This window comes from Acanthaster planci, linkage group LG01 (genome assembly GCF_054643075.1).
Source record: "Acanthaster planci isolate LZ-2023a linkage group LG01, COTS_SCS, whole genome shotgun sequence".
NCBI classification, from domain to species: domain Eukaryota; kingdom Metazoa; phylum Echinodermata; class Asteroidea; order Valvatida; family Acanthasteridae; genus Acanthaster; species Acanthaster planci.
Window position 1 is genome coordinate 6235643 of NC_141777.1, and position 60948 is coordinate 6296590.

Sequence of the window (60948 nt, forward strand, 5' to 3'; positions counted from 1 at the left end):
ATCATAAACCAAAACTGCTCAATGAAATCCTAAACATAAAAACCATGATTCAGCGTGAGAGAAAAAAACCAGATTTGCTTGATACTACCATTAAGCATACATTCTGTTTACAAACCAATTAGCACTGTTAGCCTAGTAGCAAATTTACTATTGGCTACCGTTTGGTTATCAGGTGGATTCAACGCCTTTCATTCTTGATTAATTTCAAAATGCAATAATAATCAACTGCTGGACTACATCCCAGTTGGTATCCTGCTCACAAATCACTCTCCCCATACAAGGCTGTTGAGAAGGACATGTAATCTAGGGCACCTGGGACGGCATCAGGTCCTGTGTATGGTGCCATTCTTGAAATGCAGTACTCTGCCCGGTCAGGAGGAAGCTGACGAATCAGGTCCTCTTTCAAGATTTAGTTCTATGGAAAAGACCCCAGTGAGAAAGAGATTATCGCTTGAACTTAAAGGGTTAGGAAGACAGCCACTAGTCAAATCTAATACAAATCTAGTAAAAACAAATGAGCCATGAAACATAAAAATGATTTAGTCCACGCCCAGAAATGGGTTAGGATAATTTGAACTGACGTCCCATATTACCTGACCTAGGGGTGCACCAACAGAAATAAATTCCCATAGACATCAATGATAAATCCTTTTATTTCGAAATTATCTAAAAATACAAGTCTCATAGGTGTCCAATCTGGACAGCACAATGATGTTCGACGTGTCTTCCTTCATTTTCCTTTCAATTTTTAGTTGACTGATGAATTAAGAAATTCTCATCCAAGGCAGACCACCCCTAAAATGAAGGAAATTTCACTGACCCGAAAAGCAGCCATTTTGTAAATGCATCCCACTTCAAAACGGCTAATAATGACACTTCCTGAACTGATTGCATCTAAATTGCTCAGAGGTTGAAGCCCTGCATCCGGGCCACAGGTTCAGTGCCATATTTCATCAATTCCCCAATACCGTGGTTCTCAGGACTCTCTGCTATAGAATATTTTGAGTGTATAACTTATATTTATGAGCTCGGCGGACATATTTCTGGCTTGTTTACGTGGGTGCACCCTTAGCACCCAAGACCAAATTGACTGCGCTTATGGGTGCAGCCGAAATTTAACAGCGGTCAGGAACATAGGCCTAGACAGCAGAATTCTACACAGGCCCACATCAAGAATGCATACGTACGTGTATAAACCGCGTACTATCCTGCAGATACATGGCCATGAAACATACCGAGAATTTCATGGATAGATTTGCTGCATTAGCAAAAGACTAGATTTGATTTTAACATAATTTCTGTACTCTCCATTGCCCATCAGCTGCACTTGCCAGCTATCAGCGTACGTGTTAAAACGAATGCAATCCAAATCCAGCTACGACCCGAGACAATTGGTTTTACAACACCATAAGGCAAATAAGCTAGGTACGGGAAGTTTTACTTCCAGATGAGATTAGAATTAAGTTCTACGATAAATTTTAAGACGACGACTTTTCACAAAACCTCCGTCAGGTACAGTGTCATCCAAGTGAAATTGGCGCTTCAGGTTAATAGAGGTATACAGGTGACAAACAATTCAGGATCGTTGGTGCATATCACAGAAATTAATTTGTCCATAGAGCCTACCTTGTTGCCTGCAAGCACTTTGAAGGAGCCCTCAGTGTCCACTGATTCGCCTGTGCCAATTTTATTGGGGTCAACTATCTTCATGATGAGACAAACCTCTTCATCTTGGGTGTCTTCAACGTCCATGACAAGGCCTAAGGAAACCAGGCACTGCTTGAACTCTGGCAGATCCAGCTTGCCTGAACCATTCTGTAACCGAAACGACTTCAAACGGCTTATAAACCTCTGTAAACTATATGAGAATGAGAGTTACCCAGGGGACGCCCGTGGCCACTGGGTGTCCCCCATTTGAAATCTCCGTTGAGTTTATGAAGCTTTACAACTGCAGCGGTGTCCCCTTGAAAAACGTGTGCATCTCGGGTGCGGTGCCCCTGGACAGTCCTGTACACCACTGACATTATACAATGAAGTATGAAAAACTACATGGGGAAGAAGATTATGGATGATTGATACTTAAAATGAAAACTGCTGTATGTATATTGTCATATATTTCCTGTCCAATTTTATCAATATCATCTGTAGGTGGAAAGTCTTGCGGTAGCACCAAGCGAAGGAATACATTTTTTATGAGTATGTGTAGTTCTGAAAAGAACCGGGAGTATACTCAACGTTTCGGACTGCGTGCTTAGCCCGTCGTCAGGAAAATGGCGACAGACTGAGCAGGTAGTCCAAAACGTTAAGGATACTCCCGGTTCACTTCAGAACCACACATATTCATAAGAGACATATTCCCTCGCATGGTGCTACCGCAAGCATTTCCACCTATTGAAGTCTTTCACCACGAATAGCCTGAATATCATCTGGTTAAATGCGAGGCTAAGTTAAATTCATTTTAATTTAAATGATCACTACACTGACATCAACACTCGAAAAAATGTTTTTTTAAAACTGTAAAAGTGGAGGCACATGGGCCTTCCAAAAGCGGGGTCATTATACCAGCATTGGTATATTCAACTTCCCAAGAGCCTTTGAGAATCTGATTGAGCACAGAGCACTTAAGAAATTGATTCAATTGGTGTCAATCCAGCTTATCATTCCTTCTATTGCTGGTTGTCTCTACATTTGAAGCAAGATATGGGACGGAGAGAACCCCCCTCCGCCTCTGTGTTGGTCATTGTTTTGATTGGAATCTCAGGAATTCTTTACAGACTTCTAGGGGGATGTGTTAGGTAACAATAGTCTAGAGTGTGTATAGGGATTGGACAGGTAAGGGGGTACCCCTCCGTCCTATATTTTGCTTGGTATATCATTCGCATGGACATCGCCTGTGGCAGGGGCGGATCCATGCATGTTTTTTGGCTGGGGGTGTCATTTTATCCTGAACAATAAACGGGAAATGAGACCCCTTCAGGGTATATCCTTTTTTGTTGGGTGGTGAAATTTCCAACTTTACAATAAGAGGAAGGGGGACGACGCTGTTAACCGATTCCCCTTTGGACCAGCAGCTCAATCTTGATTGTTATCAACGGTGCTGCTACGACCACGAAGAACCAATGGAAATGCGTCGATGATCCAATAAACAATCCAACAATACAATTGCCCAAATTTTTACTTTGTTCACTTTTGGTTCACTGATCATACCTTCCCTGAGTTTGTCAATAAAAGGTGAAACAACAGATAGATTTGCCTCTTCTTTAAGATGTTCTCACAAAGACACCTTTCATTGCCTCTCAGAAAATATTCCGAGGGCTGTCTACATTAACATAACTGGGCAATCAATCAGCAACTAAACCAGACAACACCAGACAACATCCTGGAAGAAAAACACCAAGAGCAGGCCTTTGGTTTTATTAAGAGGATCTATAATTGATTTCAGTAGAAACTACTTAGTTGGGAACTCAAACCTGGGAATATCTTTTTAGGACAAATGCCCCCCCCCATATCAAAGTTGAAGGACGTCCAGAATTCCGATAGCTGCTCCTCCGTGATGCCCTTGGAATCCCGGACCAAACTCTGGTTATCCAGTTCGTTGATGTATCGCCTGACTGCTGTTATCACCTGTATGTAGCTAATACGAAGCGACTGGTTGCAAAACAGAGTAATTTAAAGGTAGTAAACCACTTGAACAACCAGTTGGCCACTGGATGATCTACCAATTTTCATAATTTTCACTGCATATGTAAAAATGATGTTTTCAGTAAATGTGTTCATTGGGGGTTCCCTGCTGTATCATGACCTAAAGACAAGAACAATTTCATGTGAAGTTTGAATTCAATGGGACAATCGGCTCTACTCTTCTGGTTACTTGTTGCTTAAACCCTCACGTGTGTTAGACTGGGCAATGAATACGGTCGACAGGGTGAAGTTAACTATTAGCATGTACATTTAGCATATATAGGCATTTCATGAGGACAGTGTATCCAACAGTAATACATCAGTATTGTAATAGTTGGTAAATTATACAAGACATTGATCCAATGGAAATCTCCCGTTGTACGATAAAAAAGTGACATAAACAAAAGGGAGAAAACATAACCAACGGGTGACCGATTAAACAACAGTCACATAAGCCTAGGCTTAAAGCATTACCGACATGGTGTGCATGGTGTGTTTATTTTTAAAGACTGCAGCTTCTTGTAGAGACTGGTTGGTCATCTCCTGCTCGTCCATGTGAGACTTAAAAATCCACAGCCTGGGTTGTAAAAAAATAAAGCTTTAAAACCTGTAAAATCACATAGCACACACAACCTTATTTTATCAAACCCCACTTGCTGTAACCAGGCACCGTCTGATGGGTGCTACATTAAAGTATCTGCTTACTATACTTAGCGGAAAAAACACGGTTACTATTACTATTGCAGATGAAACCCGAATGATATTACCAATTTGCGCCAAGGCTCAGTTGCCTTTCTCTTGTGAATAAATACTGAAAATTACATATTCAGACGAAAAGTTTGTGTATGCAATTTTCAGTAAAAAGGTTCTTTTGATGAAGAGAACTATACTTTTTAGAATAGGGCAGCAGTTCAACTCTGTTCAAATCTCGTAGTGCTGACCCTGTCGGGTATTTGACTCCACACGTTTGGCTTGTGACAACTGGCGTTAACACCCATGCGTGTGGCATGTTTTCCCTGAGAGTATATCGGTAGCTCATTTCTAAGTAACCGAACAGCTGGACAAAATAATCATTGATTATAAAAACAACCAGGGAATTGACTGAAGTGGGGTATGAAGTCTTCAACCAACTGACTTTTTCGATAATGTGAGCAATTCCTCGTGTTTGTCGATGGTGTCTTTGTTCAGAGGTGCTCGTCGTTAGCAAACTGAAACCATCATTGTTATTTTTCCGTCACGCGTTCGGATAGCAAAGAAAAGATCAGCGTTCAGGTGACATCATCCTGGTGAGTGCCATGTTTGTTGCCATGTAGTATTTCTTCCTAGTTGCACCAAACTTACATAGTCGGTAGAGTGCAACTTGACCGAACAAGTCCTTTTAATGCAGTCTCAGAGAAGACACATTAAAGGGGACCGGATATTTCAACCCCACTCTGCAGTTTAGAAGTAACTTGTTTGCTCGCCTTAATAAATCTCTTATTTTGTCAATTTGCCAGGAACAACTTTATGAATTTTAGTAAAACGGTACAGTGTGTTTGTTTTTGGGAAATCATGGGAATAAATGGTCCCAGCTGCTTTATCTCGTCAATCCATGCAAGGAATTCCGTACATAACGTCGAACAGAGTACAATTCAACAACTCCTCTTTCAAAAATGTTTTTAGTGTGTAAAATCTGGGTTCACAAATTAAACAGAAATTCTTATGTATTGAACTATGTCTGCCCTACATGACTTCATAGGAAAATGCGCCCTCAGTTGTCTGGGAAAGCATGGATGAGTTTCTGTTTCACTTTCCAATGCATTTAACCAATAGCAAAGTAACACAGTTCATAAATTAATAAATAAATTGAAGAAGAATAAGAAGTTGAAGGAAAGGTATGTCATAGAAACAATCAATACAGCTACACTTTAAACCAATGTACATTTGCATGATGCTTAACGGCATTTTGTTGTGTGCAGCCGCGTATCCAGCTTTTTGGGTGTGTGTGTGGGGGGGATTCAAAAGCGAATGCTGCTCATTCAACATGATGTTCGGGGAGAAAAAATATCAAAAACCTTACTTACCGTCTCATTTTTAAATTTCGTGCTATATGTAATTATTTGATAAATAAGTGTACCAATCACTTCCTTTCCTACCCGTTCTGAATAACAAAAATCTGTCAAGGCGATTTCCCCCCGGGGGGGAGCAAATTGCCGCCTCGATCCCCCCGGGGGAGTGCCTCCATGAGTGCAAGAGTGCAACTATTAGCAAGACCTTTCATGATCACATACTGATGACTTACATCCATTTCTATCCTCCTCACACTTGCTAAGATTTCCTCCAAGGTACTTGTCTTTAACTTCAAGTTCTTCAGCTGCGCCTTCAGCCCTACGATCCATTGCCCTATCTCGTTAGCTCTGCCGGCAAATTCGACGCGCAGACGCACATTAGCTGTTTGTGAGAACGCCCAGGAAAACGAACTCACTTTGTACAAATCTGTAGGTTGTTTTAGCTATGTTAGCTTCAATTTCAACCGAGAAAAAATCATCACCAAGAATAATTTTTCTAAATTACACTTTCCATACTTTTTTTAGGTTTTGGGTTGTATACGAGTCTGATTACATTGCCAAACAATTAGAAGTATTGCCAAAAATACACAAATCACCGCATATTAGTTTCGGTAATTAACTTTTGAGGGATTCGTTCTGAAAAGTGAGGTCGTTGTTTCCCCCCAAATAAATTAATTTGCGCTTGCCCTATTTCATGATAAGAAAGCATAAATGTTGCTAGCTAATACGACCAAATTAGGGGAAACTGACATAAAGTTCATTACGGGAGGGTCATTTCTGCACAACTGACAGGACCAGTTTGAGCAAGAAGTAATGCACGTGTACATCAGTTATACCGTAGCCCATCTCTGGGGGTAGTGGAAATAATATAAGCAACGCGTTACAAGCAACGGGCTAGATTGATTCAACCAATTCCCATTGACAAGCGTTGTACTTCCTAGTTGCGGCTTGATGGTTTAGATCTACTTTCACATGGCACAAACACCGCTGCGTTCGTATGGGTGGGTGTGTGTGTGTGGGGGGGGATTCAAACGCGGGTGTGGCTTTGGGCTTACTCAGCATGATGTTTGGGGAGATAAAATATCAAAAGCCTTACTCATGGTCCCGGCAACCTTGATTTTAATTATATTTGTAAGAGAGACATTTGCCCTTCTTCATTTGTCAGTCGTTTCATGTATGGACTGTCTATACTACAGAAGGGAAAAAATTTAAACAAATATTTGTGGGGGCAAGTTGTCCCCCTCCTGGATGCGCCACTGCACAAACCTAAATATGGAGTAGATGGCTTGTGGCTGTAATTTCCATTGACTCTCATGCTATTCCCTAGCCATAGCTGGTTAGTTTGGACACAGACTGTGCCTCACGATGCTTTCATAAGGAAGCAATATAAAAATGGACGGCTCACGGCTGCAACTTATTTCCACTGACAGACATGATACTCTTTAGTCCCAGCTACAATCCTGGACAAAACAGTTGGAACACCTTGTGGGAAGCGCGTTGCAAATTAAGATCCCCCTCTCCCCCATTCAATGTTGCGTTCATTTATTGGACCAAGATTCGGCCCAACTTACCCTACGAGAAGCAACATTGACAGGGGGCGAGGGGGAGGCATGTTCCAACGAGATTTGTCCAGGATTGTCTCTAAAACGTCCGCCTTATCCTAATCAGGTTCGTAAGTGTGACGTCACTTCAGTTTTAACTATGCCCACTGTACACGTGCACTGCACAAAGGGTTACATGCATTGATCTGCAGTATATAGACTGGATAGGACATTGCGTCCAAAACGCGTGCCGCGTATGCGTATTTTCGTTGCGTCTACTTTCGAAATGGAGTTTTTTCAAAAACCAGTTGAGGTTTGTGTGCTCCATCCAATCGTCAGATTTTGAAGAAAAACTGAATTCCGCACCTGGAATGGATAAATTTGGAAAGAATAATGATTGAGGTGTAGGCAGCAGTGAATTACCGGAAAGCAAGTCAAGTCAGGGTGTGAGCTCAACTTTTTAAGCTGATTAATATATGAAGGAATTTTATTTCCATTTTTTTTCACTGGAAATTCAAGATTGTGGCCAGAAGATCACTTTTCGTTTCAATGCGATGGGGGTTAGCAGCGAAAAGTTTTTTATTTGCCTTTCCCCAAAGATACTCCTAAAATATATAGTAGTAAGACTATGCACTCAACTCTGAAGGTAGCCGCCCGCCTCTTTCCAAATGGGCCCGCAATTTTGGGGCTTTTTGTACAAGAAGTATGCGGACCTGGAAACTACCAGTCCAAAATTCGGGATTTATAGAAATATTTTTATGATCCCTCCTGATTATGGCATGTCTTACTGTAGAAAACCCGAGGGATCACAAATTACTAATGAGCTCGCGCGCAGAATTGCAAGCATTTGGTGAAATGCGTCCTGTTACGACTGTGCTTCTCCCACATTAATTTGAAATAGCGCCCTCAGGTTTTGTGTTACGTATTACCTAGGTGTCCGGTCTTGTGTGAGTGACATTCAGGAGCTAAATAGTAAAACTGCATGTTTTGTGAGATTATGATGACTTTGACATTTTCCTGTATGTCAGTCGGGTTTACCGAATTCACTTTTGGGGGGAGGGGTCTGGTTTTATGCCCTCATCCCCCCGAGGCGTTACTGAACTACCCATACAAACCTGTTTGAAATAACAGGTACATTTTGGAAGTATTGAGTTTGAAAAGGGAGCTACTTGACTATGTCATTTTTGTAAGTCCGAATTCCAAATTTAACCTTATGGCCAATGATGCACGGATTCATTAAAATGACAACAATAAGATTCAGTCAGCCTGATCGAAATTAAGTCTAACGTGGGTTACCGTGTGTGTGTGTGTGGGGGGGGGCAGGATGGCCTATGCGCCTTTTCAGGCGACACTGGGGTAAAACCCAAAGCCAATACTGATTTGACATCCATGCGTTCTGGATGTCGTTTTCTGTTGTTGAAATTCCAGCAACTAGGCATTGTTCCTTTCTGTCGTTTTCATTTCATTATTTTCCTGCTTGTATTTTTCGGGCAGACCTGTCTGACTAGATTGGTGATGGATCAAACATTCACATTCAAGAAAAGGAGCGGCAGATGCAAAGCATTTGCGGCAACTTTTGGAGTAACCCAAGAAGATATGAGACGTATCTTTTGTGAGAATTTTTCTCTGAAAATATCAAATTACTCTGCAGTTGAAAGCCAACGAAATTTGTTGTTATAACAAATGAAAATGTATTTCCATCAATAAAATAGGAAGGCGAGTGCCGCCCGACTGTGCCACCCTTGGATCTCTTACTATCGAATCTCCGATAATAAACATTATACGCCTGACAGCTTTTATACTGAGATGACTGAGAAGAAATGGACCCAAGACGGTTGGGATCGGTTTCACTGTCGAAAATTTCGGAAATGACTGAAAATAAATCAGCATCAATCCTGCAGCTCACTGTATTCAAACCTAGAAAATTGCCTGGTGGGTTCTGCGCCTAGGGACATGAAAAAAAAAAAATGTGGTGAGGGAAAAATCCAAAAGTTATGCGGTGTTGACCAAGCATTCAGGCGCACGGACTCCTGAAATTCGCTACGAATCGCAGTTACCGGCTTCCATATAGGACTCTTCTGGGATCTCGGGGTTCCCGGCCCACCGCACTTCCTCCCTGCCCATCCATTTAACCCCCAAAAGGGTTCGAGCGACCATGCAAGGGAGGAAACGAGACAAGCCCCTAAGCCCTGGCCGCCGAGTCGGCCATACGTCTCGAACCTGTACTAAGGCGCTCACCTGGACTTCGCGGACAGTGCCAGCCGCAGAGCTTACCCGCTAGGCTAAGGTACTGCTGGTATCTGACAGGGGTGAATTGGAGTCTCTTATAGCAACTGACTGACAGCAAGCGTCGGGAAAATAAAAAGTCAACTCTGGGATTCGAACCCACCGTCTAACGATCTGATAACCGCGAGCTTAACCACTCGGCCATCTCAGAGATACTGCTTTTTGCTTTTCATACTAATTAAGGAGATAACAAAGTCATTCAACTTACTGCACGGAATGTTGCTGTGTAAATACTGAGTGATTGAAACGTTATCCGCCCTGAGCCGCACTGCACCCTCACCGGCGAAAGAAAGACAGGTGGCAATAAGTTTTCCAACCGGGTTCTAACACGCGTTCGGCGTGCACGTATAATTAAAAATCGTTGCGCGTACTCAGCTTGCTCCGCGTCAGCGCGCATAAACTTGCGAAGCTATGCGGTGCGTGAGTACTAAAGGACTGTCACTTTCATTTCAAAACACGCCCTCTTTTATTCGTGCTCGGAGCGGATGGGGGTTACATGCATTGATCGCCAATTGCATGGAGCCATGGAACCCGAAGTTAACGCACAACTTCTGCGATCGTCCAATGGGAGCCTGCGTGCAAGTCGTGGCGTGTCCGCCTTTGTGACGAAGTCATGCACGTACCAACGGGACAGGGGTCCAGTCCACTAATTCAAGCCCCATTGAAAACAGTGTAAAATCAGCACCGTTGAGGGCCCAGTAGCATGCACGCCAACATCCCTGAGTGTCCCAACGAGATTTGTCCAGTATTGTCTCTAAAAAGTCAGCCTTATCCTAATCCGGTTCCTAAGTGTGACGTCACTTGAGTTTTAACCATGCCCACTGTACACGTGCACTGCACATAGGGTTTAATACATGCATTGATCTCCAGTATACAGACTGGATAGGACATTGCGTCCAAAACGCGTCCCGCGTATGCGTATTTTCAGGAGGGTAAATGACGAGCGTTGCGAGTTTCGTTGCGTCTACTTTCAAAATGGAGTTTTTCAAAAACCGGTTGAGAAAAACTGAATTCCGCACCCGGAATGGATAAATTTGGAAAGAATAATGATTGAGGTGTAGGCAGCAGTGAATTACCGGAAAGCAAGTCAAGTCAGGGTGTGAGCTCAACTTTTTAAGCTGATTAATATATGAAGGAATTTTATTTCCATTTTTTTTCACTGGAAATTCAAGATTGTGGCCAGAAGATCACTTTTCGTTTCAATGCGATGGGGGTTAGCAGCGAAAAGTTTTTTATTTGCCTTTCCCCAAAGATACTCCTAAAATATATAGTAGTAAGACTATGCACTCAACTCTGAAGGTAGCCGCCCGCCTCTATCCAAATGGGCCCGCAATTTTGGGGCTTTTTGTACAAGAAGTATGCGGACCTGGAAACTACCAGTCCAAAATTCGGGATTTATAGAAATATTTTTATGATCCCTCCTGATTATGGCATGTCTTACTGTAGAAAACCCGAGGGATCACAAATTACTAATGAGCTCGCGCGCAGAATTGCAAGCATTTGGTGAAATGCGTCCTGTTACGACTGTGCTTCTCCCACATTAATTTGAAATAGCGCCCTCAGGTTTTGTGTTACGTATTACCTAGGTGTCCGGTCTTGTGTGAGTGACATTCAGGAGCTAAATAGTAAAACTGCATGTTTTGTGAGATTATGATGACTTTGACATTTTCCTGTATGTCAGTCGGGTTTACCGAATTCACTTTTGGGGGGAGGGGTCTGGTTTTATGCCCTCATCCCCCCGAGGCGTTACTGAACTACCCATACAAACCTGTTTGAAATAACAGGTACATTTTGGAAGTATTGAGTTTGAAAAGGGAGCTACTTGACTATGTCATTTTTGTAAGTCCGAATTCCAAATTTAACCTTATGGCCAATGATGCACGGATTCATTAAAATGACAACAATAAGATTCAGTCAGCCTGATCGAAATTAAGTCTAACGTGGGTTACCGTGTGTGTGTGTGTGTGGGGGGGGGCAGGATGGCCTATGCGCCTTTTCAGGCGACACTGGGGTAAAACCCAAAGCCAATACTGATTTGACATCCATGCGTTCTGGATGTCGTTTTCTGTTGTTGAAATTCCAGCAACTAGGCATTGTTCCTTTCTGTCGTTTTCATTTCATTATTTTCCTGCTTGTATTTTTCGGGCAGACCTGTCTGACTAGATTGGTGATGGATCAAACATTCACATTCAAGAAAAGGAGCGGCAGATGCAAAGCATTTGCGGCAACTTTTGGAGTAACCCAAGAAGATATGAGACGTATCTTTTGTGAGAATTTTTCTCTGAAAATATCAAATTACTCTGCAGTTGAAAGCCAACGAAATTTGTTGTTATAACAAATGAAAATGTATTTCCATCAATAAAATAGGAAGGCGAGTGCCGCCCGACTGTGCCACCCTTGGATCTCTTACTATCGAATCTCCGATAATAAACATTATACGCCTGACAGCTTTTATACTGAGATGACTGAGAAGAAATGGACCCAAGACGGTTGGGATCGGTTTCACTGTCGAAAATTTCGGAAATGACTGAAAATAAATCAGCATCAATCCTGCAGCTCACTGTATTCAAACCTAGAAAATTGCCTGGTGGGTTCTGCGCCTAGGGACATGAAAAAAAAAAAATGTGGTGAGGGAAAAATCCAAAAGTTATGCGGTGTTGACCAAGCATTCAGGCGCACGGACTCCTGAAATTCGCTACGAATCGCAGTTACCGGCTTCCATATAGGACTCTTCTGGGATCTCGGGGTTCCCGGCCCACCGCACTTCCTCCCTGCCCATCCATTTAACCCCCAAAAGGGTTCGAGCGACCATGCAAGGGAGGAAACGAGACAAGCCCCTAAGCCCTGGCCGCCGAGTCGGCCATACGTCTCGAACCTGTACTAAGGCGCTCACCTGGACTTCGCGGACAGTGCCAGCCGCAGAGCTTACCCGCTAGGCTAAGGTACTGCTGGTATCTGACAGGGGTGAATTGGAGTCTCTTATAGCAACTGACTGACAGCAAGCGTCGGGAAAATAAAAAGTCAACTCTGGGATTCGAACCCACCGTCTAACGATCTGATAACCGCGAGCTTAACCACTCGGCCATCTCAGAGATACTGCTTTTTGCTTTTCATACTAATTAAGGAGATAACAAAGTCATTCAACTTACTGCACGGAATGTTGCTGTGTAAATACTGAGTGATTGAAACGTTATCCGCCCTGAGCCGCACTGCACCCTCACCGGCGAAAGAAAGACAGGTGGCAATAAGTTTTCCAACCGGGTTCTAACACGCGTTCGGCGTGCACGTATAATTAAAAATCGTTGCGCGTACTCAGCTTGCTCCGCGTCAGCGCGCATAAACTTGCGAAGCTATGCGGTGCGTGAGTACTAAAGGACTGTCACTTTCATTTCAAAACACGCCCTCTTTTATTCGTGCTCGGAGCGGATGGGGGTTACATGCATTGATCGCCAATTGCATGGAGCCATGGAACCCGAAGTTAACGCACAACTTCTGCGATCGTCCAATGGGAGCCTGCGTGCAAGTCGTGGCGTGTCCGCCTTTGTGACGAAGTCATGCACGTACCAACGGGACAGGGGTCCAGTCCACTAATTCAAGCCCCATTGAAAACAGTGTAAAATCAGCACCGTTGAGGGCCCAGTAGCATGCACGCCAACATCCCTGAGTGTCCCAACGAGATTTGTCCAGTATTGTCTCTAAAAAGTCAGCCTTATCCTAATCCGGTTCCTAAGTGTGACGTCACTTGAGTTTTAACCATGCCCACTGTACACGTGCACTGCACATAGGGTTTAATACATGCATTGATCTCCAGTATACAGACTGGATAGGACATTGCGTCCAAAACGCGTCCCGCGTATGCGTATTTTCAGGAGGGTAAATGACGAGCGTTGCGAGTTTCGTTGCGTCTACTTTCAAAATGGAGTTTTTCAAAAACCGGTTGAGAAAAACTGAATTCCGCACCCGGAATGGATAAATTTGGAAAGAATAATGATTGAGGTGTAGGCAGCAGTGAATTACCGGAAAGCAAGTCAAGTCAGGGTGTGAGCTCAACTTTTTAAGCTGATTAATATATGAAGGAATTTTATTTCCATTTTTTTTCACTGGAAATTCAAGATTGTGGCCAGAAGATCACTTTTCGTTTCAATGCGATGGGGGTTAGCAGCGAAAAGTTTTTTATTTGCCTTTCCCCAAAGATACTCCTAAAATATATAGTAGTAAGACTATGCACTCAACTCTGAAGGTAGCCGCCCGCCTCTATCCAAATGGGCCCGCAATTTTGGGGCTTTTTGTACAAGAAGTATGCGGACCTGGAAACTACCAGTCCAAAATTCGGGATTTATAGAAATATTTTTATGATCCCTCCTGATTATGGCATGTCTTACTGTAGAAAACCCGAGGGATCACAAATTACTAATGAGCTCGCGCGCAGAATTGCAAGCATTTGGTGAAATGCGTCCTGTTACGACTGTGCTTCTCCCACATTAATTTGAAATAGCGCCCTCAGGTTTTGTGTTACGTATTACCTAGGTGTCCGGTCTTGTGTGAGTGACATTCAGGAGCTAAATAGTAAAACTGCATGTTTTGTGAGATTATGATGACTTTGACATTTTCCTGTATGTCAGTCGGGTTTACCGAATTCACTTTTGGGGGGAGGGGTCTGGTTTTATGCCCTCATCCCCCCGAGGCGTTACTGAACTACCCATACAAACCTGTTTGAAATAACAGGTACATTTTGGAAGTATTGAGTTTGAAAAGGGAGCTACTTGACTATGTCATTTTTGTAAGTCCGAATTCCAAATTTAACCTTATGGCCAATGATGCACGGATTCATTAAAATGACAACAATAAGATTCAGTCAGCCTGATCGAAATTAAGTCTAACGTGGGTTACCGTGTGTGTGTGTGTGGGGGGGGGGCAGGATGGCCTATGCGCCTTTTCAGGCGACACTGGGGTAAAACCCAAAGCCAATACTGATTTGACATCCATGCGTTCTGGATGTCGTTTTCTGTTGTTGAAATTCCAGCAACTAGGCATTGTTCCTTTCTGTCGTTTTCATTTCATTATTTTCCTGCTTGTATTTTTCGGGCAGACCTGTCTGACTAGATTGGTGATGGATCAAACATTCACATTCAAGAAAAGGAGCGGCAGATGCAAAGCATTTGCGGCAACTTTTGGAGTAACCCAAGAAGATATGAGACGTATCTTTTGTGAGAAATTTTTCTCTGAAAATATCAAATTACTCTGCAGTTGAAAGCCAACGAAATTTGTTGTTATAACAAATGAAAATGTATTTCCATCAATAAAATAGGAAGGCGAGTGCCGCCCGACTGTGCCACCCTTGGATCTCTTACTATCGAATCTCCGATAATAAACATTATACGCCTGACAGCTTTTATACTGAGATGACTGAGAAGAAATGGACCCAAGACGGTTGGGATCGGTTTCACTGTCGAAAATTTCGGAAATGACTGAAAATAAATCAGCATCAATCCTGCAGCTCACTGTATTCAAACCTAGAAAATTGCCTGGTGGGTTCTGCGCCTAGGGACATGAAAAAAAAAAAAATGTGGTGAGGGAAAAATCCAAAAGTTATGCGGTGTTGACCAAGCATTCAGGCGCACGGACTCCTGAAATTCGCTACGAATCGCAGTTACCGGCTTCCATATAGGACTCTTCTGGGATCTCGGGGTTCCCGGCCCACCGCACTTCCTCCCTGCCCATCCATTTAACCCCCAAAAGGGTTCGAGCGACCATGCAAGGGAGGAAACGAGACAAGCCCCTAAGCCCTGGCCGCCGAGTCGGCCATACGTCTCGAACCTGTACTAAGGCGCTCACCTGGACTTCGCGGACAGTGCCAGCCGCAGAGCTTACCCGCTAGGCTAAGGTACTGCTGGTATCTGACAGGGGTGAATTGGAGTCTCTTATAGCAACTGACTGACAGCAAGCGTCGGGAAAATAAAAAGTCAACTCTGGGATTCGAACCCACCGTCTAACGATCTGATAACCGCGAGCTTAACCACTCGGCCATCTCAGAGATACTGCTTTTTGCTTTTCATACTAATTAAGGAGATAACAAAGTCATTCAACTTACTGCACGGAATGTTGCTGTGTAAATACTGAGTGATTGAAACGTTATCCGCCCTGAGCCGCACTGCACCCTCACCGGCGAAAGAAAGACAGGTGGCAATAAGTTTTCCAACCGGGTTCTAACACGCGTTCGGCGTGCACGTATAATTAAAAATCGTTGCGCGTACTCAGCTTGCTCCGCGTCAGCGCGCATAAACTTGCGAAGCTATGCGGTGCGTGAGTACTAAAGGACTGTCACTTTCATTTCAAAACACGCCCTCTTTTATTCGTGCTCGGAGCGGATGGGGGTTACATGCATTGATCGCCAATTGCATGGAGCCATGGAACCCGAAGTTAACGCACAACTTCTGCGATCGTCCAATGGGAGCCTGCGTGCAAGTCGTGGCGTGTCCGCCTTTGTGACGAAGTCATGCACGTACCAACGGGACAGGGGTCCAGTCCACTAATTCAAGCCCCATTGAAAACAGTGTAAAATCAGCACCGTTGAGGGCCCAGTAGCATGCACGCCAACATCCCTGAGTGTCCCAACGAGATTTGTCCAGTATTGTCTCTAAAAAGTCAGCCTTATCCTAATCCGGTTCCTAAGTGTGACGTCACTTGAGTTTTAACCATGCCCACTGTACACGTGCACTGCACATAGGGTTTAATACATGCATTGATCTCCAGTATACAGACTGGATAGGACATTGCGTCCAAAACGCGTCCCGCGTATGCGTATTTTCAGGAGGGTAAATGACGAGCGTTGCGAGTTTCGTTGCGTCTACTTTCAAAATGGAGTTTTTCAAAAACCGGTTGAGAAAAACTGAATTCCGCACCCGGAATGGATAAATTTGGAAAGAATAATGATTGAGGTGTAGGCAGCAGTGAATTACCGGAAAGCAAGTCAAGTCAGGGTGTGAGCTCAACTTTTTAAGCTGATTAATATATGAAGGAATTTTATTTCCATTTTTTTTCACTGGAAATTCAAGATTGTGGCCAGAAGATCACTTTTCGTTTCAATGCGATGGGGGTTAGCAGCGAAAAGTTTTTTATTTGCCTTTCCCCAAAGATACTCCTAAAATATATAGTAGTAAGACTATGCACTCAACTCTGAAGGTAGCCGCCCGCCTCTATCCAAATGGGCCCGCAATTTTGGGGCTTTTTGTACAAGAAGTATGCGGACCTGGAAACTACCAGTCCAAAATTCGGGATTTATAGAAATATTTTTATGATCCCTCCTGATTATGGCATGTCTTACTGTAGAAAACCCGAGGGATCACAAATTACTAATGAGCTCGCGCGCAGAATTGCAAGCATTTGGTGAAATGCGTCCTGTTACGACTGTGCTTCTCCCACATTAATTTGAAATAGCGCCCTCAGGTTTTGTGTTACGTATTACCTAGGTGTCCGGTCTTGTGTGAGTGACATTCAGGAGCTAAATAGTAAAACTGCATGTTTTGTGAGATTATGATGACTTTGACATTTTCCTGTATGTCAGTCGGGTTTACCGAATTCACTTTTGGGGGGAGGGGTCTGGTTTTATGCCCTCATCCCCCCGAGGCGTTACTGAACTACCCATACAAACCTGTTTGAAATAACAGGTACATTTTGGAAGTATTGAGTTTGAAAAGGGAGCTACTTGACTATGTCATTTTTGTAAGTCCGAATTCCAAATTTAACCTTATGGCCAATGATGCACGGATTCATTAAAATGACAACAATAAGATTCAGTCAGCCTGATCGAAATTAAGTCTAACGTGGGTTACCGTGTGTGTGTGTGTGGGGGGGGGGGGCAGGATGGCCTATGCGCCTTTTCAGGCGACACTGGGGTAAAACCCAAAGCCAATACTGATTTGACATCCATGCGTTCTGGATGTCGTTTTCTGTTGTTGAAATTCCAGCAACTAGGCATTGTTCCTTTCTGTCGTTTTCATTTCATTATTTTCCTGCTTGTATTTTTCGGGCAGACCTGTCTGACTAGATTGGTGATGGATCAAACATTCACATTCAAGAAAAGGAGCGGCAGATGCAAAGCATTTGCGGCAACTTTTGGAGTAACCCAAGAAGATATGAGACGTATCTTTTGTGAGAATTTTTCTCTGAAAATATCAAATTACTCTGCAGTTGAAAGCCAACGAAATTTGTTGTTATAACAAATGAAAATGTATTTCCATCAATAAAATAGGAAGGCGAGTGCCGCCCGACTGTGCCACCCTTGGATCTCTTACTATCGAATCTCCGATAATAAACATTATACGCCTGACAGCTTTTATACTGAGATGACTGAGAAGAAATGGACCCAAGACGGTTGGGATCGGTTTCACTGTCGAAAATTTCGGAAATGACTGAAAATAAATCAGCATCAATCCTGCAGCTCACTGTATTCAAACCTAGAAAATTGCCTGGTGGGTTCTGCGCCTAGGGACATGAAAAAAAAAATGTGGTGAGGGAAAAATCCAAAAGTTATGCGGTGTTGACCAAGCATTCAGGCGCACGGACTCCTGAAATTCGCTACGAATCGCAGTTACCGGCTTCCATATAGGACTCTTCTGGGATCTCGGGGTTCCCGGCCCACCGCACTTCCTCCCTGCCCATCCATTTAACCCCCAAAAGGGTTCGAGCGACCATGCAAGGGAGGAAACGAGACAAGCCCCTAAGCCCTGGCCGCCGAGTCGGCCATACGTCTCGAACCTGTACTAAGGCGCTCACCTGGACTTCGCGGACAGTGCCAGCCGCAGAGCTTACCCGCTAGGCTAAGGTACTGCTGGTATCTGACAGGGGTGAATTGGAGTCTCTTATAGCAACTGACTGACAGCAAGCGTCGGGAAAATAAAAAGTCAACTCTGGGATTCGAACCCACCGTCTAACGATCTGATAACCGCGAGCTTAACCACTCGGCCATCTCAGAGATACTGCTTTTTGCTTTTCATACTAATTAAGGAGATAACAAAGTCATTCAACTTACTGCACGGAATGTTGCTGTGTAAATACTGAGTGATTGAAACGTTATCCGCCCTGAGCCGCACTGCACCCTCACCGGCGAAAGAAAGACAGGTGGCAATAAGTTTTCCAACCGGGTTCTAACACGCGTTCGGCGTGCACGTATAATTAAAAATCGTTGCGCGTACTCAGCTTGCTCCGCGTCAGCGCGCATAAACTTGCGAAGCTATGCGGTGCGTGAGTACTAAAGGACTGTCACTTTCATTTCAAAACACGCCCTCTTTTATTCGTGCTCGGAGCGGATGGGGGTTACATGCATTGATCGCCAATTGCATGGAGCCATGGAACCCGAAGTTAACGCACAACTTCTGCGATCGTCCAATGGGAGCCTGCGTGCAAGTCGTGGCGTGTCCGCCTTTGTGACGAAGTCATGCACGTACCAACGGGACAGGGGTCCAGTCCACTAATTCAAGCCCCATTGAAAACAGTGTAAAATCAGCACCGTTGAGGGCCCAGTAGCATGCACGCCAACATCCCTGAGTGTCCCAACGAGATTTGTCCAGTATTGTCTCTAAAAAGTCAGCCTTATCCTAATCCGGTTCCTAAGTGTGACGTCACTTGAGTTTTAACCATGCCCACTGTACACGTGCACTGCACATAGGGTTTAATACATGCATTGATCTCCAGTATACAGACTGGATAGGACATTGCGTCCAAAACGCGTCCCGCGTATGCGTATTTTCAGGAGGGTAAATGACGAGCGTTGCGAGTTTCGTTGCGTCTACTTTCAAAATGGAGTTTTTCAAAAACCGGTTGAGAAAAACTGAATTCCGCACCCGGAATGGATAAATTTGGAAAGAATAATGATTGAGGTGTAGGCAGCAGTGAATTACCGGAAAGCAAGTCAAGTCAGGGTGTGAGCTCAACTTTTTAAGCTGATTAATATATGAAGGAATTTTATTTCCATTTTTTTTCACTGGAAATTCAAGATTGTGGCCAGAAGATCACTTTTCGTTTCAATGCGATGGGGGTTAGCAGCGAAAAGTTTTTTATTTGCCTTTCCCCAAAGATACTCCTAAAATATATAGTAGTAAGACTATGCACTCAACTCTGAAGGTAGCCGCCCGCCTCTATCCAAATGGGCCCGCAATTTTGGGGCTTTTTGTACAAGAAGTATGCGGACCTGGAAACTACCAGTCCAAAATTCGGGATTTATAGAAATATTTTTATGATCCCTCCTGATTATGGCATGTCTTACTGTAGAAAACCCGAGGGATCACAAATTACTAATGAGCTCGCGCGCAGAATTGCAAGCATTTGGTGAAATGCGTCCTGTTACGACTGTGCTTCTCCCACATTAATTTGAAATAGCGCCCTCAGGTTTTGTGTTACGTATTACCTAGGTGTCCGGTCTTGTGTGAGTGACATTCAGGAGCTAAATAGTAAAACTGCATGTTTTGTGAGATTATGATGACTTTGACATTTTCCTGTATGTCAGTCGGGTTTACCGAATTCACTTTTGGGGGGAGGGGTCTGGTTTTATGCCCTCATCCCCCCGAGGCGTTACTGAACTACCCATACAAACCTGTTTGAAATAACAGGTACATTTTGGAAGTATTGAGTTTGAAAAGGGAGCTACTTGACTATGTCATTTTTGTAAGTCCGAATTCCAAATTTAACCTTATGGCCAATGATGCACGGATTCATTAAAATGACAACAATAAGATTCAGTCAGCCTGATCGAAATTAAGTCTAACGTGGGTTACCGTGTGTGTGTGTGTGGGGGGGGGGCAGGATGGCCTATGCGCCTTTTCAGGCGACACTGGGGTAAAACCCAAAGCCAATACTGATTTGACATCCATGCGTTCTGGATGTCGTTTTCTGTTGTTGAAATTCCAGCAACTAGGCATTGTTCCTTTCTGTCGTTTTCATTTCATTATTTTCCTGCTTGTATTTTTCGGGCAGACCTGTCTGACTAGATTGGTGATGGATCAAACATTCACATTCAAGAAAAGGAGCGGCAGATGCAAAGCATTTGCGGCAACTTTTGGAGTAACCCAAGAAGATATGAGACGTATCTTTTGTGAGAATTTTTCTCTGAAAATATCAAATTACTCTGCAGTTGAAAGCCAACGAAATTTGTTGTTATAACAAATGAAAATGTATTTCCATCAATAAAATAGGAAGGCGAGTGCCGCCCGACTGTGCCACCCTTGGATCTCTTACTATCGAATCTCCGATAATAAACATTATACGCCTGACAGCTTTTATACTGAGATGACTGAGAAGAAATGGACCCAAGACGGTTGGGATCGGTTTCACTGTCGAAAATTTCGGAAATGACTGAAAATAAATCAGCATCAATCCTGCAGCTCACTGTATTCAAACCTAGAAAATTGCCTGGTGGGTTCTGCGCCTAGGGACATGAAAAAAAAAAAAATGTGGTGAGGGAAAAATCCAAAAGTTATGCGGTGTTGACCAAGCATTCAGGCGCACGGACTCCTGAAATTCGCTACGAATCGCAGTTACCGGCTTCCATATAGGACTCTTCTGGGATCTCGGGGTTCCCGGCCCACCGCACTTCCTCCCTGCCCATCCATTTAACCCCCAAAAGGGTTCGAGCGACCATGCAAGGGAGGAAACGAGACAAGCCCCTAAGCCCTGGCCGCCGAGTCGGCCATACGTCTCGAACCTGTACTAAGGCGCTCACCTGGACTTCGCGGACAGTGCCAGCCGCAGAGCTTACCCGCTAGGCTAAGGTACTGCTGGTATCTGACAGGGGTGAATTGGAGTCTCTTATAGCAACTGACTGACAGCAAGCGTCGGGAAAATAAAAAGTCAACTCTGGGATTCGAACCCACCGTCTAACGATCTGATAACCGCGAGCTTAACCACTCGGCCATCTCAGAGATACTGCTTTTTGCTTTTCATACTAATTAAGGAGATAACAAAGTCATTCAACTTACTGCACGGAATGTTGCTGTGTAAATACTGAGTGATTGAAACGTTATCCGCCCTGAGCCGCACTGCACCCTCACCGGCGAAAGAAAGACAGGTGGCAATAAGTTTTCCAACCGGGTTCTAACACGCGTTCGGCGTGCACGTATAATTAAAAATCGTTGCGCGTACTCAGCTTGCTCCGCGTCAGCGCGCATAAACTTGCGAAGCTATGCGGTGCGTGAGTACTAAAGGACTGTCACTTTCATTTCAAAACACGCCCTCTTTTATTCGTGCTCGGAGCGGATGGGGGTTACATGCATTGATCGCCAATTGCATGGAGCCATGGAACCCGAAGTTAACGCACAACTTCTGCGATCGTCCAATGGGAGCCTGCGTGCAAGTCGTGGCGTGTCCGCCTTTGTGACGAAGTCATGCACGTACCAACGGGACAGGGGTCCAGTCCACTAATTCAAGCCCCATTGAAAACAGTGTAAAATCAGCACCGTTGAGGGCCCAGTAGCATGCACGCCAACATCCCTGAGTGTCCCAACGAGATTTGTCCAGTATTGTCTCTAAAAAGTCAGCCTTATCCTAATCCGGTTCCTAAGTGTGACGTCACTTGAGTTTTAACCATGCCCACTGTACACGTGCACTGCACATAGGGTTTAATACATGCATTGATCTCCAGTATACAGACTGGATAGGACATTGCGTCCAAAACGCGTCCCGCGTATGCGTATTTTCAGGAGGGTAAATGACGAGCGTTGCGAGTTTCGTTGCGTCTACTTTCAAAATGGAGTTTTTCAAAAACCGGTTGAGAAAAACTGAATTCCGCACCCGGAATGGATAAATTTGGAAAGAATAATGATTGAGGTGTAGGCAGCAGTGAATTACCGGAAAGCAAGTCAAGTCAGGGTGTGAGCTCAACTTTTTAAGCTGATTAATATATGAAGGAATTTTATTTCCATTTTTTTTCACTGGAAATTCAAGATTGTGGCCAGAAGATCACTTTTCGTTTCAATGCGATGGGGGTTAGCAGCGAAAAGTTTTTTATTTGCCTTTCCCCAAAGATACTCCTAAAATATATAGTAGTAAGACTATGCACTCAACTCTGAAGGTAGCCGCCCGCCTCTATCCAAATGGGCCCGCAATTTTGGGGCTTTTTGTACAAGAAGTATGCGGACCTGGAAACTACCAGTCCAAAATTCGGGATTTATAGAAATATTTTTATGATCCCTCCTGATTATGGCATGTCTTACTGTAGAAAACCCGAGGGATCACAAATTACTAATGAGCTCGCGCGCAGAATTGCAAGCATTTGGTGAAATGCGTCCTGTTACGACTGTGCTTCTCCCACATTAATTTGAAATAGCGCCCTCAGGTTTTGTGTTACGTATTACCTAGGTGTCCGGTCTTGTGTGAGTGACATTCAGGAGCTAAATAGTAAAACTGCATGTTTTGTGAGATTATGATGACTTTGACATTTTCCTGTATGTCAGTCGGGTTTACCGAATTCACTTTTGGGGGGAGGGGTCTGGTTTTATGCCCTCATCCCCCCGAGGCGTTACTGAACTACCCATACAAACCTGTTTGAAATAACAGGTACATTTTGGAAGTATTGAGTTTGAAAAGGGAGCTACTTGACTATGTCATTTTTGTAAGTCCGAATTCCAAATTTAACCTTATGGCCAATGATGCACGGATTCATTAAAATGACAACAATAAGATTCAGTCAGCCTGATCGAAATTAAGTCTAACGTGGGTTACCGTGTGTGTGTGTGTGGGGGGGGGCAGGATGGCCTATGCGCCTTTTCAGGCGACACTGGGGTAAAACCCAAAGCCAATACTGATTTGACATCCATGCGTTCTGGATGTCGTTTTCTGTTGTTGAAATTCCAGCAACTAGGCATTGTTCCTTTCTGTCGTTTTCATTTCATTATTTTCCTGCTTGTATTTTTCGGGCAGACCTGTCTGACTAGATTGGTGATGGATCAAACATTCACATTCAAGAAAAGGAGCGGCAGATGCAAAGCATTTGCGGCAACTTTTGGAGTAACCCAAGAAGATATGAGACGTATCTTTTGTGAGAATTTTTCTCTGAAAATATCAAATTACTCTGCAGTTGAAAGCCAACGAAATTTGTTGTTATAACAAATGAAAATGTATTTCCATCAATAAAATAGGAAGGCGAGTGCCGCCCGACTGTGCCACCCTTGGATCTCTTACTATCGAATCTCCGATAATAAACATTATACGCCTGACAGCTTTTATACTGAGATGACTGAGAAGAAATGGACCCAAGACGGTTGGGATCGGTTTCACTGTCGAAAATTTCGGAAATGACTGAAAATAAATCAGCATCAATCCTGCAGCTCACTGTATTCAAACCTAGAAAATTGCCTGGTGGGTTCTGCGCCTAGGGACATGAAAAAAAAAAAATGTGGTGAGGGAAAAATCCAAAAGTTATGCGGTGTTGACCAAGCATTCAGGCGCACGGACTCCTGAAATTCGCTACGAATCGCAGTTACCGGCTTCCATATAGGACTCTTCTGGGATCTCGGGGTTCCCGGCCCACCGCACTTCCTCCCTGCCCATCCATTTAACCCCCAAAAGGGTTCGAGCGACCATGCAAGGGAGGAAACGAGACAAGCCCCTAAGCCCTGGCCGCCGAGTCGGCCATACGTCTCGAACCTGTACTAAGGCGCTCACCTGGACTTCGCGGACAGTGCCAGCCGCAGAGCTTACCCGCTAGGCTAAGGTACTGCTGGTATCTGACAGGGGTGAATTGGAGTCTCTTATAGCAACTGACTGACAGCAAGCGTCGGGAAAATAAAAAGTCAACTCTGGGATTCGAACCCACCGTCTAACGATCTGATAACCGCGAGCTTAACCACTCGGCCATCTCAGAGATACTGCTTTTTGCTTTTCATACTAATTAAGGAGATAACAAAGTCATTCAACTTACTGCACGGAATGTTGCTGTGTAAATACTGAGTGATTGAAACGTTATCCGCCCTGAGCCGCACTGCACCCTCACCGGCGAAAGAAAGACAGGTGGCAATAAGTTTTCCAACCGGGTTCTAACACGCGTTCGGCGTGCACGTATAATTAAAAATCGTTGCGCGTACTCAGCTTGCTCCGCGTCAGCGCGCATAAACTTGCGAAGCTATGCGGTGCGTGAGTACTAAAGGACTGTCACTTTCATTTCAAAACACGCCCTCTTTTATTCGTGCTCGGAGCGGATGGGGGTTACATGCATTGATCGCCAATTGCATGGAGCCATGGAACCCGAAGTTAACGCACAACTTCTGCGATCGTCCAATGGGAGCCTGCGTGCAAGTCGTGGCGTGTCCGCCTTTGTGACGAAGTCATGCACGTACCAACGGGACAGGGGTCCAGTCCACTAATTCAAGCCCCATTGAAAACAGTGTAAAATCAGCACCGTTGAGGGCCCAGTAGCATGCACGCCAACATCCCTGAGTGTCCCAACGAGATTTGTCCAGTATTGTCTCTAAAAAGTCAGCCTTATCCTAATCCGGTTCCTAAGTGTGACGTCACTTGAGTTTTAACCATGCCCACTGTACACGTGCACTGCACATAGGGTTTAATACATGCATTGATCTCCAGTATACAGACTGGATAGGACATTGCGTCCAAAACGCGTCCCGCGTATGCGTATTTTCAGGAGGGTAAATGACGAGCGTTGCGAGTTTCGTTGCGTCTACTTTCAAAATGGAGTTTTTCAAAAACCGGTTGAGAAAAACTGAATTCCGCACCCGGAATGGATAAATTTGGAAAGAATAATGATTGAGGTGTAGGCAGCAGTGAATTACCGGAAAGCAAGTCAAGTCAGGGTGTGAGCTCAACTTTTTAAGCTGATTAATATATGAAGGAATTTTATTTCCATTTTTTTTCACTGGAAATTCAAGATTGTGGCCAGAAGATCACTTTTCGTTTCAATGCGATGGGGGTTAGCAGCGAAAAGTTTTTTATTTGCCTTTCCCCAAAGATACTCCTAAAATATATAGTAGTAAGACTATGCACTCAACTCTGAAGGTAGCCGCCCGCCTCTATCCAAATGGGCCCGCAATTTTGGGGCTTTTTGTACAAGAAGTATGCGGACCTGGAAACTACCAGTCCAAAATTCGGGATTTATAGAAATATTTTTATGATCCCTCCTGATTATGGCATGTCTTACTGTAGAAAACCCGAGGGATCACAAATTACTAATGAGCTCGCGCGCAGAATTGCAAGCATTTGGTGAAATGCGTCCTGTTACGACTGTGCTTCTCCCACATTAATTTGAAATAGCGCCCTCAGGTTTTGTGTTACGTATTACCTAGGTGTCCGGTCTTGTGTGAGTGACATTCAGGAGCTAAATAGTAAAACTGCATGTTTTGTGAGATTATGATGACTTTGACATTTTCCTGTATGTCAGTCGGGTTTACCGAATTCACTTTTGGGGGGAGGGGTCTGGTTTTATGCCCTCATCCCCCCGAGGCGTTACTGAACTACCCATACAAACCTGTTTGAAATAACAGGTACATTTTGGAAGTATTGAGTTTGAAAAGGGAGCTACTTGACTATGTCATTTTTGTAAGTCCGAATTCCAAATTTAACCTTATGGCCAATGATGCACGGATTCATTAAAATGACAACAATAAGATTCAGTCAGCCTGATCGAAATTAAGTCTAACGTGGGTTACCGTGTGTGTGTGTGTGTGGGGGGGGGGGCAGGATGGCCTATGCGCCTTTTCAGGCGACACTGGGGTAAAACCCAAAGCCAATACTGATTTGACATCCATGCGTTCTGGATGTCGTTTTCTGTTGTTGAAATTCCAGCAACTAGGCATTGTTCCTTTCTGTCGTTTTCATTTCATTATTTTCCTGCTTGTATTTTTCGGGCAGACCTGTCTGACTAGATTGGTGATGGATCAAACATTCACATTCAAGAAAAGGAGCGGCAGATGCAAAGCATTTGCGGCAACTTTTGGAGTAACCCAAGAAGATATGAGACGTATCTTTTGTGAGAATTTTTCTCTGAAAATATCAAATTACTCTGCAGTTGAAAGCCAACGAAATTTGTTGTTATAACAAATGAAAATGTATTTCCATCAATAAAATAGGAAGGCGAGTGCCGCCCGACTGTGCCACCCTTGGATCTCTTACTATCGAATCTCCGATAATAAACATTATACGCCTGACAGCTTTTATACTGAGATGACTGAGAAGAAATGGACCCAAGACGGTTGGGATCGGTTTCACTGTCGAAAATTTCGGAAATGACTGAAAATAAATCAGCATCAATCCTGCAGCTCACTGTATTCAAACCTAGAAAATTGCCTGGTGGGTTCTGCGCCTAGGGACATGAAAAAAAAAAAATGTGGTGAGGGAAAAATCCAAAAGTTATGCGGTGTTGACCAAGCATTCAGGCGCACGGACTCCTGAAATTCGCTACGAATCGCAGTTACCGGCTTCCATATAGGACTCTTCTGGGATCTCGGGGTTCCCGGCCCACCGCACTTCCTCCCTGCCCATCCATTTAACCCCCAAAAGGGTTCGAGCGACCATGCAAGGGAGGAAACGAGACAAGCCCCTAAGCCCTGGCCGCCGAGTCGGCCATACGTCTCGAACCTGTACTAAGGCGCTCACCTGGACTTCGCGGACAGTGCCAGCCGCAGAGCTTACCCGCTAGGCTAAGGTACTGCTGGTATCTGACAGGGGTGAATTGGAGTCTCTTATAGCAACTGACTGACAGCAAGCGTCGGGAAAATAAAAAGTCAACTCTGGGATTCGAACCCACCGTCTAACGATCTGATAACCGCGAGCTTAACCACTCGGCCATCTCAGAGATACTGCTTTTTGCTTTTCATACTAATTAAGGAGATAACAAAGTCATTCAACTTACTGCACGGAATGTTGCTGTGTAAATACTGAGTGATTGAAACGTTATCCGCCCTGAGCCGCACTGCACCCTCACCGGCGAAAGAAAGACAGGTGGCAATAAGTTTTCCAACCGGGTTCTAACACGCGTTCGGCGTGCACGTATAATTAAAAATCGTTGCGCGTACTCAGCTTGCTCCGCGTCAGCGCGCATAAACTTGCGAAGCTATGCGGTGCGTGAGTACTAAAGGACTGTCACTTTCATTTCAAAACACGCCCTCTTTTATTCGTGCTCGGAGCGGATGGGGGTTACATGCATTGATCGCCAATTGCATGGAGCCATGGAACCCGAAGTTAACGCACAACTTCTGCGATCGTCCAATGGGAGCCTGCGTGCAAGTCGTGGCGTGTCCGCCTTTGTGACGAAGTCATGCACGTACCAACGGGACAGGGGTCCAGTCCACTAATTCAAGCCCCATTGAAAACAGTGTAAAATCAGCACCGTTGAGGGCCCAGTAGCATGCACGCCAACATCCCTGAGTGTCCCAACGAGATTTGTCCAGTATTGTCTCTAAAAAGTCAGCCTTATCCTAATCCGGTTCCTAAGTGTGACGTCACTTGAGTTTTAACCATGCCCACTGTACACGTGCACTGCACATAGGGTTTAATACATGCATTGATCTCCAGTATACAGACTGGATAGGACATTGCGTCCAAAACGCGTCCCGCGTATGCGTATTTTCAGGAGGGTAAATGACGAGCGTTGCGAGTTTCGTTGCGTCTACTTTCAAAATGGAGTTTTTCAAAAACCGGTTGAGAAAAACTGAATTCCGCACCCGGAATGGATAAATTTGGAAAGAATAATGATTGAGGTGTAGGCAGCAGTGAATTACCGGAAAGCAAGTCAAGTCAGGGTGTGAGCTCAACTTTTTAAGCTGATTAATATATGAAGGAATTTTATTTCCATTTTTTTTCACTGGAAATTCAAGATTGTGGCCAGAAGATCACTTTTCGTTTCAATGCGATGGGGGTTAGCAGCGAAAAGTTTTTTATTTGCCTTTCCCCAAAGATACTCCTAAAATATATAGTAGTAAGACTATGCACTCAACTCTGAAGGTAGCCGCCCGCCTCTATCCAAATGGGCCCGCAATTTTGGGGCTTTTTGTACAAGAAGTATGCGGACCTGGAAACTACCAGTCCAAAATTCGGGATTTATAGAAATATTTTTATGATCCCTCCTGATTATGGCATGTCTTACTGTAGAAAACCCGAGGGATCACAAATTACTAATGAGCTCGCGCGCAGAATTGCAAGCATTTGGTGAAATGCGTCCTGTTACGACTGTGCTTCTCCCACATTAATTTGAAATAGCGCCCTCAGGTTTTGTGTTACGTATTACCTAGGTGTCCGGTCTTGTGTGAGTGACATTCAGGAGCTAAATAGTAAAACTGCATGTTTTGTGAGATTATGATGACTTTGACATTTTCCTGTATGTCAGTCGGGTTTACCGAATTCACTTTTGGGGGGAGGGGTCTGGTTTTATGCCCTCATCCCCCCGAGGCGTTACTGAACTACCCATACAAACCTGTTTGAAATAACAGGTACATTTTGGAAGTATTGAGTTTGAAAAGGGAGCTACTTGACTATGTCATTTTTGTAAGTCCGAATTCCAAATTTAACCTTATGGCCAATGATGCACGGATTCATTAAAATGACAACAATAAGATTCAGTCATCCTGATCGAAATTAAGTCTAACGTGGGTTACCGTGTGTGTGTGTGTGGGGGGGGGGGCAGGATGGCCTATGCGCCTTTTCAGGCGACACTGGGGTAAAACCCAAAGCCAATACTGATTTGACATCCATGCGTTCTGGATGTCGTTTTCTGTTGTTGAAATTCCAGCAACTAGGCATTGTTCCTTTCTGTCGTTTTCATTTCATTATTTTCCTGCTTGTATTTTTCGGGCAGACCTGTCTGACTAGATTGGTGATGGATCAAACATTCACATTCAAGAAAAGGAGCGGCAGATGCAAAGCATTTGCGGCAACTTTTGGAGTAACCCAAGAAGATATGAGACGTATCTTTTGTGAGAATTTTTCTCTGAAAATATCAAATTACTCTGCAGTTGAAAGCCAACGAAATTTGTTGTTATAACAAATGAAAATGTATTTCCATCAATAAAATAGGAAGGCGAGTGCCGCCCGACTGTGCCACCCTTGGATCTCTTACTATCGAATCTCCGATAATAAACATTATACGCCTGACAGCTTTTATACTGAGATGACTGAGAAGAAATGGACCCAAGACGGTTGGGATCGGTTTCACTGTCGAAAATTTCGGAAATGACTGAAAATAAATCAGCATCAATCCTGCAGCTCACTGTATTCAAACCTAGAAAATTGCCTGGTGGGTTCTGCGCCTAGGGACATGAAAAAAAAAAAATGTGGTGAGGGAAAAATCCAAAAGTTATGCGGTGTTGACCAAGCATTCAGGCGCACGGACTCCTGAAATTCGCTACGAATCGCAGTTACCGGCTTCCATATATGACTCTTCTGGGATCTCGGGGTTCCCGGCCCACCGCACTTCCTCCCTGCCCATCCATTTAACCCCCAAAAGGGTTCGAGCGACCATGCAAGGGAGGAAACGAGACAAGCCCCTAAGCCCTGGCCGCCGAGTCGGCCATACGTCTCGAACCTGTACTAAGGCGCTCACCTGGACTTCGCGGACAGTGCCAGCCGCAGAGCTTACCCGCTAGGCTAAGGTACTGCTGGTATCTGACAGGGGTGAATTGGAGTCTCTTATAGCAACTGACTGACAGCAAGCGTCGGGAAAATAAAAAGTCAACTCTGGGATTCGAACCCACCGTCTAACGATCTGATAACCGCGAGCTTAACCACTCGGCCATCTCAGAGATACTGCTTTTTGCTTTTCATACTAATTAAGGAGATAACAAAGTCATTCAACTTACTGCACGGAATGTTGCTGTGTAAATACTGAGTGATTGAAACGTTATCCGCCCTGAGCCGCACTGCACCCTCACCGGCGAAAGAAAGACAGGTGGCAATAAGTTTTCCAACCGGGTTCTAACACGCGTTCGGCGTGCACGTATAATTAAAAATCGTTGCGCGTACTCAGCTTGCTCCGCGTCAGCGCGCATAAACTTGCGAAGCTATGCGGTGCGTGAGTACTAAAGGACTGTCACTTTCATTTCAAAACACGCCCTCTTTTATTCGTGCTCGGAGCGGATGGGGGTTACATGCATTGATCGCCAATTGCATGGAGCCATGGAACCCGAAGTTAACGCACAACTTCTGCGATCGTCCAATGGGAGCCTGCGTGCAAGTCGTGGCGTGTCCGCCTTTGTGACGAAGTCATGCACGTACCAACGGGACAGGGGTCCAGTCCACTAATTCAAGCCCCATTGAAAACAGTGTAAAATCAGCACCGTTGAGGGCCCAGTAGCATGCACGCCAACATCCCTGAGTGTCCCAACGAGATTTGTCCAGTATTGTCTCTAAAAAGTCAGCCTTATCCTAATCCGGTTCCTAAGTGTGACGTCACTTGAGTTTTAACCATGCCCACTGTACACGTGCACTGCACATAGGGTTTAATACATGCATTGATCTCCAGTATACAGACTGGATAGGACATTGCGTCCAAAACGCGTCCCGCGTATGCGTATTTTCAGGAGGGTAAATGACGAGCGTTGCGAGTTTCGTTGCGTCTACTTTCAAAATGGAGTTTTTCAAAAACCGGTTGAGAAAAACTGAATTCCGCACCCGGAATGGATAAATTTGGAAAGAATAATGATTGAGGTGTAGGCAGCAGTGAATTACCGGAAAGCAAGTCAAGTCAGGGTGTGAGCTCAACTTTTTAAGCTGATTAATATATGAAGGAATTTTATTTCCATTTTTTTTTCACTGGAAATTCAAGATTGTGGCCAGAAGATCACTTTTCGTTTCAATGCGATGGGGGTTAGCAGCGAAAAGTTTTTTATTTGCCTTTCCCCAAAGATACTCCTAAAATATATAGTAGTAAGACTATGCACTCAACTCTGAAGGTAGCCGCCCGCCTCTATCCAAATGGGCCCGCAATTTTGGGGCTTTTTGTACAAGAAGTATGCGGACCTGGAAACTACCAGTCCAAAATTCGGGATTTATAGAAATATTTTTATGATCCCTCCTGATTATGGCATGTCTTACTGTAGAAAACCCGAGGGATCACAAATTACTAATGAGCTCGCGCGCAGAATTGCAAGCATTTGGTGAAATGCGTCCTGTTACGACTGTGCTTCTCCCACATTAATTTGAAATAGCGCCCTCAGGTTTTGTGTTACGTATTACCTAGGTGTCCGGTCTTGTGTGAGTGACATTCAGGAGCTAAATAGTAAAACTGCATGTTTTGTGAGATTATGATGACTTTGACATTTTCCTGTATGTCAGTCGGGTTTACCGAATTCACTTTTGGGGGGAGGGGTCTGGTTTTATGCCCTCATCCCCCCGAGGCGTTACTGAACTACCCATACAAACCTGTTTGAAATAACAGGTACATTTTGGAAGTATTGAGTTTGAAAAGGGAGCTACTTGACTATGTCATTTTTGTAAGTCCGAATTCCAAATTTAACCTTATGGCCAATGATGCACGGATTCATTAAAATGACAACAATAAGATTCAGTCAGCCTGATCGAAATTAAGTCTAACGTGGGTTACCGTGTGTGTGTGTGGGGGGGGGGCAGGATGGCCTATGCGCCTTTTCAGGCGACACTGGGGTAAAACCCAAAGCCAATACTGATTTGACATCCATGCGTTCTGGATGTCGTTTTCTGTTGTTGAAATTCCAGCAACTAGGCATTGTTCCTTTCTGTCGTTTTCATTTCATTATTTTCCTGCTTGTATTTTTCGGGCAGACCTGTCTGACTAGATTGGTGATGGATCAAACATTCACATTCAAGAAAAGGAGCGGCAGATGCAAAGCATTTGCGGCAACTTTTGGAGTAACCCAAGAAGATATGAGACGTATCTTTTGTGAGAATTTTTCTCTGAAAATATCAAATTACTCTGCAGTTGAAAGCCAACGAAATTTGTTGTTATAACAAATGAAAATGTATTTCCATCAATAAAATAGGAAGGCGAGTGCCGCCCGACTGTGCCACCCTTGGATCTCTTACTATCGAATCTCCGATAATAAACATTATACGCCTGACAGCTTTTATACTGAGATGACTGAGAAGAAATGGACCCAAGACGGTTGGGATCGGTTTCACTGTCGAAAATTTCGGAAATGACTGAAAATAAATCAGCATCAATCCTGCAGCTCACTGTATTCAAACCTAGAAAATTGCCTGGTGGGTTCTGCGCCTAGGGACATGAAAAAAAAAAAATGTGGTGAGGGAAAAATCCAAAAGTTATGCGGTGTTGACCAAGCATTCAGGCGCACGGACTCCTGAAATTCGCTACGAATCGCAGTTACCGGCTTCCATATAGGACTCTTCTGGGATCTCGGGGTTCCCGGCCCACCGCACTTCCTCCCTGCCCATCCATTTAACCCCCAAAAGGGTTCGAGCGACCATGCAAGGGAGGAAACGAGACAAGCCCCTAAGCCCTGGCCGCCGAGTCGGCCATACGTCTCGAACCTGTACTAAGGCGCTCACCTGGACTTCGCGGACAGTGCCAGCCGCAGAGCTTACCCGCTAGGCTAAGGTACTGCTGGTATCTGACAGGGGTGAATTGGAGTCTCTTATAGCAACTGACTGACAGCAAGCGTCGGGAAAATAAAAAGTCAACTCTGGGATTCGAACCCACCGTCTAACGATCTGATAACCGCGAGCTTAACCACTCGGCCATCTCAGAGATACTGCTTTTTGCTTTTCATACTAATTAAGGAGATAACAAAGTCATTCAACTTACTGCACGGAATGTTGCTGTGTAAATACTGAGTGATTGAAACGTTATCCGCCCTGAGCCGCACTGCACCCTCACCGGCGAAAGAAAGACAGGTGGCAATAAGTTTTCCAACCGGGTTCTAACACGCGTTCGGCGTGCACGTATAATTAAAAATCGTTGCGCGTACTCAGCTTGCTCCGCGTCAGCGCGCATAAACTTGCGAAGCTATGCGGTGCGTGAGTACTAAAGGACTGTCACTTTCATTTCAAAACACGCCCTCTTTTATTCGTGCTCGGAGCGGATGGGGGTTACATGCATTGATCGCCAATTGCATGGAGCCATGGAACCCGAAGTTAACGCACAACTTCTGCGATCGTCCAATGGGAGCCTGCGTGCAAGTCGTGGCGTGTCCGCCTTTGTGACGAAGTCATGCACGTACCAACGGGACAGGGGTCCAGTCCACTAATTCAAGCCCCATTGAAAACAGTGTAAAATCAGCACCGTTGAGGGCCCAGTAGCATGCACGCCAACATCCCTGAGTGTCCCAACGAGATTTGTCCAGTATTGTCTCTAAAAAGTCAGCCTTATCCTAATCCGGTTCCTAAGTGTGACGTCACTTGAGTTTTAACCATGCCCACTGTACACGTGCACTGCACATAGGGTTTAATACATGCATTGATCTCCAGTATACAGACTGGATAGGACATTGCGTCCAAAACGCGTCCCGCGTATGCGTATTTTCAGGAGGGTAAATGACGAGCGTTGCGAGTTTCGTTGCGTCTACTTTCAAAATGGAGTTTTTCAAAAACCGGTTGAGAAAAACTGAATTCCGCACCCGGAATGGATAAATTTGGAAAGAATAATGATTGAGGTGTAGGCAGCAGTGAATTACCGGAAAGCAAGTCAAGTCAGGGTGTGAGCTCAACTTTTTAAGCTGATTAATATATGAAGGAATTTTATTTCCATTTTTTTTCACTGGAAATTCAAGATTGTGGCCAGAAGATCACTTTTCGTTTCAATGCGATGGGGGTTAGCAGCGAAAAGTTTTTTATTTGCCTTTCCCCAAAGATACTCCTAAAATATATAGTAGTAAGACTATGCACTCAACTCTGAAGGTAGCCGCCCGCCTCTATCCAAATGGGCCCGCAATTTTGGGGCTTTTTGTACAAGAAGTATGCGGACCTGGAAACTACCAGTCCAAAATTCGGGATTTATAGAAATATTTTTATGATCCCTCCTGATTATGGCATGTCTTACTGTAGAAAACCCGAGGGATCACAAATTACTAATGAGCTCGCGCGCAGAATTGCAAGCATTTGGTGAAATGCGTCCTGTTACGACTGTGCTTCTCCCACATTAATTTGAAATAGCGCCCTCAGGTTTTGTGTTACGTATTACCTAGGTGTCCGGTCTTGTGTGAGTGACATTCAGGAGCTAAATAGTAAAACTGCATGTTTTGTGAGATTATGATGACTTTGACATTTTCCTGTATGTCAGTCGGGTTTACCGAATTCACTTTTGGGGGGAGGGGTCTGGTTTTATGCCCTCATCCCCCCGAGGCGTTACTGAACTACCCATACAAACCTGTTTGAAATAACAGGTACATTTTGGAAGTATTGAGTTTGAAAAGGGAGCTACTTGACTATGTCATTTTTGTAAGTCCGAATTCCAAATTTAACCTTATGGCCAATGATGCACGGATTCATTAAAATGACAACAATAAGATTCAGTCAGCCTGATCGAAATTAAGTCTAACGTGGGTTACCGTGTGTGTGTGTGTGTGGGGGGGGGGCAGGATGGCCTATGCGCCTTTTCAGGCGACACTGGGGTAAAACCCAAAGCCAATACTGATTTGACATCCATGCGTTCTGGATGTCGTTTTCTGTTGTTGAAATTCCAGCAACTAGGCATTGTTCCTTTCTGTCGTTTTCATTTCATTATTTTCCTGCTTGTATTTTTCGGGCAGACCTGTCTGACTAGATTGGTGATGGATCAAACATTCACATTCAAGAAAAGGAGCGGCAGATGCAAAGCATTTGCGGCAACTTTTGGAGTAACCCAAGAAGATATGAGACGTATCTTTTGTGAGAATTTTTCTCTGAAAATATCAAATTACTCTGCAGTTGAAAGCCAACGAAATTTGTTGTTATAACAAATGAAAATGTATTTCCATCAATAAAATAGGAAGGCGAGTGCCGCCCGACTGTGCCACCCTTGGATCTCTTACTATCGAATCTCCGATAATAAACATTATACGCCTGACAGCTTTTATACTGAGATGACTGAGAAGAAATGGACCCAAGACGGTTGGGATCGGTTTCACTGTCGAAAATTTCGGAAATGACTGAAAATAAATCAGCATCAATCCTGCAGCTCACTGTATTCAAACCTAGAAAATTGCCTGGTGGGTTCTGCGCCTAGGGACATGAAAAAAAAAAATGTGGTGAGGGAAAAATCCAAAAGTTATGCGGTGTTGACCAAGCATTCAGGCGCACGGACTCCTGAAATTCGCTACGAATCGCAGTTACCGGCTTCCATATAGGACTCTTCTGGGATCTCGGGGTTCCCGGCCCACCGCACTTCCTCCCTGCCCATCCATTTAACCCCCAAAAGGGTTCGAGCGACCATGCAAGGGAGGAAACGAGACAAGCCCCTAAGCCCTGGCCGCCGAGTCGGCCATACGTCTCGAACCTGTACTAAGGCGCTCACCTGGACTTCGCGGACAGTGCCAGCCGCAGAGCTTACCCGCTAGGCTAAGGTACTGCTGGTATCTGACAGGGGTGAATTGGAGTCTCTTATAGCAACTGACTGACAGCAAGCGTCGGGAAAATAAAAAGTCAACTCTGGGATTCGAACCCACCGTCTAACGATCTGATAACCGCGAGCTTAACCACTCGGCCATCTCAGAGATACTGCTTTTTGCTTTTCATACTAATTAAGGAGATAACAAAGTCATTCAACTTACTGCACGGAATGTTGCTGTGTAAATACTGAGTGATTGAAACGTTATCCGCCCTGAGCCGCACTGCACCCTCACCGGCGAAAGAAAGACAGGTGGCAATAAGTTTTCCAACCGGGTTCTAACACGCGTTCGGCGTGCACGTATAATTAAAAATCGTTGCGCGTACTCAGCTTGCTCCGCGTCAGCGCGCATAAACTTGCGAAGCTATGCGGTGCGTGAGTACTAAAGGACTGTCACTTTCATTTCAAAACACGCCCTCTTTTATTCGTGCTCGGAGCGGATGGGGGTTACATGCATTGATCGCCAATTGCATGGAGCCATGGAACCCGAAGTTAACGCACAACTTCTGCGATCGTCCAATGGGAGCCTGCGTGCAAGTCGTGGCGTGTCCGCCTTTGTGACGAAGTCATGCACGTACCAACGGGACAGGGGTCCAGTCCACTAATTCAAGCCCCATTGAAAACAGTGTAAAATCAGCACCGTTGAGGGCCCAGTAGCATGCACGCCAACATCCCTGAGTGTCCCAACGAGATTTGTCCAGTATTGTCTCTAAAAAGTCAGCCTTATCCTAATCCGGTTCCTAAGTGTGACGTCACTTGAGTTTTAACCATGCCCACTGTACACGTGCACTGCACATAGGGTTTAATACATGCATTGATCTCCAGTATACAGACTGGATAGGACATTGCGTCCAAAACGCGTCCCGCGTATGCGTATTTTCAGGAGGGTAAATGACGAGCGTTGCGAGTTTCGTTGCGTCTACTTTCAAAATGGAGTTTTTCAAAAACCGGTTGAGAAAAACTGAATTCCGCACCCGGAATGGATAAATTTGGAAAGAATAATGATTGAGGTGTAGGCAGCAGTGAATTACCGGAAAGCAAGTCAAGTCAGGGTGTGAGCTCAACTTTTTAAGCTGATTAATATATGAAGGAATTTTATTTCCATTTTTTTTCACTGGAAATTCAAGATTGTGGCCAGAAGATCACTTTTCGTTTCAATGCGATGGGGGTTAGCAGCGAAAAGTTTTTTATTTGCCTTTCCCCAAAGATACTCCTAAAATATATAGTAGTAAGACTATGCACTCAACTCTGAAGGTAGCCGCCCGCCTCTATCCAAATGGGCCCGCAATTTTGGGGCTTTTTGTACAAGAAGTATGCGGACCTGGAAACTACCAGTCCAAAATTCGGGATTTATAGAAATATTTTTATGATCCCTCCTGATTATGGCATGTCTTACTGTAGAAAACCCGAGGGATCACAAATTACTAATGAGCTCGCGCGCAGAATTGCAAGCATTTGGTGAAATGCGTCCTGTTACGACTGTGCTTCTCCCACATTAATTTGAAATAGCGCCCTCAGGTTTTGTGTTACGTATTACCTAGGTGTCCGGTCTTGTGTGAGTGACATTCAGGAGCTAAATAGTAAAACTGCATGTTTTGTGAGATTATGATGACTTTGACATTTTCCTGTATGTCAGTCGGGTTTACCGAATTCACTTTTGGGGGGAGGGGTCTGGTTTTATGCCCTCATCCCCCCGAGGCGTTACTGAACTACCCATACAAACCTGTTTGAAATAACAGGTACATTTTGGAAGTATTGAGTTTGAAAAGGGAGCTACTTGACTATGTCATTTTTGTAAGTCCGAATTCCAAATTTAACCTTATGGCCAATGATGCACGGATTCATTAAAATGACAACAATAAGATTCAGTCAGCCTGATCGAAATTAAGTCTAACGTGGGTTACCGTGTGTGTGTGTGTGGGGGGGGGGCAGGATGGCCTATGCGCCTTTTCAGGCGACACTGGGGTAAAACCCAAAGCCAATACTGATTTGACATCCATGCGTTCTGGATGTCGTTTTCTGTTGTTGAAATTCCAGCAACTAGGCATTGTTCCTTTCTGTCGTTTTCATTTCATTATTTTCCTGCTTGTATTTTTCGGGCAGACCTGTCTGACTAGATTGGTGATGGATCAAACATTCACATTCAAGAAAAGGAGCGGCAGATGCAAAGCATTTGCGGCAACTTTTGGAGTAACCCAAGAAGATATGAGACGTATCTTTTGTGAGAATTTTTCTCTGAAAATATCAAATTACTCTGCAGTTGAAAGCCAACGAAATTTGTTGTTATAACAAATGAAAATGTATTTCCATCAATAAAATAGGAAGGCGAGTGCCGCCCGACTGTGCCACCCTTGGATCTCTTACTATCGAATCTCCGATAATAAACATTATACGCCTGACAGCTTTTATACTGAGATGACTGAGAAGAAATGGACCCAAGACGGTTGGGATCGGTTTCACTGTCGAAAATTTCGGAAATGACTGAAAATAAATCAGCATCAATCCTGCAGCTCACTGTATTCAAACCTAGAAAATTGCCTGGTGGGTTCTGCGCCTAGGGACATGAAAAAAAAAAAATGTGGTGAGGGAAAAATCCAAAAGTTATGCGGTGTTGACCAAGCATTCAGGCGCACGGACTCCTGAAATTCGCTACGAATCGCAGTTACCGGCTTCCATATAGGACTCTTCTGGGATCTCGGGGTTCCCGGCCCACCGCACTTCCTCCCTGCCCATCCATTTAACCCCCAAAAGGGTTCGAGCGACCATGCAAGGGAGGAAACGAGACAAGCCCCTAAGCCCTGGCCGCCGAGTCGGCCATACGTCTCGAACCTGTACTAAGGCGCTCACCTGGACTTCGCGGACAGTGCCAGCCGCAGAGCTTACCCGCTAGGCTAAGGTACTGCTGGTATCTGACAGGGGTGAATTGGAGTCTCTTATAGCAACTGACTGACAGCAAGCGTCGGGAAAATAAAAAGTCAACTCTGGGATTCGAACCCACCGTCTAACGATCTGATAACCGCGAGCTTAACCACTCGGCCATCTCAGAGATACTGCTTTTTGCTTTTCATACTAATTAAGGAGATAACAAAGTCATTCAACTTACTGCACGGAATGTTGCTGTGTAAATACTGAGTGATTGAAACGTTATCCGCCCTGAGCCGCACTGCACCCTCACCGGCGAAAGAAAGACAGGTGGCAATAAGTTTTCCAACCGGGTTCTAACACGCGTTCGGCGTGCACGTATAATTAAAAATCGTTGCGCGTACTCAGCTTGCTCCGCGTCAGCGCGCATAAACTTGCGAAGCTATGCGGTGCGTGAGTACTAAAGGACTGTCACTTTCATTTCAAAACACGCCCTCTTTTATTCGTGCTCGGAGCGGATGGGGGTTACATGCATTGATCGCCAATTGCATGGAGCCATGGAACCCGAAGTTAACGCACAACTTCTGCGATCGTCCAATGGGAGCCTGCGTGCAAGTCGTGGCGTGTCCGCCTTTGTGACGAAGTCATGCACGTACCAACGGGACAGGGGTCCAGTCCACTAATTCAAGCCCCATTGAAAACAGTGTAAAATCAGCACCGTTGAGGGCCCAGTAGCATGCACGCCAACATCCCTGAGTGTCCCAACGAGATTTGTCCAGTATTGTCTCTAAAAAGTCAGCCTTATCCTAATCCGGTTCCTAAGTGTGACGTCACTTGAGTTTTAACCATGCCCACTGTACACGTGCACTGCACATAGGGTTTAATACATGCATTGATCTCCAGTATACAGACTGGATAGGACATTGCGTCCAAAACGCGTCCCGCGTATGCGTATTTTCAGGAGGGTAAATGACGAGCGTTGCGAGTTTCGTTGCGTCTACTTTCAAAATGGAGTTTTTCAAAAACCGGTTGAGAAAAACTGAATTCCGCACCCGGAATGGATAAATTTGGAAAGAATAATGATTGAGGTGTAGGCAGCAGTGAATTACCGGAAAGCAAGTCAAGTCAGGGTGTGAGCTCAACTTTTTAAGCTGATTAATATATGAAGGAATTTTATTTCCATTTTTTTTCACTGGAAATTCAAGATTGTGGCCAGAAGATCACTTTTCGTTTCAATGCGATGGGGGTTAGCAGCGAAAAGTTTTTTATTTGCCTTTCCCCAAAGATACTCCTAAAATATATAGTAGTAAGACTATGCACTCAACTCTGAAGGTAGCCGCCCGCCTCTATCCAAATGGGCCCGCAATTTTGGGGCTTTTTGTACAAGAAGTATGCGGACCTGGAAACTACCAGTCCAAAATTCGGGATTTATAGAAATATTTTTATGATCCCTCCTGATTATGGCATGTCTTACTGTAGAAAACCCGAGGGATCACAAATTACTAATGAGCTCGCGCGCAGAATTGCAAGCATTTGGTGAAATGCGTCCTGTTACGACTGTGCTTCTCCCACATTAATTTGAAATAGCGCCCTCAGGTTTTGTGTTACGTATTACCTAGGTGTCCGGTCTTGTGTGAGTGACATTCAGGAGCTAAATAGTAAAACTGCATGTTTTGTGAGATTATGATGACTTTGACATTTTCCTGTATGTCAGTCGGGTTTACCGAATTCACTTTTGGGGGGAGGGGTCTGGTTTTATGCCCTCATCCCCCCGAGGCGTTACTGAACTACCCATACAAACCTGTTTGAAATAACAGGTACATTTTGGAAGTATTGAGTTTGAAAAGGGAGCTACTTGACTATGTCATTTTTGTAAGTCCGAATTCCAAATTTAACCTTATGGCCAATGATGCACGGATTCATTAAAATGACAACAATAAGATTCAGTCAGCCTGATCGAAATTAAGTCTAACGTGGGTTACCGTGTGTGTGTGTGTGGGGGGGGGGCAGGATGGCCTATGCGCCTTTTCAGGCGACACTGGGGTAAAACCCAAAGCCAATACTGATTTGACATCCATGCGTTCTGGATGTCGTTTTCTGTTGTTGAAATTCCAGCAACTAGGCATTGTTCCTTTCTGTCGTTTTCATTTCATTATTTTCCTGCTTGTATTTTTCGGGCAGACCTGTCTGACTAGATTGGTGATGGATCAAACATTCACATTCAAGAAAAGGAGCGGCAGATGCAAAGCATTTGCGGCAACTTTTGGAGTAACCCAAGAAGATATGAGACGTATCTTTTGTGAGAATTTTTCTCTGAAAATATCAAATTACTCTGCAGTTGAAAGCCAACGAAATTTGTTGTTATAACAAATGAAAATGTATTTCCATCAATAAAATAGGAAGGCGAGTGCCGCCCGACTGTGCCACCCTTGGATCTCTTACTATCGAATCTCCGATAATAAACATTATACGCCTGACAGCTTTTATACTGAGATGACTGAGAAGAAATGGACCCAAGACGGTTGGGATCGGTTTCACTGTCGAAAATTTCGGAAATGACTGAAAATAAATCAGCATCAATCCTGCAGCTCACTGTATTCAAACCTAGAAAATTGCCTGGTGGGTTCTGCGCCTAGGGACATGAAAAAAAAAAAATGTGGTGAGGGAAAAATCCAAAAGTTATGCGGTGTTGACCAAGCATTCAGGCGCACGGACTCCTGAAATTCGCTACGAATCGCAGTTACCGGCTTCCATATAGGACTCTTCTGGGATCTCGGGGTTCCCGGCCCACCGCACTTCCTCCCTGCCCATCCATTTAACCCCCAAAAGGGTTCGAGCGACCATGCAAGGGAGGAAACGAGACAAGCCCCTAAGCCCTGGCCGCCGAGTCGGCCATACGTCTCGAACCTGTACTAAGGCGCTCACCTGGACTTCGCGGACAGTGCCAGCCGCAGAGCTTACCCGCTAGGCTAAGGTACTGCTGGTATCTGACAGGGGTGAATTGGAGTCTCTTATAGCAACTGACTGACAGCAAGCGTCGGGAAAATAAAAAGTCAACTCTGGGATTCGAACCCACCGTCTAACGATCTGATAACCGCGAGCTTAACCACTCGGCCATCTCAGAGATACTGCTTTTTGCTTTTCATACTAATTAAGGAGATAACAAAGTCATTCAACTTACTGCACGGAATGTTGCTGTGTAAATACTGAGTGATTGAAACGTTATCCGCCCTGAGCCGCACTGCACCCTCACCGGCGAAAGAAAGACAGGTGGCAATAAGTTTTCCAACCGGGTTCTAACACGCGTTCGGCGTGCACGTATAATTAAAAATCGTTGCGCGTACTCAGCTTGCTCCGCGTCAGCGCGCATAAACTTGCGAAGCTATGCGGTGCGTGAGTACTAAAGGACTGTCACTTTCATTTCAAAACACGCCCTCTTTTATTCGTGCTCGGAGCGGATGGGGGTTACATGCATTGATCGCCAATTGCATGGAGCCATGGAACCCGAAGTTAACGCACAACTTCTGCGATCGTCCAATGGGAGCCTGCGTGCAAGTCGTGGCGTGTCCGCCTTTGTGACGAAGTCATGCACGTACCAACGGGACAGGGGTCCAGTCCACTAATTCAAGCCCCATTGAAAACAGTGTAAAATCAGCACCGTTGAGGGCCCAGTAGCATGCACGCCAACATCCCTGAGTGTCCCAACGAGATTTGTCCAGTATTGTCTCTAAAAAGTCAGCCTTATCCTAATCCGGTTCCTAAGTGTGACGTCACTTGAGTTTTAACCATGCCCACTGTACACGTGCACTGCACATAGGGTTTAATACATGCATTGATCTCCAGTATACAGACTGGATAGGACATTGCGTCCAAAACGCGTCCCGCGTATGCGTATTTTCAGGAGGGTAAATGACGAGCGTTGCGAGTTTCGTTGCGTCTACTTTCAAAATGGAGTTTTTCAAAAACCGGTTGAGAAAAACTGAATTCCGCACCCGGAATGGATAAATTTGGAAAGAATAATGATTGAGGTGTAGGCAGCAGTGAATTACCGGAAAGCAAGTCAAGTCAGGGTGTGAGCTCAACTTTTTAAGCTGATTAATATATGAAGGAATTTTATTTCCATTTTTTTTCACTGGAAATTCAAGATTGTGGCCAGAAGATCACTTTTCGTTTCAATGCGATGGGGGTTAGCAGCGAAAAGTTTTTTATTTGCCTTTCCCCAAAGATACTCCTAAAATATATAGTAGTAAGACTATGCACTCAACTCTGAAGGTAGCCGCCCGCCTCTATCCAAATGGGCCCGCAATTTTGGGGCTTTTTGTACAAGAAGTATGCGGACCTGGAAACTACCAGTCCAAAATTCGGGATTTATAGAAATATTTTTATGATCCCTCCTGATTATGGCATGTCTTACTGTAGAAAACCCGAGGGATCACAAATTACTAATGAGCTCGCGCGCAGAATTGCAAGCATTTGGTGAAATGCGTCCTGTTACGACTGTGCTTCTCCCACATTAATTTGAAATAGCGCCCTCAGGTTTTGTGTTACGTATTACCTAGGTGTCCGGTCTTGTGTGAGTGACATTCAGGAGCTAAATAGTAAAACTGCATGTTTTGTGAGATTATGATGACTTTGACATTTTCCTGTATGTCAGTCGGGTTTACCGAATTCACTTTTGGGGGGAGGGGTCTGGTTTTATGCCCTCATCCCCCCGAGGCGTTACTGAACTACCCATACAAACCTGTTTGAAATAACAGGTACATTTTGGAAGTATTGAGTTTGAAAAGGGAGCTACTTGACTATGTCATTTTTGTAAGTCCGAATTCCAAATTTAACCTTATGGCCAATGATGCACGGATTCATTAAAATGACAACAATAAGATTCAGTCAGCCTGATCGAAATTAAGTCTAACGTGGGTTACCGTGTGTGTGTGTGTGGGGGGGGGGGCAGGATGGCCTATGCGCCTTTTCAGGCGACACTGGGGTAAAACCCAAAGCCAATACTGATTTGACATCCATGCGTTCTGGATGTCGTTTTCTGTTGTTGAAATTCCAGCAACTAGGCATTGTTCCTTTCTGTCGTTTTCATTTCATTATTTTCCTGCTTGTATTTTTCGGGCAGACCTGTCTGACTAGATTGGTGATGGATCAAACATTCACATTCAAGAAAAGGAGCGGCAGATGCAAAGCATTTGCGGCAACTTTTGGAGTAACCCAAGAAGATATGAGACGTATCTTTTGTGAGAATTTTTCTCTGAAAATATCAAATTACTCTGCAGTTGAAAGCCAACGAAATTTGTTGTTATAACAAATGAAAATGTATTTCCATCAATAAAATAGGAAGGCGAGTGCCGCCCGACTGTGCCACCCTTGGATCTCTTACTATCGAATCTCCGATAATAAACATTATACGCCTGACAGCTTTTATACTGAGATGACTGAGAAGAAATGGACCCAAGACGGTTGGGATCGGTTTCACTGTCGAAAATTTCGGAAATGACTGAAAATAAATCAGCATCAATCCTGCAGCTCACTGTATTCAAACCTAGAAAATTGCCTGGTGGGTTCTGCGCCTAGGGACATGAAAAAAAAAAAATGTGGTGAGGGAAAAATCCAAAAGTTATGCGGTGTTGACCAAGCATTCAGGCGCACGGACTCCTGAAATTCGCTACGAATCGCAGTTACCGGCTTCCATATAGGACTCTTCTGGGATCTCGGGGTTCCCGGCCCACCGCACTTCCTCCCTGCCCATCCATTTAACCCCCAAAAGGGTTCGAGCGACCATGCAAGGGAGGAAACGAGACAAGCCCCTAAGCCCTGGCCGCCGAGTCGGCCATACGTCTCGAACCTGTACTAAGGCGCTCACCTGGACTTCGCGGACAGTGCCAGCCGCAGAGCTTACCCGCTAGGCTAAGGTACTGCTGGTATCTGACAGGGGTGAATTGGAGTCTCTTATAGCAACTGACTGACAGCAAGCGTCGGGAAAATAAAAAGTCAACTCTGGGATTCGAACCCACCGTCTAACGATCTGATAACCGCGAGCTTAACCACTCGGCCATCTCAGAGATACTGCTTTTTGCTTTTCATACTAATTAAGGAGATAACAAAGTCATTCAACTTACTGCACGGAATGTTGCTGTGTAAATACTGAGTGATTGAAACGTTATCCGCCCTGAGCCGCACTGCACCCTCACCGGCGAAAGAAAGACAGGTGGCAATAAGTTTTCCAACCGGGTTCTAACACGCGTTCGGCGTGCACGTATAATTAAAAATCGTTGCGCGTACTCAGCTTGCTCCGCGTCAGCGCGCATAAACTTGCGAAGCTATGCGGTGCGTGAGTACTAAAGGACTGTCACTTTCATTTCAAAACACGCCCTCTTTTATTCGTGCTCGGAGCGGATGGGGGTTACATGCATTGATCGCCAATTGCATGGAGCCATGGAACCCGAAGTTAACGCACAACTTCTGCGATCGTCCAATGGGAGCCTGCGTGCAAGTCGTGGCGTGTCCGCCTTTGTGACGAAGTCATGCACGTACCAACGGGACAGGGGTCCAGTCCACTAATTCAAGCCCCATTGAAAACAGTGTAAAATCAGCACCGTTGAGGGCCCAGTAGCATGCACGCCAACATCCCTGAGTGTCCCAACGAGATTTGTCCAGTATTGTCTCTAAAAAGTCAGCCTTATCCTAATCCGGTTCCTAAGTGTGACGTCACTTGAGTTTTAACCATGCCCACTGTACACGTGCACTGCACATAGGGTTTAATACATGCATTGATCTCCAGTATACAGACTGGATAGGACATTGCGTCCAAAACGCGTCCCGCGTATGCGTATTTTCAGGAGGGTAAATGACGAGCGTTGCGAGTTTCGTTGCGTCTACTTTCAAAATGGAGTTTTTCAAAAACCGGTTGAGAAAAACTGAATTCCGCACCCGGAATGGATAAATTTGGAAAGAATAATGATTGAGGTGTAGGCAGCAGTGAATTACCGGAAAGCAAGTCAAGTCAGGGTGTGAGCTCAACTTTTTAAGCTGATTAATATATGAAGGAATTTTATTTCCATTTTTTTTCACTGGAAATTCAAGATTGTGGCCAGAAGATCACTTTTCGTTTCAATGCGATGGGGGTTAGCAGCGAAAAGTTTTTTATTTGCCTTTCCCCAAAGATACTCCTAAAATATATAGTAGTAAGACTATGCACTCAACTCTGAAGGTAGCCGCCCGCCTCTATCCAAATGGGCCCGCAATTTTGGGGCTTTTTGTACAAGAAGTATGCGGACCTGGAAACTACCAGTCCAAAATTCGGGATTTATAGAAATATTTTTATGATCCCTCCTGATTATGGCATGTCTTACTGTAGAAAACCCGAGGGATCACAAATTACTAATGAGCTCGCGCGCAGAATTGCAAGCATTTGGTGAAATGCGTCCTGTTACGACTGTGCTTCTCCCACATTAATTTGAAATAGCGCCCTCAGGTTTTGTGTTACGTATTACCTAGGTGTCCGGTCTTGTGTGAGTGACATTCAGGAGCTAAATAGTAAAACTGCATGTTTTGTGAGATTATGATGACTTTGACATTTTCCTGTATGTCAGTCGGGTTTACCGAATTCACTTTTGGGGGGAGGGGTCTGGTTTTATGCCCTCATCCCCCCGAGGCGTTACTGAACTACCCATACAAACCTGTTTGAAATAACAGGTACATTTTGGAAGTATTGAGTTTGAAAAGGGAGCTACTTGACTATGTCATTTTTGTAAGTCCGAATTCCAAATTTAACCTTATGGCCAATGATGCACGGATTCATTAAAATGACAACAATAAGATTCAGTCAGCCTGATCGAAATTAAGTCTAACGTGGGTTACCGTGTGTGTGTGTGTGGGGGGGGGGGCAGGATGGCCTATGCGCCTTTTCAGGCGACACTGGGGTAAAACCCAAAGCCAATACTGATTTGACATCCATGCGTTCTGGATGTCGTTTTCTGTTGTTGAAATTCCAGCAACTAGGCATTGTTCCTTTCTGTCGTTTTCATTTCATTATTTTCCTGCTTGTATTTTTCGGGCAGACCTGTCTGACTAGATTGGTGATGGATCAAACATTCACATTCAAGAAAAGGAGCGGCAGATGCAAAGCATTTGCGGCAACTTTTGGAGTAACCCAAGAAGATATGAGACGTATCTTTTGTGAGAATTTTTCTCTGAAAATATCAAATTACTCTGCAGTTGAAAGCCAACGAAATTTGTTGTTATAACAAATGAAAATGTATTTCCATCAATAAAATAGGAAGGCGAGTGCCGCCCGACTGTGCCACCCTTGGATCTCTTACTATCGAATCTCCGATAATAAACATTATACGCCTGACAGCTTTTATACTGAGATGACTGAGAAGAAATGGACCCAAGACGGTTGGGATCGGTTTCACTGTCGAAAATTTCGGAAATGACTGAAAATAAATCAGCATCAATCCTGCAGCTCACTGTATTCAAACCTAGAAAATTGCCTGGTGGGTTCTGCGCCTAGGGACATGAAAAAAAAAAAATGTGGTGAGGGAAAAATCCAAAAGTTATGCGGTGTTGACCAAGCATTCAGGCGCACGGACTCCTGAAATTCGCTACGAATCGCAGTTACCGGCTTCCATATAGGACTCTTCTGGGATCTCGGGGTTCCCGGCCCACCGCACTTCCTCCCTGCCCATCCATTTAACCCCCAAAAGGGTTCGAGCGACCATGCAAGGGAGGAAACGAGACAAGCCCCTAAGCCCTGGCCGCCGAGTCGGCCATACGTCTCGAACCTGTACTAAGGCGCTCACCTGGACTTCGCGGACAGTGCCAGCCGCAGAGCTTACCCGCTAGGCTAAGGTACTGCTGGTATCTGACAGGGGTGAATTGGAGTCTCTTATAGCAACTGACTGACAGCAAGCGTCGGGAAAATAAAAAGTCAACTCTGGGATTCGAACCCACCGTCTAACGATCTGATAACCGCGAGCTTAACCACTCGGCCATCTCAGAGATACTGCTTTTTGCTTTTCATACTAATTAAGGAGATAACAAAGTCATTCAACTTACTGCACGGAATGTTGCTGTGTAAATACTGAGTGATTGAAACGTTATCCGCCCTGAGCCGCACTGCACCCTCACCGGCGAAAGAAAGACAGGTGGCAATAAGTTTTCCAACCGGGTTCTAACACGCGTTCGGCGTGCACGTATAATTAAAAATCGTTGCGCGTACTCAGCTTGCTCCGCGTCAGCGCGCATAAACTTGCGAAGCTATGCGGTGCGTGAGTACTAAAGGACTGTCACTTTCATTTCAAAACACGCCCTCTTTTATTCGTGCTCGGAGCGGATGGGGGTTACATGCATTGATCGCCAATTGCATGGAGCCATGGAACCCGAAGTTAACGCACAACTTCTGCGATCGTCCAATGGGAGCCTGCGTGCAAGTCGTGGCGTGTCCGCCTTTGTGACGAAGTCATGCACGTACCAACGGGACAGGGGTCCAGTCCACTAATTCAAGCCCCATTGAAAACAGTGTAAAATCAGCACCGTTGAGGGCCCAGTAGCATGCACGCCAACATCCCTGAGTGTCCCAACGAGATTTGTCCAGTATTGTCTCTAAAAAGTCAGCCTTATCCTAATCCGGTTCCTAAGTGTGACGTCACTTGAGTTTTAACCATGCCCACTGTACACGTGCACTGCACATAGGGTTTAATACATGCATTGATCTCCAGTATACAGACTGGATAGGACATTGCGTCCAAAACGCGTCCCGCGTATGCGTATTTTCAGGAGGGTAAATGACGAGCGTTGCGAGTTTCGTTGCGTCTACTTTCAAAATGGAGTTTTTCAAAAACCGGTTGAGAAAAACTGAATTCCGCACCCGGAATGGATAAATTTGGAAAGAATAATGATTGAGGTGTAGGCAGCAGTGAATTACCGGAAAGCAAGTCAAGTCAGGGTGTGAGCTCAACTTTTTAAGCTGATTAATATATGAAGGAATTTTATTTCCATTTTTTTTCACTGGAAATTCAAGATTGTGGCCAGAAGATCACTTTTCGTTTCAATGCGATGGGGGTTAGCAGCGAAAAGTTTTTTATTTGCCTTTCCCCAAAGATACTCCTAAAATATATAGTAGTAAGACTATGCACTCAACTCTGAAGGTAGCCGCCCGCCTCTATCCAAATGGGCCCGCAATTTTGGGGCTTTTTGTACAAGAAGTATGCGGACCTGGAAACTACCAGTCCAAAATTCGGGATTTATAGAAATATTTTTATGATCCCTCCTGATTATGGCATGTCTTACTGTAGAAAACCCGAGGGATCACAAATTACTAATGAGCTCGCGCGCAGAATTGCAAGCATTTGGTGAAATGCGTCCTGTTACGACTGTGCTTCTCCCACATTAATTTGAAATAGCGCCCTCAGGTTTTGTGTTACGTATTACCTAGGTGTCCGGTCTTGTGTGAGTGACATTCAGGAGCTAAATAGTAAAACTGCATGTTTTGTGAGATTATGATGACTTTGACATTTTCCTGTATGTCAGTCGGGTTTACCGAATTCACTTTTGGGGGGAGGGGTCTGGTTTTATGCCCTCATCCCCCCGAGGCGTTACTGAACTACCCATACAAACCTGTTTGAAATAACAGGTACATTTTGGAAGTATTGAGTTTGAAAAGGGAGCTACTTGACTATGTCATTTTTGTAAGTCCGAATTCCAAATTTAACCTTATGGCCAATGATGCACGGATTCATTAAAATGACAACAATAAGATTCAGTCAGCCTGATCGAAATTAAGTCTAACGTGGGTTACCGTGTGTGTGTGTGTGGGGGGGGGGCAGGATGGCCTATGCGCCTTTTCAGGCGACACTGGGGTAAAACCCAAAGCCAATACTGATTTGACATCCATGCGTTCTGGATGTCGTTTTCTGTTGTTGAAATTCCAGCAACTAGGCATTGTTCCTTTCTGTCGTTTTCATTTCATTATTTTCCTGCTTGTATTTTTCGGGCAGACCTGTCTGACTAGATTGGTGATGGATCAAACATTCACATTCAAGAAAAGGAGCGGCAGATGCAAAGCATTTGCGGCAACTTTTGGAGTAACCCAAGAAGATATGAGACGTATCTTTTGTGAGAATTTTTCTCTGAAAATATCAAATTACTCTGCAGTTGAAAGCCAACGAAATTTGTTGTTATAACAAATGAAAATGTATTTCCATCAATAAAATAGGAAGGCGAGTGCCGCCCGACTGTGCCACCCTTGGATCTCTTACTATCGAATCTCCGATAATAAACATTATACGCCTGACAGCTTTTATACTGAGATGACTGAGAAGAAATGGACCCAAGACGGTTGGGATCGGTTTCACTGTCGAAAATTTCGGAAATGACTGAAAATAAATCAGCATCAATCCTGCAGCTCACTGTATTCAAACCTAGAAAATTGCCTGGTGGGTTCTGCGCCTAGGGACATGAAAAAAAAAAAATGTGGTGAGGGAAAAATCCAAAAGTTATGCGGTGTTGACCAAGCATTCAGGCGCACGGACTCCTGAAATTCGCTACGAATCGCAGTTACCGGCTTCCATATAGGACTCTTCTGGGATCTCGGGGTTCCCGGCCCACCGCACTTCCTCCCTGCCCATCCATTTAACCCCCAAAAGGGTTCGAGCGACCATGCAAGGGAGGAAACGAGACAAGCCCCTAAGCCCTGGCCGCCGAGTCGGCCATACGTCTCGAACCTGTACTAAGGCGCTCACCTGGACTTCGCGGACAGTGCCAGCCGCAGAGCTTACCCGCTAGGCTAAGGTACTGCTGGTATCTGACAGGGGTGAATTGGAGTCTCTTATAGCAACTGACTGACAGCAAGCGTCGGGAAAATAAAAAGTCAACTCTGGGATTCGAACCCACCGTCTAACGATCTGATAACCGCGAGCTTAACCACTCGGCCATCTCAGAGATACTGCTTTTTGCTTTTCATACTAATTAAGGAGATAACAAAGTCATTCAACTTACTGCACGGAATGTTGCTGTGTAAATACTGAGTGATTGAAACGTTATCCGCCCTGAGCCGCACTGCACCCTCACCGGCGAAAGAAAGACAGGTGGCAATAAGTTTTCCAACCGGGTTCTAACACGCGTTCGGCGTGCACGTATAATTAAAAATCGTTGCGCGTACTCAGCTTGCTCCGCGTCAGCGCGCATAAACTTGCGAAGCTATGCGGTGCGTGAGTACTAAAGGACTGTCACTTTCATTTCAAAACACGCCCTCTTTTATTCGTGCTCGGAGCGGATGGGGGTTACATGCATTGATCGCCAATTGCATGGAGCCATGGAACCCGAAGTTAACGCACAACTTCTGCGATCGTCCAATGGGAGCCTGCGTGCAAGTCGTGGCGTGTCCGCCTTTGTGACGAAGTCATGCACGTACCAACGGGACAGGGGTCCAGTCCACTAATTCAAGCCCCATTGAAAACAGTGTAAAATCAGCACCGTTGAGGGCCCAGTAGCATGCACGCCAACATCCCTGAGATTTCTGAAACACAAATGAAATTCTTGTCTGGTCACTTATCTTTCAATTTGTTTTCAATTCTTGGTGGGTTAACCAATTACATTTTTAATTATTCCTACAAAATAAAATCACCCCCCCCCGAAAGTGATTTTTCCGAAGTCTAATTGCAGCCATTTTTCAAGTGGCAACCCTCAACTTTCTCGGGCACTTAGGACCATTTTTCGCCGGAGTTTTTAGCCCTTCTGCTCTGATACGACAGCTCGAAGACCCAGGGAGTTGATCGTGTCAACGATTTACACAATCTTACCAATTTGGGGGCCAAACAATCTCCTTTTTCAAAAGATACTGTGGGGGCACTTTTAATGCTAATGAGCTGGCCAGAAATTCTCACTTAAATTAGTGGTCTGCACCCATAGGGAGCGCGTACATCCTGCTCTTTGAAAATGCTGCACGCGCGCACGTGATAACAACCGCAACGGTACACCACCTCAACTGAAAAAAGAGGAGAGTTACTAACATCCTTTTTCATTTTATTTTTTTTGGTTCACCGTTGGAATGTTTCATCTTAAACCTAATCAGAAAGTGAAAAGAGGTCGGACAGAATTTCGTACTCATCATGTAGCCATTTAGCCCTTCAGACCGAATACAAAACTTCATTTAAATAACTACGGATTTCCATATACTTTTTTGGGGGGCGTTGTTATGCTCCAGACAGAACATATTACCACACCTTGCCTTTAATAGTCATTATTTAATTCCTTTCCTATAACCATGTAATGTTTACTGCACCAAAATAGTTGGAACACCTTGTGGGAAGCGCGTTGCAAAGATCCCCCTCTCCCCATTCAATGTTGGATACGCCGCTGCTCCCATCCTTTAAAGTTAAATGTAAAGTTTGCTGACTGCACTCATCCTCCCACGTGACACAGTGTTCCTATTCACGTGACTATTCATTATGAGATGACTCGCCCTTTCCTCGTACATCTACATATCGCACACGTCCGACAAGCGGATCTAGTACTCCGTTACGCAGTCAAAGAAGCGGTTGGAAGTGGTGATGTCCGATGCCGTTAAAGGTTACAGAATCAAGAAGTGCACATTTCTCCAGGTTCAAGTCTGAGTTATCAAGCATTCCTGTGTTTGATGAGACCATCTCTGGCACTTGTATTATTACTCTAACAGCAACTTACCCTTTGGCAGACATACTTGTTAATTTTCATAAGTAAACCAGGCTAGTTTTAGGATTCAAATTGGTTTTATGATTTGAGCAATTTTGATCTCTACACACTAAAAAAGGCGCTTAAATTTAAGCACATTTCGAAACACTCTTTCTACCCACTTTTCAAACACGTTTCACCAACGACATGAAACGCGTTCGCGAATGTGTATAACTTATAAGCGGATATCACAAAGCTGAACGTGTCCAAACGCATTTCAGAGGAGACGTCGTGGGTTAAGCGTGTTTTAAAAAATGCATTTCAATTGGGGATGCTGTTTACAGTGTTAAAAATTTATTTGCCGCGCTTTTGATCATTAAAAATAGAAACAGTGCATTTACAATTTCAAATTTGTATTATGAATTATAAGTGTTGTTTATTTCACTCTGGTTATTGGTCCAGAAAAAGCTACATTACCATAACTGGTCATTTACCCCACACCGCTAGTATAAGACGATTCTAAACCTTGCTGTCTTCGGACAGAGAATTTCCGTTTTAAGCGCTATTGCCTACTCACGCCATTCTATCTAGGCCTAGGCATTGGAAGAAAGGTGCTAATCAGAATGAGGAGAAATTCCCTTGAGAATATATTGCTACTTTGCTGGAAATTACAGTGCATGCGATGAAAGGTCGATGCAATGCAATAAAAGTACTTTGCACAGAACAAAATCGTTGGAGTGATATTTCCATATTCACTTTTCTTTTGCCCGTCCCAAATATACATACGATGTCAATTAGCCCCTCTTAGAGGTTTCTCAGTGTATGAATTACGACAAAAGCTTCTCTCAATGTACGTTATCCTTATTAAGGTAATGGGCGTTCATATCTTAAGGAACAGAAATCTAAGATTCGATACCTACACTCCTCCTCCCACGTGATGACTGACTTCAAGTTTCCCTTTAAACAACCCTTTTCATTGGACTTTTCCTCACGAATCGGCCTTTCTTGGTACATTCATTATTTTTCATTACGGTTAATTACAGGCGCAAAGGATCAAACAGCAAGTTATAAAACTAACAATGCCTGAGCTACATATAACAATTAAGATAATTCGAGAACGAAGCTAAAACTGTAACTATAAACAAAAATCAGAAAACTGCTAAATTCATGAAACTTGGACGTTTAAGCCTTGTTTAGCAATGTCACACAATCTTACAATAACTTTGTAAACATGCTTGAATGCTGAACATCTGGTGTCTAATTCCTTAACATCAATATCCAATGGCTAAAACTATCCATCAAACCCTTAACACATGTAGCATATAAACATGTTTACAAACTGATAGCAAGAAAGTGTTTAGAAAATTGTTCATTGACTAACCACAGTTTTTGCAGTGTCATAGTAGTTCCTGAAATCTTTTCCACGATTCTGTCTGGTCAGCCTACCAGGCGCCATCGCAGGGTCAAGTCAAAGAAACAATGATAACTGTTATAAGGTATAACTGGTTTCCGAAGCGTCGCGGAAACGACCAAAAAGTGCACCTGTGCAGCCTAGAAACGACAATATGCAATGTAATACCAATCATTTTCTGTGTAGTTTTCCATATTAAAAGGAATCGCCAAAATGTACATTAAATAATAATTGAATTGAAAAAATTACAATAAAGTGTATATCAAGTTGGGACTGTATATTTAAAGTTGGGACGTGAAGGTGAAATTGACCCAGAAAAATTAAGTATGAGATGGTACACCAAAAACGACTGTCGCTGTACGGACTGATTTAGTGAGAGTGAGATTATAATAGGTTTGAGAGCTCAATATCGAAACTTAGGCCAATGTCAACAAAGTGGATGAAGAACTGTTATAACTTGAAAAATGAAGGTCTGTTAAAGTCGCCCCAACAGTTGCTGAAAATGCACAGTAACAGGCTTGCCCGTATGTTACCCCTTCCGCCACATTGTAATTTTATGTCAATCTTAATTTGTTTCTTCAGTAAGCTTGTGATGTAATCTCAAAAATATCGGCTTGACCGTTGCTGGTCGTCTGACTTGGCTCTAGTGGTAAAGGATGACTTGGGAAATGTTACTTATTACCTTGAGCATATCTAGCAAAGGAAAACCACGAAGTAAGAATGTTTGTTGGCCTGGCCTTGAAACGCGTATTAGGGGAAGTAACAGGGTGTCGAATTTTGCCGGATTTTCCTCTATAGATCAAAAGTTGTAAATGATTGAAAACACATATGGCAATTGAACTATTTTCCGAAAAGAGTATGAACAGAAATCAAACGATCCTTAACACAAACTAAGTTTCCTTTCCCCTTAGATTTCAAGGTACGTCGAGCAGTCGAGCAATGTGGCAGCTCGGTTTCTTGAGGAGTAGGTTGATAGCTTCAACCGATGGAGAAAGAGTGGGTCAAGGTGCCACAAATCCACAGAAAATTGTTTGTTCCACCAGTGAAAATGCAAAACAAACATCGGCAAGATGACGATGTATCTAAATATCTTAAATAGGGCAATGAAAACTATATTGCTTGTATGATGATTTTGTGACAGGCACATTACAAAGTAAGTGGAAAACATACCTAAAATTTAGATTTAAAGTGGTATATTGTCATCTTTCAGTAAAAATTATGAGCCATGGGCCAGTTTCCAATACTCAACTTCGGCTCCGTCTCAGGCTTCAACTGTTTTTTACTAGCTGACTTTGAAGCTGTAAGCACAGTAATCGGTCTAATAGTGCCACAAAACATTAAATAAGATGCAAGAAAGCCAAAAATTACAGTAATCCAATGTGATTTAAACGCTTCAGGCCCACAATAGGGGATTGGTTTTGCGGAAACGAAGCCTGAGACAGAGACGAAGTTGAGTATTGGAAAATGCCCATGATGTCATCGATCGGCGTTCGGGTTGTCAGACGTGGAAGATGATCCAATATAGTTAACCAATCAGAGCATCTGTATTAATATTCAGACCACGTGTTACCTGAAAGATCCGTCCAACGTTAATGTGACCATTCCGAAGGATTTATGATGTCACTTATCAAACTACAACCAATCAAAATCAAGCTTGAAGTTTTATATGGACTTAAATCCTATAAATAGATAAATAAATCCCGCACAGTTCGATTTTGAAGTAGCTGGTGTACGCTGTAGACTTGGTAAAGCGGCAGTGGTTCATTCCTTTGTAGACCGTGAGGTAGGCACATTCGATTCTTGCTATGTAAGGCTTTTCACCCAAAGAATTTTTTTCATACTATACCACGCTCGTTTCATTGCCACGGCTTGTGAAGTGAAGCTCGTGAAGAATTTTTTTTTTTATTTGGGCAACAGTGCGTCTGCTAGAAATCGAGCCAAATTGAGAAATCGGGGGCAGGTACTACACTGTCTTAGCTACCATGTAGTGCCATGCAGTACGGGCATTAATCAGTTTTATTTAATTCAGTGCTTCAATAGTAATCATATTTTTTTTTCGAATTCTCGATGTTATCAACCATAGTTCATGCCCATTCAAAGCATTTTCTCTGATTTTGGTGACAGTATTCTTTTTTTTAGAAATTTTGTTTAATTAATTGATTACCTTTGTGTTGTATTTAGTTATCAGTACCAGTGCATGTTAAAAATGGAGGCGGAACCGTTATGAAGCGGTAGCCACGTGAAATCACACTCAATATTAGCATTCCAGGGGTCAGTATCGTCTGCTGTTAGGTGAAAACATCCTCAATGATTAGTTATGAAAACCAAATATCTGAAAGGGTACACTAGGACGACAAAAACATTGAAATGATTTTCTAAAGAATTTCTTTACTCTGTTCTTGTTCAGGTTTGGTTTTCCCCGAAAAGCAAGCGACAACATGGGCAGCAACAATTCTGTTAATATCAATGGCCATGGCAACGTACGTAAAGATCCATTTTGCATGAAACTTTGAAAAAAGCTTTGTGTTTGTCGGGAATTTTCCAAACGTTTTGCGTATCATCCAAAATTAATCATTTCTATTGGGCTTGGCCAAATACACGGTTCCTTCGTTACTAGACAATAGAAAAAGCATGTTGAAAAAAGAACCACACAAACGCCACCTCATTGACTCCTTGACGCGTGGTATCATAATTTAGTTGGCCTACACGTTGTTGTCACTTTCAGTTTTTTGTCAAAATGTTCATCCTCGGTTAACGGAAGGTCGAAGCTTAGTAAAAGAATTATCCGTACGTCTTTCTGCACCATCACAGGACCCGGTGACCATTTTAGATCACTTGCACGACATGTACAGATTTATCTTCGGTTGACATCATCGTAACAAGTGCATAAGCGTAGAATTTGAGGGTGTATGTCGAATGCACGTTACCTTTGTCATTTGTTTTCGAGATTGATCGGATCCTCACATATACAAGTTCGCTCGTTTTTTTATTTCATTCATTCATTTTGTTTATATTTCTTGGGTGCTAGAAGTTAAATGTAAATCTCATTTTTTTGGAACTGTGAGGTTTGTATTAGAACCCCACGAAATATGACTTGTATTTTCACTAATACATTTTTACAGCACATTAGCTCCTTTTCAAGAGATCGAAGGGCTGGGTCTACGTCTACCTGTGTGAGCTACAGCGACTCTGTGAAGGAATTTGAAGTAGGGGACTTAGTGGAGGTTACACTAATCGTGCCTGAAAGAGGTCGCGGGTAAGTAAAACTGGCACAAAATTCTTTAGTCGGTCACGCTAACATTGAAAGTGGCGTTAATTGTTCATTTTTTAGAAGTTAGAAGCATCAACGAAAGAATAAGATGAAATTTCCTGTAAATTAAATTAGTGCCTGCCTACTCTGATGAATAATTTCATACTTGTGATTAAACATACATCAGCGTTTTACACCTGATTTGAAAAAAAAATTAAAAAGGCTTGGAACCCACATGAATTTAAAAATGGCTTGCGATACCATCTCATTCAACTGTTAACAATGCATAAAACACATTCGATGAACACGATCCAAAATGGCTTCCTCAAGAATAAGGTCCGTTGCGTGAAAGAGGACAAATGAAAATGGGGAGGTTTGCATGGTTAATTGTTACCAAAAGGAATGACTGAAACAGAGAAAATCAATTAGGCATTATGTGAGTGAACGAACTGCGACGCCATATAACGGAAAGATACTGTTGTAAACTAACCGATGGCACCAAAAAAAATGTCTTATGTTAAGCTGACTCTGTATGATATCTGGGTTTTTTTAAAATTATGTTTGTGTCAGGTTGAACATTGGCTTCTTGGCTGGCATCGACAAACGGGAAGACGATATTGCCCTGCTCTTCTCGGCAGATTTCTTCACTAAGCAGCTGAATTTCTATGCAAGGAAGAGGCAAAGATGGGACACGTTGCAAACCTCGGAGAAGTTTCCCTTTGAGCAAGGAGGAAAGGGCGTCATACAGATCAAGTACATGGGATCTCACAATCAGGCACGTATAAAAACAAGTCTGTTCCGAGCCAATTGGCTCATGAGATCGGTGTCATGTTTCCTTTTCATGGGGGGATTTAGAATTTCCCACTTGATGACATGCCAATCCGTCGCATGTTGCTCTTCAGCAAATGCCGGTACCCCATTATACTCCTGGGTGGAGAGAGACAAAAAAGGCCACAACACATGGCCGGCAACTGGATTCGAACCTCTGACTAGAGGGCCAGGGGACACAAATCTTAACCACTTGGCCGCATGCCCTTCATTATACGATTTGATATCTCGCTATTAACAATCTCGTGTCTGTTTTCCTTTTATCCAGGTGTCTGTAAACGGCCAAGAAATCGCCAACCTCAAGCATCGCGTTGACCCCAACTCCGTACAAACTATCTTCGTCGAGTCTGATGTACACATCGAGAGAATGGAGTTCAGGGTAAGTGGGTGAAATATCTTTTTCCATCTAAATAAAAGATTTCTTGAAATCGACTGGAAATGCAGAAATGTCCTTTGGTGGGTGGTCGAATAACTCAACATCGAAAAAAAGTGATGATGTTGGAAAACGGCTTTTCCCCTCAGTTTACAGTAAAATTATGCATGTTCTCCATTCTTATATATTACAACATTTGACGTTATTTTACAGCCCTTTAAAGAACGTCAGTAAAACAGCGGCAAGGACGACAAAAGGTCAGAAAGGGACTTGGGAGCTTATGACTGGTCAATCACAGTAGATGGAACGTCTTCTTGCATTAGACTCATACGCAGACGTCAGTTTTCTTCCGATTTAAAGTATTTAATATAAATTCACAATGTACAAAGTTTATCTGGTTCGTAAGTGATTTCGTCACAAAGCCGGACGCGCCACAATTTGCAGGCTCCCTCAGGAGGATCGCTGGAGTTGTGCGTTAACTTCCGGTTCCGTGGTCCCCTGTAAACGGCGACCAATGCATGTAACTTTATGTGCAGTGCATGTGCAGCGGGCGTGGTTTAAACTGAAGTGACGTCACACTTACGAACCGGATACTAATTAATATTATACTTTTGGCTGTATTTGTAGTTTTTTAATCCTGTTAATGATTTTTCACTTCACCGTCTTAGTGTATTTCTTTCTAATTGAAAACCTTAACAATCTGTCTTATTGCAAAGAGAAAACAGGTGAAAGTTTGAAGCGATGTTTGCTAATGGGGTATACATCTTGCTTTTTGAAAACTGGGACGATAAGTGGTACACGCCCATCTGGGGATCCAAAGACGGGCCCCAGGAAGCATTGGGGCTGCGGATGCTTCCTCCCGGTATGCTATAAGACAGTTCAAGAATAAATTAGGAACTGTCGCATTCTGGTTTTTAAATCTTTTCCTCCATTTTACTACTTCCGTATAACATTAGTTCGCAGCTGAACAGAGGGTCCCCATATCCTTTGTAGTGTTTTCGTGCTCCTAGGGTAAAAAAGCCTCCTACACCCATGAAGTAGGCCTATAGGCTCACTTGTACAGCGCAGGGATGGATGACATAAGGCAGTGTAAACGTAGCTGCATAATCAATACCAACTCTCTGTAACATTATTTGACACAATAAATAAATTCGTACTTGAATTGTCACTTTATTTTACTGTGTAGCCTTATGCATGCCAAAACATAAGTAGTATTTTTATTTTCTTGACTCTTTTACAAGAAAGCAGTCAGCCTTGAAAAGATTCCCAAATCGTGGGAAATTCTCACTTGAAAAAAGAAACGCACTATCCAACAAACATGAAAAACACCTACATGATACAAATTTGATTAAAAGCTTTGGATTGGAACAAGCTACTCTTAGGATGAAAAGAAAGGATCTGTAAGCCTGAGCTTCAAGGGAAAAGTATAAGTAAGTGGCGTAAATTTGTGAAATTATGGGGGAGGTGTAGATTGGAATTTGTGGGGGATAACTTGCCTGGCAATAGAAATATGAAAGAAAGAGACGGGCTGACACCATACGACACTGTATGGGGCGATGTTCATAATGCAGATATACATCTGTGATTATGTATTATATTCATGCAGAATCTTACATTAGAATGGCATGGCTGTTTTTAGTGGTCTCCATGTTGAGTGCTTTGAATACATTTCGGTTATTAAGAAGAACGAAATATTCTTGACAATCAGCTTTATTTTGGGGGAGATTATTTAAAACAAACTTTCAAAACAACAATGCTCAGTGATGAAGAAATCAGTGAATCGTTGGAAAGCACAGACATTCTTCAGTACGATGACACCAAGCCTTTTGTTTTAAACGTATACATGTAGTTTGAACAAAGTAACTCTTTATGAAGGATTTCCTTCGTATAGCCAGTGGCGGTGAAACATCGAGGGCGCGCTTGGAAGTGTGCACATTTTTCAGTGGGGTACTGAGAGCTGGTAAACTGCAGGTTGGTTGGGGTTCGTTGGTGGGGTGCCCCCATTCATGCCCTTCGTATAGTTCAGCTAAGACTCAGATTCTTCAGAAGAAAAAAGACACGTGAGCAGACAACTCCAAAAAAGTGGGGCTTTATATCGGTTTGGACTTTGAAATACAGTGGGCTTCAGAATTAGTTACTCAGGTATATCACAGGTACTAGACCTACCCCCCACACCTTTGGGCGATCAAGATGGACCTTTCGATTGTTCCCTCACTTTTGGCGTTGCAAAATACAAATTACTGCCTTCTAGGGTCAGTTCTGAAGTCCCACGAGGCCAAAACGTACAAAATGGCACTGAGAACATAGGACTTTATTAAAACCTATTATGCAACGTGTGTGGATGACTCCACCACAATTCAATGCCAAATTTGTTGCTTATAACTAATTTGATAATTTAGTGATAACATTTATTAAAATAAACAGTTCCTCCAAGGGTTAATGGAAATAGAAAAGGGCTCAAATACAGCCTTTGTCAGTACGTACAATGGAGCTCTTGAAA

At 43.9% G+C, this 60948-nt stretch overlaps 1 protein-coding gene and 1 long non-coding RNA gene across 2 annotated transcripts in view; one reads left to right on the forward strand and one right to left on the reverse strand.

Moving 5' to 3' along the window:
- The window catches only part of LOC110981928 (uncharacterized), a 6069-nt gene extending 3888 nt beyond the window's left edge, over positions 1 to 2181 (reverse strand). The window contains exons 1-2 of the long non-coding RNA XR_015426221.1: positions 1627 to 2181; positions 1 to 415 (exon numbers count right to left, since the gene is read on the reverse strand). The exon at positions 1 to 415 is cut by the window's left edge and continues 3888 nt beyond it. This is a non-coding gene — a long non-coding RNA (uncharacterized LOC110981928). The remainder of the gene's footprint in view (positions 416 to 1626) is intronic.
- A 53462-nt stretch (positions 2182 to 55643) lies between these two features.
- On the forward strand, positions 55644 to 59610 carry LOC110990963 (32 kDa beta-galactoside-binding lectin-like). Its single transcript, XM_022256028.2, has 6 exons — positions 55644 to 55780; positions 56405 to 56477; positions 57120 to 57253; positions 57818 to 58022; positions 58344 to 58454; positions 58662 to 59610. The coding sequence occupies exons 2-6, from the start codon at positions 56436 to 56438 to the stop codon at positions 58680 to 58682; spliced, it is 513 nt and encodes a 170-aa protein (XP_022111720.1). The 5' UTR covers positions 55644 to 55780; positions 56405 to 56435; the 3' UTR covers positions 58683 to 59610.
- The last annotated feature ends 1338 nt before the right edge of the window (positions 59611 to 60948 follow it).

What these genes read in the sequence shown, in the direction of transcription:
- LOC110990963 (XM_022256028.2), top strand. Translation starts at nt 56,436, where the DNA reads ATGGGCAGCAACAATTCTGTTAATATCAATGGCCATGGCAAC. An exon ending in ATATCAATGGCCATGGCAAC is followed by an intron (nt 56,478 to 57,119) that starts GTACGTAAAGAT and finishes ACATTTTTACAG; the next exon opens with CACATTAGCTCCTTTTCAAG. An exon ending in ACATGGGATCTCACAATCAG is followed by an intron (nt 58,023 to 58,343) that starts GCACGTATAAAA and finishes CCTTTTATCCAG; the next exon opens with GTGTCTGTAAACGGCCAAGA.